Raw genomic sequence first — 72,089 nt, 5'->3', positions numbered from 1 at the left:
TGGGTTCCACCATAATGTATGTGTTGTATTCACACGGTCCATCCATTTGGGAATATCATTTTACGGCATTAGCCAAAGAATACAACAAGGTAGATCCAAAGGTAAGTTGAGCCAGCACAAAAAGAAATAGAGCTGGGCATTGGACCGGGTCGGATCGGATTAGGTCCAACTTGATTCGGTCTGAAATCTACATGGGCTGACTCGAACTCGATCCGATTTGGGACCGAGTCCAAGACATCTGACTCGAACCAATCCGATGCACGGTTGGCCTGACCTGAACCGAGTTTGACTCGGTCATGGAAACCGAGTCGAATCGGGTTGGGTATGGTTCGGATTGGATTGGGTTTATGGGTCAAACTATGAGGTATGTGTTATATCCAAATCGCCCATCCATTTGGAGAGTTCGTCTTAAGGCTTGAGCTGAAAAATAAGACAGATCTAAAGATCAGTTGGACCACACTGTAAAAAACAGTGGGGGATTGAACGTTTACCATTGAAACCATCTTGGAGATCATGAAAGTTTCAAATTAATATGAAATTTGTTTTTCCTCTTCATCCATGTATTTTTAACCTTATTAACAAATTAGATGGAAAATAAACGTTATGGTGGGCCCTACAAATTTTTTAACGATGAAAATCATTATCCTCGCTACTATTTTCGGTGTGGTCCATTTGAGCTTTAGATACGATTCATTTTTTTTCAAATGCTCTAAAATGATCACGAAAAATGGATAAACGGTATGGATTAATAAATACATCATTGTGGGGCCCATGTAACTTTGATTTCATTTGAGTCGTTCGTATAACTCAGAGCTCAAAGTGCGTTTGCGTTCTTCTTCACGCGACATGTATCTCACGCAATCTGTACTACAGCTGGGAAACGGATAGGTTACTCCCCCTGCCACCAGCCCCGTGGTTGGTGGTCGGTGCTCTGTGGGCCCCACCATGATGTATGTGTTTCATCCATTCCGTTCATCCATTTTTAAAGATAATTATAGGGCTTTGTACCAAAAATGAGAGGGATATAAATCTCAGGTGGACCACGCCACATGAAAATAATAGTAATTGGATATCCACCATTTAAATCCTCCTAAGGCCCAGTGTACTATTTATTTGACATCCAATCTGTTGTTAGGTCATACAGACCAAGATGAAGGGAAAAAAGAAAGATCAGATTGATTCTAAACTTTTATGCCCCCCAAATAGCTTTTAATGGTCGACCTTCATTGAACACCGTTTCCTGCAATGTGGTCCACCTGAGATTGGGATATAACTCATTTTTAATATCATACCATAAAATGATCTAGAAAAATAGATTTACGAGGTGGATGAAACAAATATATCATTGTGGGGCCCACAGAACATCGACCACCAGCCATTGGCTAGTGGCAAGGGGAGTAGCCAATCCCTTTCCAGCTGGTGTGTTTCACTTTCACATGCAATCGGTCGAGTTACTCAGTAGAGTACGCTCTTATCTACCAAGTAAACTCTGTTGGGCCCACCGTGAATGCATGTGGTTTATCCATGCCGTCCATTTGTTTTTCTAGATCATTTTAGGGGTTGAACCCAAAATTGATGCATATCCAAAGCTCAAGTGGACCATACCACATGAAAAAGTAAAAGTATTGATTTTCACCGTATATCGGATCGGATCAGATCGATTCGGATCGGATCCAATTGAATCGGTCCAGATTGACCACTGATCTGAACTTGATCTGATGTACAGTCGGAGCTGAGTGGGCCTACTCGATCCCGACCTTCGGTTTGGATTAGATCGGGTCAGATCCGCCGGATCGGGTCAAATCCATTGGATCAAATCGGATTTTGCCCAGCTCTAGAAAGAAAGCAATGGGGACAGTTCAACTTTCCTAGGGCCCACCATGATATTTATTTGAGATTCAACCTGTTTATAAGTTAACACATACATGAAAAGGGGGAAAACACAAATATCAGCTAGATTGAAAACTTCTGTGGCTCCAAGAAGTTTTTAAGGGAAGTTTTTCAATCCCCACTATTTTCTGTGGTGGGCTTCACTTAAGCCTTGGATGTGCTTTATTCTGTCTCATGCCCTAAACTGATCTCTACAAATGGATAGACGGTGGGGATACAACACATACATCATAGAGGGGCCCACAAAATGTCGTAACGTAACTTCAGTACTCCCTAGCGTCAATTTCAATAGCTAAGCCGCGTCCAATTGATTCCTTCCCAATAATACTTTTGGGCGGATTTCCCCATATGTGATGGTATCGATAATCCACTCATATATGTGCCCATGTAAGTTAAATACCATTTAATCATGATTTTCTTCATAGATACCTTAAATGGTGTCTCAAAGTTTGCTGATGATGAAATGTATCCATAATTGAAAGAAATAATGATATAACGATTATATTGAGGGTTTTAGTTTACTATAAGTCTATATGGACAAAAGTTCCTGTATCATTAATACTGATTATTAATTAGAGTTGTCCATATGAAGTAATGATGTCTTGTCAGGATAAGGGATTTTTTGTAGGATTATTAACTCTTCAATGCAATAAGGTGTACTAACCCAGTTGTATGCATGGTTTTCTGAATGATAAAGAACCTTAAACATATCATTATTCTTTTATGATACACTCGGATACATCACTAGGCATTCTAGCGTTATAACTCTACTCCATATCTTGAGCTTCCTAATTCAGGGAATCTTGTGGATGCGACCAATTTTTATTTTTTATTTACTAGATATTGCCTTTGTTTTTTTTTTTTTTTTTCCGAAGCTCTCTTTTCAATATCTCGAAAGGAAACCATACTGAGAGAAGGGAGGGCACCACAAAAAGAACAGGCCTCCCCAAAACGTGAACCACATTCGGGCGGTCCCAGCTACCAAGAGCGGGACGCCTATCATATCTACTAATACTCCAAGAGGACGGTCTCCACCTCAAAAACGAAGAGGAGAGCCAGAAAAAGAACAGGAAAACTAGATACAAGCCCTGAACTGCCGCCCTGCCAAAACCCACTAACTTCTAAACCTCTTCCTGACAGCCCCTAGCCCTACCTTGTCAAGGAAAAGATGGCCTCTCACCACCTGAGGGAGCGCTGCAAGGGAAAGAAGCAGGGCTGCGCCTGGTCTGTCGCTGCCCGAATTGGCCATTCCATCCGCCGGCCCATTTCCTTCTCTACAAATGTGGCGAAACTGAAGATTGCAAGAGCTACCGAGATTCCGAATCCTGTCAAGTCAATACTTCTATTTCCAGCCCGGGCGGGATCTTCCCAAAAGAAAACTCACTACCAGAAGCGAGTCGGATTCTACAATAATATTTTTGAAGCCTTGATGGATGCAATGGACAAGCTCGTCGTGGACCGCATGTATCTCAGCCCTGGTGTTGGAAGCACAACCGTAACCAGCGTAAAAACCGAAAAGGAGGTGACTGCTCTCAGCCCTGCACACACCCCCACCACCAGCTACTCCCGGGTTACCCCGAGACGACCCATCCACGTTAAGCTTCACCCAGCCAGTAGGAGGTTTCTGCCAACGCACCACCTGGGACTGCGTCTCCAGCTGGGGCTGAATTTTGATCCCCAAGGACTCCAAAGCCCTGCTGTAATGCCCGCTCTAGGCGTCATGACTTCCCGACTGTTTGCAATGCTTCTCAACCAACCAGCAACACGCGAGATCAGGATCCCCGTACTCACCCGGGACCCGTCAAATTTGGATGAGTTCCTGTCTTTCCATGACTCCCACAGGATGAAAACTGGCAGCTGATTTTTGAAAGGGCCGCCGGGCCCAGCTGCAGGCCGTGAACCCCACCAATGGGAGAGCCACTCTCCCAACGTGGGGCTGTGGATCATGTGAACATCGTAGATATGGGTGAAATGGGACCAGACCACGGTCGTTCTGCCACTGTGCAGGAAAATGTGGTCAACAGTCTCCACCGCGGGTGTCTGCCCATTCTCCTCCACGCAATAGCTGCAACGCGAAGCTAACTGCACTCCGGGGGTTTGAATGGCCACATCAACAGCAACCGCACCTCTGATGATCCGCCAAGCAAGCGTGGAGACCTTTGGGGGAATCTTCACATCCCAGATTTTCCTGCCCCACACCGTGGGAGAATTACAGGCTCGGCATAACTCCCACGCCGAGGAGACGGAGAAGGAACCAGATAGACCTTTGTGGATGCGACCATGCATCCTTCTGTATGATAACCATGTGATTGGAATGGGCATTCTATTGACCATTTTAAAATTTTATTTTATTTTTTAAAGCATGGTTTGGGCTGTTGGACTTTGGGGACATGTTACTTATTTGGGCTGTTGGAATGACATCTCAGTCTTTCTATTTCCTCAAATATTGATGGTTATGTGATACATCTTGAATAACACTATTAGAGGTATCTCTTGACATTTTCATAATTCACATATTAGAAAGGGAATGATTCTATGTTAGCATGGTTTTTAATATGGTTTTGTATTACCCAGTGTGAAGGAAAGTGAAAGGGTGGAGAGGATTGTACTAGAGTGCATATCATACATTGGATGACACCATGCATATATTACGTAGAGTTGGGCATATTTGACCCGATTCGGTGGATCCGACCCGATCAGACCCAATCCGACCTGTTCCGAACCGAACCGATGGCCTGGATCGAGTAGGGTCATTCAGATCCAACTGTTTTTCTGATCGAGATCGGGTAGTGGTCAATCCAGACCGATCCGATCTGAAAACCCGATTCGAATGGATCCGGATCGATCAGATCTAGCCCTATCCTGAGCAAAAATCAATACTTTTATTTTTTCCTATGGTGTGGTCACTTGAGCTTTGGATATGCATCAATTTTAGGTTCAACCACTAAAATAATCTGAAAAAACGAATGGACGGCGTGGATACACTACATGCATTCATGGTGGGCCCCAACAGAGTTTACTCGCCTATGAGTTACGTGCACGGCACGTCAACAGGCAGCAACAGTTGCATTATGTGTTGTGCATGTCAACACAGGTAGGCCACGAGAGTATATATTAAAGTGACAAAACCAAGTTCTGTGGGCAACACCATGATGTATGTTTTGTATCCACACCTTCCATCCATCTGGAGAGATCATTTCAGGGCAATATCCAAAGAATGAATTAAATCTAAAGCTCTAGTGGACCTTAGCACAGAAAGTAGTGGGGACAGTGAAGCCCACCATTAAGAACTTTTAAAGACCACAAAAGTTTTAGATCAACCTTATATTTGTGATTTCCCTTATTTTCGTCTTTTTCAACTTTTGAAAAGGTTGGATTTCAAATAAACATTACGGTGGGCCTTAGGATAGTTTCAATGATGGGAATCACTCTCCCCACTATTTTCTATTGTGGGGTCCACTACAGCATTTTATCTACATCATTCTTTTGCTCATGCCCTAAAATGATATCTTAGAATGGATGGACGATGTGGATACAACACATACAGCGTAGTGGGGCCCACGGAACTTGGTGAAGTTACTTCAGTAGCCCGACGGGACAACACAAGCAGCAGCTGGCACCTGGCAGGCGGCATGTAATTAAGGTGTAGATATGTGTCGTACAAAGGCTAGGGGATACGCGCCTCGAGCTCCAAGTTGTACGAACGACTTAAATGAGATCACAATTACATGGGCCCTACAATGATGTATTTATTATATCCATACTGTTTATCTATTTTCATGATCATTTTAGAGGATTTGAAAAAAAAAATAAATTCAAATCATATTTAAAGCTTAAATAGACCACAACGAAAATAGCAGCGAGAATAATGATTTTCACCGTAAAAAAAAAAAAAAAAAAAAAAAAAAAAAAACGATTCGAATAGTACCCAACCCGATCCGACTCAATTTCCCTAACCGAGTCGGAGCCAGTTCGGGTCAGCCTAACCATTCATCGGATCGGATCGTGTCAGATGTTCTAGACTCGGTCTTGGATCAGATTAAGTTCGGGTCCACCCATGTAGATTTCGGACCGAATCGAGTTGGACCCAATCCAATCCGACTAGGTCCGATGCCCAACTATTATGCATTGGGAGAAAGAATGACATATCATAATCATCATTTAGCGGATTAGCTGCTGTACTGCACACCAATGACCTTGCCGGTGTATGTACGTGGCGCATGTGGAAGATTCTGGCAGTACTCGAGCCCGTAACAATACGAATGATGAAAGAATATCAATGGTTTATGGGCTAAAACATGATATATTTATTATATCTACACCGTTCATCAATTTGGTGAGATCATTTTAGGGTATCTGCCAAAAAATGAGTCATATCCAAATCTTGAGTGGACCACATCACAAATAGCAGTGGGGACAATAATTCACATTGTTAAAACAATCATAGGGCGCATCATAAATTTTTTTTTTTTCTCCGTCCAATCTGTTCATAAAGTCACACAAACATGGATGAAGAGAAAAAAACAAACATCAGATTGATTCAAAACTTTTGTCACCCTCAAGAAGGTTTCAATGATAGATGTTCAATCTCCCGCTGCTTTCTGCAGTGTGGTCCACTTGATCTTTGGATTTGTCTTTTTTTGGGCTCAACTCTTAGAACAATCTCACAAAATGGAATGACGGTTTGGATATAACACGTACCTCATGGTGGGCCCCACAGAACTTGGTGACGTCAACACACTAGTCAGGTCACTGGTGTGCGGTACACCATCTTCCGTTTTGGTTCACACTTCAAGGAAAACTGTGTCATACAAGCTTCATGCTTCTTTTACTCCATGATTCACACTGTCTTTCAATAGCACGTTTATGCATCGCATACCTATGATGATCATCCAGGTGCATGCTTTGTTGCACGGCTGACCGTATCTCGGATCAACAAATTCAGTTACGAACTTCAGTTGTCTGGTGGTCGACTTTGTAACCCTTGGTTTATAAGACAACGATTGAACAATTGCATCAATTTAAGTCTAGCGCCCGTGAGAGGAGTTTTCACATGGACAATGTTTATTACCATAGAGATCCTATAGACTTCCATGAGAGGATTGTTGATCTCCCAGTTCTATCCTATGGATCCTTTGTTATGCTTGTTGCAGTTGGATGCAATTAGGATCATGCATTTACTTGCTTGAGTGTCTGACTTAAGCATGTTTCGCTTTAGGGCAAGTGGGTGTGGTCTTCTTCTTATTTTTTTTCAATTAAAAATTTTCTGAATATTATTGATAAAAACAAGGCTACACAATATGGAAAAAAAACACATTCAGGCGGACCCAGCAGCCAAAAAGACTTGGGTCCACCTACCATATACCCCACACCTAACGCTAACAAAACCTGAGGACAAGTCCCCTTCCTAAGGTTGCCCATACCTACCCGGTCCAGGAAGAGGGCTCTCTAGATAGATGGCAGAAGACTAGCTGAAACAAGTAATTCCCTAATCGATTGAGATTCACTCCCCAATCGAGCCAAACCATCCTTAACACTGTTGGACAAAACTAATGACCATTAGCGTATCCTACTTGAAGGACTTCAAAAAAAAAAAATTTAAAAAAAAAAAGAAAAAAAAAAAAAAGAGTACTCAATATGGCCTAACCAGTACCGCAAACTCCAATGGGAAGGACAGCTATTGTTAAGCATATCCACCAGGGACTTGAGTCACTCTCCACTGTGATCCTAGGGAAGCCACGAGCCACACATAAAGCAAGCCCCTCCACCAAAGCTTTTTCTTCCGCACATAAATTAGAACCCGTGCCATACCCACTAGAGAAGGAAAAGATAAAGTCACCTCACCCATTTCTGCACATACCTCCTCCCCCTAATGACACGGGGTTCCTTCTTGTCAAGCCGTCGATGTTGATTTTAACCCAATCAACCTCCATCCTTCTCCACCTCACAACTGACAAGAGCGGCGTCTTAAGAGGCACCGAATTGAGCCCTAGCTCTCAGAAGGCCTCTTGACGGGACCGGATACCATTTTTGGGTGGAGAGAGATATGGCTTGATGAGATGAATCCACCTCCTGAACCCAGTTAGGGGTGCACATTTAACCGGTAGAACTGTAGAACCGGACCAGAACCAACCAAACGGTCCGGTTTGGTCCGGTTCTAGAGTGCACCGGTTCCAGTTCCGGTTCCAAAAATCAAAGAACCGGTGACATCGGTTCGGTTCTCGGTTTGGGAGTATGTAGAACCGAACCGAACCGTGAACCGATCCGTAGAACCAAACCGTGGATCCGATCCGTAGAACCGAACCGTGGATCCGATCCTTTAACCGAACCGATGTATTTTTGCATACCTTATAATTATTTTCTCTAGAATAATTATTTTCGTAAATGTATTTTTGAACACCTTATACAACATCTAAACCATTCATCAAATGGACCACAACATGGATGGACATGGGCTTGCAATTGGGCTGGATTATAAAAAGCCAAGAACTGTGGAACCGATCCGGAACCGAACCGGTTTTAACGGTTCGGTTTCGGTTCGGTTCTAAGGTGCCAATGGTTCGGTTCCGGTTCCAAATTTCCTAGAACCGTTAGTAACGGTTCGGTTCCGGTTTCACCCCAAAACCAGACCAAACCGAACTGTGTGCACCCCTAAACCCAGTGATCACCGAACCCACTTCCATGCGATGACCTTCAAAATGCACCCCATTTTCGGCACACCAAATGTCCCAAAAAATGAAGCAAGGGAGCAAGCCTCAAATGGTATCAAAATCATCCATAGCAGAAGCCGCAACCCACCATTGGGATGCATGACCTACTGTCGACTACCTTTACAAGAAAGATAAACGAAAAATGAAGAAAAGAACTTACATACCTTGGTTGTTTACATTAGTAGGGATAACCTCGAAAACATCTCCTTACAGGCCACAGGAATAGCCGCTACCACTTCGGAAACAAATGAAAATTCATAATTTGTTAAATGGATGAAACCAGATAGGGGCTTGTTGAAATTGAATTTCAATAGGTCCTCTGGGAGAAACTCGGGGAAAGGTGGAGGAGGCGCAGTGTGTAGAGATCATCTATGCGCTTCATTTTTGCTTTTCACTTGAGTTATGGTTGTTGAGATGTGGAGTCACATTCAGACAGGCCCGCTCGACCAGTCGAGTGGTCTGATCGACCTGTCGAGTGGCCCACTCGACTAGTCGAGGGCTGGCTCGACTCAAAGTCAAGCGAGCATTAGTTTTTTGGTTCCGAGGTTCTCGATCGGTCGAGGCCCATGCTCGACCAGTCGAGGGTTCGTTCGACCATTCGTGCAACTATTGAGGGTCAAATATTACATATTAGACCCCATTTATTACCTGATTTTACGGATATGATACTATTTAACGACTTATTTTAATCGCGTTTGTGATGCAAGGTGCATTTAGGAGTCTAGAATGAAACAGGGTACTAAAAGCATAGAATTAAAGCTCAAAATTCACCAAGGTAAGGGATGGACCCCAAGGGACAGAGATCGATGAATTTATATGCTAGAGATCCGAGAAAATCAAGAAATTGAAGCTCAAGTGGCCTGAAAGATGTCCAGAATGCAAGATCACAGGGTTCCCACCATCCATTCGGATAGAAACTTCATGCATGGTCAGAGAACCATAAATTAACCATACATGTCAAAATTCAGCCATTGAATCCCTATGAAAGTAGCCCAATAGAAGATCAGACAATAAAACAGTGATTTGCTGCCTGCCTGATATCTGGATATGCTTCAATTTTGGTCCCAACTGTTAAAATGAGCTGATAAAAGAGATGGTCAGAGCGGATTTATCAAAAACATCAAGGTGGATCTTACATGTATGGTGCGAGTACACAGAAGGTGCACAACTTGCAGTGCACCGTACTGCTTAGGTCGGTCAACGGGCGCTGACCCGACCCAGCTTCTGCGTAAGAACAACGTTCATGCCATGTGGACGCTGATCTGCATTGTGGGCCCCAATCATCATCGTTTATAATGATCCGAACCGTTAAATTGTCTCAGGAGGTGGCCACGACCGTCATCTAGGTGACCTTTTGAGACTATGCAAGCTGATGCAAAATCCTAGCCGTTAAACGTAAGATGGACGGCGGAGTAGACAAGATCGAGGGCCACACCGATTTCACTCCAAAAACACTCCTTACCGGATTATTTTTCGTCTTGAAACCAATGGACGGAGTAGATTTTCCACTTGGCTTCAATAAATGGGCCAAGGCATGTAACAGAGTCGACTTGCGGCGACTCTGTTTCGCAACAGGAAGTTGCGGTCGACTCTGGTGGGCCACCATCATCACACATCGTGATGATCCAAGCCATTCAGATGGAACGAGAGCAAAAAGTGACTGTCCAGGGGAGTTTTCTCGAAGAAATCCGCAGTGAACATCACCGACCACGTTTGATTTCAGGCTGCGAAAGTCTTTGTTGCGTAAGTTCTCTCTTCGTAAACTGATGGGTTTCCGACTCTAACACAACAACCACTCCCAGCCGCTGCTTACTGCTGTTTATATAAGAAAGAGAGAAATGAGAGGCATCATCGACGAATCAGAGTTTGGATCCTGGGACGGGAGCACAAGAGAGGGTCGGCCGGGACCTTATTCCCTCTTCCTTCTTCTTTTCTTTCCTTCTTGTTTTATAGTTTTTTTTTTCCTTTATGTTTTTGAGAGAGCTAGCCTAACCATGTCAGGCTAAACCTCTTATCTAGGGCTAAGAGGTGAAGCTTGTAGCATGATTAGGAAGGTGGCTTTGCTTTGATTCATGGTTATTGAACTCTTATGGATTCTAGTTTGATTATTAAGGAAGACTTTTAGTTTTTTTAATGGTTTATTGTGACTCAAATTACAATAGATCTGCAATAGCTTCGAGTATGTTCTTTTCATTATGAGATTGTGAACTTAGGAGGCCCTGTTGTTCACCATTGTCTCCTGGGCATGGTTCGGTGATGGAATCCTTTCTAAACTTTCACAATTCTCTTATGATTGACTGTGATATTGGAAAATTATTATTGTTTGCCATAGTTTCCTGGGCATGGTTAGGTGACGGAATCACTTCCAAATCTTCACCACTCTTATCTATTGATGATTAGAACCATGAGAAGTTTAAAGATCTGACAAATCTCTTCTTACCAACTGGATAAGATAGGACTCTGATTCCAGTTGTGTACTTGAATTATGCAAGGTAGCTTCTCAATTGCTACAAGTGGATCCTTGGCACCCGAGTTCCCACCTTAATTTTTATTAGTTTTTAATTAATCTATTCACAATTAGTCCCTTCCTTTTACCTAATTTAGATTTCATCTTCACCTAGTTCTAGTTCTGGTTAGTTTCAGATTACGTACAAGTTTTCAGTCCCTTGGGATTCGTCCTTGGTCTCACCGAGTTTATTACTACATCACAACCCTATACTTAGGGTGTGAACAAGTTTTTGGCGTTGTTGCCGGGGACTGATGGCTACGATTTTCTAAAATTAATTGGTTTTATAATTTGTTTAAGATTAGGATTGTACTAACTTTAGTTTTAGATTTTTCTTTCTATTTGATTTTTAGAACTAACTTTCCTGTGTTGTAGGGTTGTTGATAGATCTTCTAAATTGGTAACTTCATCCTAATTTCTTTATTTTCTCTATTAGTTAGATTAGGTCTTACCTCTTAAATACTAACTTGGTTTGTTTTGTTTTACAGGATCTTAACATAAGAACGTCTTATTTGGTAACACCTTTCTAACTTCTCCTCTTACTTCTACATTGCTGTAGGAATTTTTCCTTTATTTTCTTCTAGGATTAGACTCAGAATTAGGGTTCACCATGGAAACTTGGGTACGTGTATATGCTGAGATGGATAAGCAATATTGGAGAATGCCTGAGGGTTATGGAATTTAACTTATACCTCAAGATTTTTCTCCATTTAGAACCGACTAGAACGTTATGCGCCATCGGTTAGTAGGTTCGTACATGATCATAATTTTGGGAATGAGGATTATTATCAACCATCATATTCTCCCACGTATGATCAGTATGACTATAACTAGTGAAAACATCAAAATTGAGAAGATGAACTAACAACATATTATAATGATTATTCTCTTAGATACCCTACCTTTGAGATCCAACCAGAAACGATCCAAGAGGATTCATTTCAGCGTAACATGGAGTGTCTTACGAAAATTAGAAAAGCAATAAAATCCCTCAATTCGCGCCTTGATAGGATAGATGAAGCTCGCTCATCCCAACCACAACCCAATCTAGAAACATAATGTGAGGAAAGTGATCCTCATTCACTTTTGAAGAAATCTGAAATTTGGAATGAAGAGTTGGATTACATTAATGAGCATATGGTTCAATTTTCTAAAGAGTTGATCTCAATGACGATTCAAAAGAATGATCAAGAGACGTGGGTGTCTTTCAAATATAATGATGATGACACACTTCACTCACATGACACACTAGATTTTAATGATAAAGAAGAGGTTAGTTTATGCAAACCTCAACCCATTTTAGGTGTAGAATGTGAGGAAAGTGATCCCATCCCAAGTGTGCATTGCATTGAACTAGAATATGATGACTATTGGGATGACGATCATGAGTGTGTAGCCCCAGTTTCGCTGGAATTAATCTCAAGTTTGGTCCAAGTCAATGATCAAAAAGTACACGAAGTGAGCGGTCATAATGAGCTACTCCACTCACCTGACATGTCTAATTGAAAAGTGGATGAGCTCATTACAACCAACCATTCTATCTCTTATGAGACATGTTTGGATCACTCCCTAAATTGAGTGATGATATGATTCGAGGAATGGATGATTTATTCGATACGACTCTAGAATTTGAAACCACCCGATTGAGGCCACCATCTGAATTGTTGAATTTTGACGATTCAATGCCTCTTTTGAGTAGTATCAATGAACAGAGTCCGCACATCAATGCTTTGTCTACTGACCCTCAATCTGTTTGTGCAGGGCTGGAGCAAGAGAGCGTACCTCCGTTTACTTTTAAAGACAATGAACTCCTTGGGCAGCACATCATAAACTTCAATGTGAAGAATGAGTCACTCTCAGTTGAATTCCCCACCTCTTTGGATGATTGCTTTGCACACTTTGTAGATTCAAACGATCCCATGATAAGAGACATAGTGAATGCCTTACAAGACAACATCTCGATAGTTGTCACGGACTAAGAGAACCCTTACTCTGAAGCCCCTCCCTCCCCAGATCCTCATTGTCTGCCATTAAAGGAGGATAAGCTGACAATGGAACAAAAGTCTGACACTTCGGAATGTATTGAGACTACATCACTTTCTGAGAAGTTTTCTTAACTTTACCTACTTGTAGTCTCTGATTCACCATGCGATACTAACGTTGAAACTTCTTCTGTCACAGGTGAATCGTATATACTCTGGATACCTCAAGCAATTCAATGAAAAATTTCTTATGAGGTACATAAGTTTCTCTAGAAAGTCATGCTCCTGGGCGTCCAAGCTTATTGCAAAAAGGGTTTTTGGATGATCCTATTGAGGAACTTATTAAGAAACTTATCAAGATATTGACCGGAAGAGGAACCTTGCGGCATGATCGAGTAGTTTTTCCCTGCTTGCATACGACTAGTGTAGTTTGCTTTATGTTGTCTAGGTTAGACGGTTTTATGCTATTAGGTTAGTTTGTTTTCGTGTTTTCACTCTCGTGCTGACCTGCTCTCACATTGTGATCTCTTGAAAAATTCCTCTCGATTCCTTCATTTAGGTACTATCTTCCCATCATGTTTCATTTACTTTCATTGTCTCATGTGCATTGCATGCTCATTTATCTTTTACATTGAGGACAATGTAGATTTTAGGTTGGGGTGGGAGATTAGGTTACTTAATCAGTATTTTCTTGGTCTTGAGCAAAATTTGTGAAAATTTTTAAATTTTTCTGGAATTTCTTGTGAATTCGAAGTTATTTTGACAACCATCTTGGATTTAGAATTACAAGATAAGTGATGTTGGTAATTTTTTTTTTTTTTTAAGGTTATCTTGTCAGTACACACCCATGTCAGTACACACACTCCATGTTAGCCACCCTCGCTAGGGACCGATACCAAGACCTCAAGTGTTGAAACGAGGTATCTCCACTAAGTCTGCCAGTTGAGCTATGGATTTGGGTGTTGATGTTGGTAATTTATGACTCTTGGATTTAGTTATTTGTTAGATTTCACAGTTAAGTTCGAACTATTAATCCATGATTAAAAGTTTTAAACATTGATTGAGTCATGATTTCACAAGACACATCTCGCTTACACATTAAGATTTCAGTTCGATATTGAATTGTAACTTGGTGATCATTAAGCATGGAAGGAACCAATCTAGGGAATTTGTCCATCATGTTCAATAAGAAGAATATAGAAAAAAAAAGAAAGAAAGAAAGAAAGAAAGAAAAAGAATACCCAGCTAAAAAAATAGTTGTCGTTAGGAAATGGTTGGGTGTGCGATCTTCACCATAGGTTTGCTCCCTATAGGTGCGGATTCGATTCTCTTCCCCCTCGATGAAAAACCAAAAGCTAGAAGAATGAAAACAAAAAAAAAAGAAGAAGAAGAAGAAAGAAGAACTGTAAGGCAAGTTCTAGTTTAGGTTTTGATTGTCCTAAATGCTCTTTTGATCATCAATGTTATCATAGAACTTGACGATTGAATCTCTTAATGATGATAAGTCGAGATTACACTATACACCCATGGAACTCAATGTTTAGAATTTTTTCTAATTGATGGATTAATACTTTGAACTTGACTATGGAATTTACTGTGCACTTGAGTCCAGGATATAGTAATGCCCAACATTCATGAATCTTAGAATTTTAGGATCTAGATTGTTTTTCATAAATCACTTGAGTTTATGGAAATTGTCCTGTAAGTCTCAACTTATTTTTCGCATACTTTACTCGGGACTAGCAAGATGCTAGTAGGGGGTTGTGTTGAGGGTCAAATATTACATATTTGACCCCAGTTATTACCTGATTTTACAAACATGATACTGTTTAACAACCTATTTTAATCATATTTGTAATGCAAGGTGCATAAGGAGCCTAGACTGAAACATGGTACTAAAAGCATGAATTTAACGCTGAGAATTCACCAAGGCAAGGGATGGACCCTAGGGGACCAAGATCGATGAATTTACACGCTAGAGAACCGAGAAAATCAAGAGACTGAAGCTCAAGTGGCCTGAAAGACATCCAGAATGCAAGATCACAGGGTTCCCACCATCCATTCAGCTAAAAACTTCATACATGGCTAGAGGACCATAAATTAACCATACAAGTTAAAATTCAGCCATCAGATCCCTGTGAAAGTAGCCTAACGGACAGATTAGCCCACAAAACAGTGATTTGGTGTCCACTTGATATCTGGATATGCTTTAATTTTAGTCCCAACTGTTAAAATGAGCTGAGAAAAGAGATGGTCAGAGCGGATTTATCAAAAACATCAAGGTGGATCATACATGTATGGTTCGAGTGCACAGAGGGTGCACAACTTGTGGTGCACTGAATCGCTTAGATCGGTCAGCGGGTGCTGACCCGACCCAGCTTCTACGTAAGAACAGCGTCCGCGCCATGTGGACGCTTATCTGCATTGTGGGCCTCACTCATCATCTGGTACGATGATCCGAACATTTAATTATCTCAGGATGTGGCCACGACCCTCATCTAGGTAACCTTTCGAGACCATGCAAGCTATTGTAAAATCCTAGCCGTTAACGTAAGATGGACAACTGAGTAGACAAGCTCGAGGGCCACACCGATTTCACTCCAAAAACACTCCTTCCCGGATGGTTTTTCGTCCTGAAACCAATGAATAGAATGGATTTTCCACTTGGCTTCAATAAATGGGCCAACGCATGCAACAGAGTTGACTTGCGACGACTCTATTTCGCAATAAGGAGTTGCGGTCGACTCTGGTGGGCCACCATCATCACACATCATGATGATCCAAGACATTTAGATGGAACGAGAGCAAAAACTGACCATCCAAGGGAGTTTGCTCGAAGAAATACGTGGTGAACATCACCGACCACGTTTGATTTCGGGCTGCGAAAGTCTTTGTTGCGTAAGTTCTCTCTGCATCAACTGATGGGTTTCCGACTCTAATACAACAACCACTCCCAGCCGTTGTTTACTGCTGTTTATATAAGAAAGAGGGGGAGAGAGAGAGAGAGAGAGAGAGAGAGAGAGAGAGAGAGAGAGAGGAAAGGCATCATCGAGGAAATCAGAGTTTGGATCCTGGGACGGGAGCACAAGAGAGGGTCGGCCGGGTCCTTCCCTCTTCCTTCTTTTCTTTCCTTCTTGTTTTATAGTTTTTTTTTTCTTTATGTTTTTGAGAGTGATAGTCTAATCATGTCAGGCTAAATCTCTTATCTAGGGTTAAGAGGTGAAGCTAACGTGATTAAGAAGGTGGCTTTAGTTTGATTCATGGTTATTGAACTCTTATGGATTCTAGTTTGATTATTAAGGAATACTTTTAGTTTTTTTAATGGTTTATTGTGACTCAAATTACAGTAGATTTGCAATAGCTTTGAGTATGTTCTTTTCATTATGAGATTGTGAACTTAGGAGGCCCTGTTATTCACTATTGTCTCCTGGGCATGGTTCGGTGATGGAATTCTTCCTAAACTTACACAATTCTCTTATGATTGGCTGTGAGATTGGTAAATTGTTGTTGTTTGCCATAGTCTCCTAGGCATGGTGAGGTGGCAGGATCACTTCCAAATCTTCACCACTCTTATTTATTGATGATTAGAACCATGAGAAGTTCAGAGATCTGACAAATCTCTTCTTACCAACTTGGATAAGATAGGACTCTGATTCCAGTTGTGTCCTTGAATTATGCAAAATAGCTTCCCAATTGCTACAAGTGGATCCTTGACACCCTAGTTTCCACCTTTATTTTTATTAGTTTTTAATTAATCTATTCACAATTATTCTCTTTCTTTTACATGATTTATATTTCATCTTATCCTAGTTCTAGTTCAAGTTATATTCAGATTACGTACAAGGTTTAGTCCCTGTGTATTCGACCTCGGTCTTACCGAAATTATTATTACATCACAACCCTATACTTGAGGTGTGAACAGCAGCCTACTCGACCAGTCGAGGTTACGCAGATTCGTTTTGCGGATTTGATACGGATTGCGGAAATTTGAGTCGGTTTCGTACGGATGCTAAAGGGAAGTTTTTTAAACTATAAATAGGGGTCCCTAGGGCTTTTCTAGGGTAAATAGGAGTTATTCAAAAGTGTGGGCAAAGGGTTTTCTCTATACATCTAAAGGGAAAAGGTTAGTATATTGCTTGTAATCTCATTTTCTTCATAGTGAAAGTTTTGCATCGTGGTTTTTTGCCCTTGTTGGGATTTTTCCACGTATATCTTGTCTTGTGGTTTGTTTGGAATGCTTTGATTCTACTGCCAGATTATATTTCTTTCTGTTTATCGTTTATGGTTGAGACCGGAGATTAGATCTCGGTTCACTAACGTTGTTGGCATGCTGCGCAACAACTGGTATCAGAGCTATTGGTTTAGTTCAAGTGGGAGCATGACAGAAGAAGGGAAGACTAGAATTGAGAAGTTTGATAGTTCAAACTTTGCCTTCTAGAAGATGCAGATGGGGGATTATCTGTATCAGAAGGACCTCTATATTCCTCTAGGAGGAAAGAGAAGAAACCAGAAAAGATGACAGATGATGAATGGTTTTTATTAGATCGGAAGGCTTTAGGAATGATCCGACTCTCTTTGTCTAAGAGCGTTGACTTCAATATATCGAAGGTGAAAAACACAAAAGAATTAATGAAAGCCCTAGCTATGATGTATGACAAACCCTCAGCGTCCAACAAGGTTCATCTCACGAAGCGGCTATTCAACATAAAGATGTCAGATGGTGGGAGCGTGGCTGAACATCTCAACGAGTTCAATACAATCACGAGCCAATTGGAATCCGTTGGCATTGTTTTTAAGGATAAGGTCAGGGCGTTATTGATCTTGTCCAGTTTGCCAGACAGTTGTAATGGTTTGGTGATTGCCGTGAGCAATTCTTCAGGGTCGACAAAGCTAAAGTTCGACAATATAGTCGGTCTAATTCTCAGCGAAAAATCTAGAAGAAAGACATCAGGAATTTCAGAGGATTCAGGGCATGCTCTAAACGTTGAAGGAAGAGGAAGATCACTGAACAAATGAGACAATAAATACGGACATTCTAAGTCGAGGAAGAAGTTAAAGGGACTGAAAGACAAATATGGGTATTGGCATTGAGGGAAAAAAAGGGCATATGAAACATGATTATAGGGCGCTTAAGAAACAAGAAGGAAGCTCTCAAGACAGGAAGGATTCAGTGAATATATCTGAGGAGAGGGACACAGAGGCATTGATCTTATCTCTTGATGCGAGAAATGAGTCTTAGGTCATAGACTTGGGTGCTTTATTTCATGCCACTTTATGTAAGGAAGTTCTACGTGATTATATGTCAAGTAACTTAGGGAGTGTATACCTGGGTGATGATGAGTCATGCAGTATTGTTGGAAAGGAAGACGTTCATATAAATTAGAAAGATGGAACGGTTTTGAAATTGAGGGATGTCAGACATGTACCGAGTTTGAAACGGAACTTGATCTCAGAGAGACAATTGGCCAATACAGGATATGTGACGACTTTCACTAGTGATTCCTGGAAGATTACAAAAGGTGCCTTGGTGATATCTCGAGGTAAGAAGGAAGGTACTTTGTACGTGACTTCAGGATCGTATAGTTCACTTGCAGTCGCATCAACTGAAGTGAATGGGCAGTTATGGCATCAGAGGTTGTGATATATGAGTGAGAAAGGGATGGAAGTACTATTATAAAAAAAAGGAAGCTACCAAGGCTGAAGTCTATTGACTTGAAATTCTGCGAGGACTACATATATGGCAAGCAGAAGAGGGTGAGCTTCAAGATAACAGGACACACTCCAAAGACACATCTGTTAGAGCTTGTACACACTGACGTGTGGGGACCGGCACATATATCATCTCTTGGCGGCTCACGTTATTTTGTTTCTTTTATTGATGATCCTAATAGAAAACTGTGAGTCTATTTCTTAAAGCATAAATCTAATGTATTTGATATATAAGAAGTGGAAAGTAATGGTAAAAAATGAGACAAGTTAAACAGTAAAATGTCTCAAATCAGATAATGGGGGAGGGTACTGTGATAAGAGGTTTGAAGAGTATTGTACAGCAAATGGAATCAAATATCAGAAAATGATTCCAGGGACACCGCAACAGAACGGTGTGGCTGAGCGCATTAACAAGACCATTCTTGAGCACGCCAGAAGCATGTGGTTACATGCAGGGTTACCTAAGACCTTTTGGGCTGATATTGTGAATACTGCCACATATCTCATCAATAGAAGTCCCTCAGCACCATTGGATGGTAGGTTACCAGAAGAAATGTGGACTGAGAAAGAAGTGAACCTTACACATCTCAGAGTATTCGATTGCACTTCATATGTTCACATTGATGCAGAGCACAGAAACAAGCTAGATGCAAAGTCCAGGAGGTGCACGTTTATAGGATACAGATAGCATGATTTTGGCTATAGGTTTTGGGATACAGAAAGCAGAAAAATCATCAGAAGCAAAGACGTAGTCTTCAATAAAAAAAATGATGCATAAGGACAGTGTGCAGCAAAATAAAGCCGAAGAAAAAGAATTCGTAGAGTTGGAAGAGTTATTGGACACGGGTGTTAAGTGCCACATGATGATCATGCACAGAAGCATTATGAGGTAGAGCCACAGACACTGGTTGTAAGGACGTCTACTTAGGAGAAGAGACCCATGGTCCGATACTCACCCTCCTTACATTATCTACTGCTGACGGATAATGGTGAACTAGAGTATTTTAAAGAGGCATTATAGTCGGATACACGGGTTAAGTGGGAGCAGGCCATGGATGATGAGATGGACTCTCTTGAGTCTAATCGTATATGGGAGCTAATCATTCTACCTAAGGGTAAGAAAGCTCTTTATAACAAGTGGGTTTACAGACTAAAGGAGGAGCACGATGGTTCGAAACGGTACAAGACTAGATTAGTTGTGAAAGGGTTTCAACAAAAGGCAGGTATCAATTTTATTGAAATATTTTCACCGGTAGTGAAAATGTCTATAATTCACATGGTTTTGAGTATAGTGGCTACAAAGGACTTATATCTAGAGCAGCCAGATGTTAAGACAGTTTTTCTTTATGGGGACCTTGAAGAAGAGATATATATGCATCAGCCAACAGGATACGTGGCACTAGGAAAGGAGAACAAGATGTGTAGACTGAAGAAAAGTCTATACGGCCTGAAGCAGGCCCCGAGGTAGTGGTACAAGAGTTCGACAGCTTCATGTCGGGAAACAGTTATAAGAGATGTCATCCAGACCACTGTTGCTATTTGAAGAAGTTTGATACGTCGTACATCATCCTTTTTCTATACGTTGATGATATGCTTATGGCCAGATCAAGCATGAAGGACATCAGATATTAAAAGACAACTGTCTAGAGAATTTGACATAAAGGATTTAGAAGCCGCAAAATAAATCCTAGGCATAAGGATAAAGCGTGACAGGGAAAACAAGAAACGAGTTTTGTCTCAGGCAAAACACAAAGCCAAGGTACTTGATCAATTCAATATGGGAGGTGCTAAGTCGGTTAACACTCCATTCGTCAATCACTTCAAGCTTTCTAAGGAGCAAGGTGCGAAGACACAGGAGGAATGAGATTACATAGCTAAAGTCCCATATGTGCCAGCTATTGAGTCTCATGTATGCTATGGTAAGCACGAGACCATACATTGCTCAAGCAGTGGGAGTTGTTTGCATGTTCATAAACAACCCCGAGAAGGAACATTGGGAAGCTGTGAGGTGGATCCTCAGATACCTGGTAGGTACTGTGGATGTAGAGCTGTGTTATGGATGATCGAAAATCAAGCTACAAGGCTACGTAGATTTAGATTTGGTAGGAGATATCGACAGCAGAAGAAACATTATAGGTTATGTCTTTACTCTGGGTAATACTGTAGTCAGAGTGCAATACACTTGGCTAAGAATTCAGTCTTTCATTTAAGGACCAAGCATGTTGACATCAGATATCACTTCATACGTTCGTTACTAGGAGATGGATTGATTGCTCTGGAGAAGATTCATACAAGTGAGAATCCTGCGGATATGCTGACCAAGGCAGTCACACGGGAGAAGCTAAAGCTCTGTTCAGCTTTGATTGGTCTTCAGGCTTGAAGACAGAGAGGTGGTGCACTCCAGATGTAGAAGTCGAAGGTTTATGGTTATGTGTCTCCAAGTGGGAGATTGTTACGATTTGGAGCCACATCCGGACAGGACCGCTCAACCAGTCGAGGGTTGGCTCGACTCAAAGTCAAGTGAGCATCAACAACTTTTTGGTTCCAAGGTGTTCGACCGGTCGAGGCCCATCCTCGACGCGAAAGGGAAGTTGCCTAAACTATAAATAGAGGTCCCTAAGACTTTTCTAGGGTAAATGAGAGTTATTAAAAAGTGTGAGCAAAGGATTTTCTCTATACATCTAAAAGGAAATGGTTAGTATATTGCTTGTAATCTCGTTTTCTTCATAGTGGAAGTTTTGCACCGTGGTTTTTTACTCTTGTTGGGGGGTTTTTTGACGTATATCCTATCTTGTGATTTGTTTGGAATGCTTTGATTCTACTTCGAAATTATATTTCTTTTTGTTTATCGTTTGTGGGTGTGACCGGAGATTGGATCTCGGTTCACTAGCGTTGTTAGCGTGCTGCGCAACAACGGTCAAGTCTTAAACACCATTGTAGAAGCTCAAGCGATGGTAGACAGTTTAAAACTTTGTCAAGAAATGGGGTTGTCCAACATTGTAGTTGAAATTGATTCCCGTATTATTGCATAAGCGGTTAATACCCCTATTTTCAAGAAGTTGAAATATATGTTACTGAATGGGAATCATCCAACGAATGAAAGGTCCCCTCAACTTTGTTTTTCCCCATACATTTTGGGAGGGCAACTCAGTAGCAGATGGTCTAGCAAAGCTGACAAGTGATGGGAGTCCTAACAAATGCTACCATAATTAGGGGTGTACATGAACTGAGCTAGCTCGATCAGTTAGCTCGCTCGACTCAACTCGAAAAAGCTTGATTCGACTTGGTTCAAAGATGAGTTCGAGCCAAGTCAAGCTGATTTTTTTAGCTCGAAAATGAGTTCGAGCCAAGTTCAAGCTGGCCCCAGCTCGACTCAACTCAGATCAAATCCAGCTTGAATCGAACTCAGATCGAACCAATTCGGTGATTCGGTTACTTTGCTATTTATATTGCTCTCCAAGTGTTTGATGAAATTACTCAACGAAGTGTGGCGGGTGGCAAGGAATGTATGTACGTGAAACAAATACCCTTTATTTTCTTGGTTTTTATGTTGCTTAGAAGGTTTTTGATAAAATAACCGTAAAACCATTGCTTTTGTTTTACATATAGTGGGATTTTGAAGTTGCAGTCTAGGTATTTGTGAAAATGCCTCAATGGGGAAGTCGGCTCGATCTTGGCTCGAACTCGGCCCAAGCTGTTGACCAAACCGAGCCGAACTAGCCAATCAGGCTTGAGGACCAAGCCGAGCCGAGTTCGAGCTAAGGTTAGCTAGTGGCCGAGCCGAGTTGAGCTGAGGCCAGCTAGACTCGGTTCGACTAGATGTACACCCCTAACCATAATTGACTTGGTCTTCCCAAATTGATTAAGGGCTCATTAGCCTTAGATAATGTAGTGTGGGGATATTTAAAATAAGGAAAAACAAGAAAGGTGATGGTTGAGTTGCTTGTAGAAGGATTTGATTTGGGCCCTTTTTCTTTTGCTTTTTTATCTCGGTGGATCTTTGTATGTGGGCTCATATGATGGGTAGACCCTAGATTTTCTTTTGTATGCCAAACATCTGGGTTGTGTGGATTATGACCCGCATAGATTATTCAGTCCCACCATTATTACACGTCCAATGCACATTTTTTTGTGCTGCCATGAAAACGTTGTACTCATCTGACAAATAATAGCCATTTGAGAAATAGCCTTACACATAGATGGTCAAGATCATTTATACAAAGTTGACAAAGCAGCAATTTAATCCATTCACCTGTTAGTATCGTTATGGATTGCTTGTGATTCCAAAGTATCACTTTTGTCAGGCAATCTTAACCACCCCATCCGTGGCTCGTAAAGACGATGGCTATAGAAAATAAGGCCAAATCAATGATGATGGTTGCATGGCAGTGAAAGAAATGTACATGGGACTTAATGAATGGTCTAGATCAATGGATCCGACTGAGTGTCCCAATGGGAGAACTTACTGTGCTCCGAGAGCAACCGAGTATTTCTTTATTTCTTTTTCGTTACAAACAAAGGAGCATTTCTCTAATTGCTGTTGTCGCTATATGTTATTAATTTTTAATAAGAGATTCTCCTGTTCTCTCAGAGCACTTGTTACAGTGCTCCTATTGGCATTGGGTCACTTTGACAGTCCAATCCATTGATCTAGACTGTTCATTAGGTTTAGCACGCATTTCATAGGCTACCAACAAATATGAACCATCTGATCAATGGTCTTTACTATGAAGATCAAGATAGTTTACAAAAAATGGGTTCAATAAAAAATTTGATTCATTTAGTTTTGAGGGAGCACATGGATTACCCATGCCTCCTAATAATGACATTTTAGGCAATTGTAACCATCCCATCCATGGCTTCAAAAAATGGATGGATGTGGAAATAAGGCCAAAAATAAAAGATGGATTGGAGCATTGGATCAGTATGATTTTTCGTTTGATGGCTCAGAAAATGTGCCCTAAATTTAATGAACAGTTCAGATCTATCGAATGGACTATTCAAGTGAAGTGAACTGATGCAACTAGATCACTATAAATTATAATAAATTATAGTGCCACTTGAGTGTTTTTCTTTATTTATTACATAATAATTTAACTCATGATTTCCACCGACAACGAAGCGAGTTGGGGTTTCACAATTTTGAATTATAACAATAGCAATACCGGGAAAAAAAGAAAGAAAAAAAGGCAACATAAACCACAAAGAGTCCAAGTGTCTTAGGCATGAATATGCCATTAGATGTGGTAGAATCAATTTGATTTTCGGGTTATGCGCCATCAACTACAAGGCCTGCAAGTCGAATGGTTTGGATGGGTGACGCACCTCAAGGATAACTACTCTGAATCCATGGAGTTTCTTTGGACTCACCCCGCGGAGATTCTTCGAATTCACTGGGAAAGAAAATAGAAGATTATTTCTAATAATTTTGAAAATAAATTAATTGATAATTGTATCTTTTTGTATGTGTTCCGTTTTACCATTAATAAAGAAAAAAAAAAAAACTAAACCAAAATTCATTATTATCACAAATAGCAAAATTCTAACTCTAATAAAATATTAATCCTAATTTCTAAAAATAAAAATTTCAAATAAAGTTTTATTAAAAGAGTCTTAGTGTAATTAAAAGTTATTTCTAAAAAGGAAGAAAATTTAAAACTCTAAAACTAAGGTAATATTATAAAAATAGAAATTATTAAAAATAGTAATTTTTTTGTAAAATTTTGTTATTTGAGTTGAAAGCGTGCCTTTTCATATGAAATAGATAGACGCGATGTGAGTCGGTTCACCCCTAATGTCCCATTACAATAAAGATTAATAGGTTGTGCGCCCAGTAACAAAAACCGGATCAAAGGTTGTGGCTAATTTATAGTTCACCTTCTTTTGGTCCAACAATGCGAGGAATGTATTTGTGCTATGTCCTGCATCAATGGGCATGATGCAACCCATGCAACATGCATATGGTGAATGTATCACAGCATGCGAGTGGCAGTTAGCGGTGAAGTATATCATCTGGACCCTTATAGTATCTCTGCTCGTCAAACAGACAATACCATTAAGAAGATGTAAGAACAAAGTCTTAAAATTTCTCTAATCATCAAACAGACGTACAATTATGGAGATGTAAGAACAAAGTACTCAAATCCAGTATAATAATAATAATAATAATAAAAGACAAACCATGTAGACGCCTCTAGCCCATCTTTGGAGTGGAGTTATATGATAGTCAGCTTCGTATAACGATCCATACGAAGGCACCTCAGAAATTGTTCATGTGGCACATATGAACTCAGATAAAACCGAATAGTTTGTAGAGCCCTGAGCCTATTCAGAAGTGGAAGATAAGATTGCTTCAACAATCGTGATCTCTCATTTGGACGCACTTGTTCAGGAAAATAGAACTGTTGGATATTTTTCATTTTTAACCATCCAATAGGTACATAATCAAATAAGCTTTTATTTATTTGTTTATTTATATTTGTATCAATTTTGGATAGTTTCATTTGACTACCAGTATGTTACATGTGCAATTTTTAGGTGCCTGCGTATCATCCACGACACTGTGCCAGAGTATTAAAAAAATTCTCCTTGAAAAAGAAGCAACAAACACAAGCCACGAGCAAAAGCCTGACAGAGAGAGATTAAAGATAAGGTAAAAAGAAAAAGGAAAGAAAAAAGTAAAAGTAAAAGCCATCAGTAATGGATGATATGGACGTTATACTCCACGACAGCATCTCCAGACGTGAAATTAGCGGTGTGGATGTGGGTCTGGGCATAACCTCGAGCAAATCGAAAAAGCCCACTCCCTCCCACCACTGGCATTTCCCTCACCTTCGAGAAGACCATGTTCCTCCCGAGTATACTGAGTGTGCTCCCGTTATACTTTCCATCAACGAATGCGAAATTCATGGCCATTAAAAAGCTAAGTTCCTCCTGCGACGCGGACGCATAGAACCCCTGAGCTCTTCCGAACAGCTTTGAATTCGGGTCAGGCCTTTCCGTCAATGGGTCGTCAGTCATCACCACAGCGCCGAAGAACGTGGGTGATTTGTTTGTGGATGCTGCAGCGGCCACTCGCACGGCCGTTGGCTTGGGACCGCTTACGATGTCATGAAAGTAGAAGCGTAGATGGCTTATCTTCTCTTTTCCAAACCCAACAGCGGGCCCCAGCACTTGTGATGATCGGTGGGGCTTTGCAGAGACGACGACAATGATGAAAATGAAGATGATGATGAATAGGTGGAGGTTGAAAAGAAATCTGGCCATGACAAGTGAAGGAAGTAGACCAGTGATGAAGAATTGGGCGAATTTATGGTCTTTATCTATTTATATGTATAAGAGATTTTTGAGGCACAGAGGAAAATTGTGGATGAAAAATCAGTATGCATGGTCAAAATAATTAGAAGAGGTAAAAGCTTGATAGTGACGAATATAAAAAAGAAAAAAAGAAAAAAAGATTAGATTGTGTGTTTGGGAAGGCCCACTTTTCAATAGAATATATTCTTCGACAATCACAAAAGCGTAAAAAATAAATAATAATAAATAAATAAATAAAAACACAGATGATGAATGGTAGCATGATGGTAGCCTTGGTTTTAAGTAATGGATAATCATGTGTGGAGAGAGAATCATATTTGCAGGGAGGAGCCGAAGGGGAGGAATGAGTAGGAGTGCTACTTATGAACAGGCTTAAGAACAGGTTTGATGGAAAATAAATATCATGGTGGGCCCTAAAAAGGTTTCAATAGCAGGAATCATTGTCCCCACTGCTTTCCATGGCGTGGTCCACCTGAGCTTTGGATCTGCCTTAGTGCTGGACTCATCCTTAAGATGGTCTCTTCAAATGGAAGAAATGTGCGGATATAACACATACATCATGGTGAGACCCACAAAACTTGGTAAGGTAAACACACCACCGAGGTTATGTGGCATACCACGCAATTCTCTTCCTTGCAAAAGTAACTTATATATGTATTAAAAATTATTAATTTTCATAATTTTTTTTTAAAAAAAATTTAATCTTTTCAACTTTTGGCTTTCTATCTCTCTATCTCACGGTCTATATCAAAGGAGGACCCACATCTATATCTCTATATCTCCCTATCTATTTATCTCTCTCATGGTCCATATCAAAGGAGGCCCCACATCTCTCTCTCTCTCTCTCCATATCAAAGGAGGCCCCACGTGATGGTTTGTCCACATTCAAGGTGGGGCCCACACATTGGATGGATGATCCACATCAAAGGTGACCCCACATGATGGATCACCTTTATTAGTGTGGGCTCACATAATGGATGGTCCTCATCAAAGGTCAGCTCCTAAGAATAGCCCACATCCAAAATTGGTAGGTATACATAAGTACATTGTTTACAAAACATACTTATCAACTGAATAAGTAGAAGCCAATATAAACAACATGTGGCATAAGTAGCTTATCAAAAGTAACTCACAATCAAAAGGCCCTTGAAATGATCAAAACCATTGATAATAATGTGCCTAATTATTGTAAATGTTGGATATTCAAAATAACTTTGAGATTTCAAGTATTTCAAAATTTTTACTAGTTAAAAGTTGTGTAACCATCCGAATTCAAAAGAAATTAAAGAGTCAAACAATCAAAAGGATAGAATATCCAAATCTTAGCGATTCTAATTTTTTTGTAGTACTCCATCTAAGTGAGGCCCGTAATATAAATAATTTGGATCATCGGAATATGGGATCCAAAATTCGATGCCTTGATTTATCCTATTAATTGCAATCCATCCGGATGTACTCTAGCAGTCCTCGGTTTAGTGTAGTTGATGGTCACATGCAGTTAATATATGCGATCATTATCCGAGTACTAACATATATAATAGGGAAACTCATCAAAGGTGTGCAAAGGCACAGTTGTGGCAGACCCATGAGAAACTCAGAGATGGTTTACACACACATAACCCTTTCGCAAAGTTCTACAAACATTGAGGCATGAGGAAGCCTCACCTCAATGAGAAAATTTTAAAATAAAAACTGATTGTCCTAGTGTAGCTTTCGTTGGTGTTCAATGCTACTTAAATGGTCCAACATAACGATGACCGAAAATAAACCATAGATCTTCTCGAACAATGATAATTACTAGCTAAAATAATAACTTATGAGAATTTTTATTTATTTATTTATTTATTTATTTTTAATAATTTATGAGAAATAATCCCCGATTCTAAGGATAAATAGGGAAAAGAATAGGTAACAAATCACAAATTTGGAGAAATATCCAACTAGAAGAGTTGTATGGTTCCATGTCACCAAGGTGGGCTAATGAGAGAAGATGAGGAACACGGAGAGGATACCCTACAAAATCAATCATAAAAATGTCGGTTTTGTATGTTGGAGGAGAGTTTTCTTACCATCCGGAGAACTTTCTACTTGGCTGAGAGAGTTCTCTGCCAGCCCATAACTAATGCATAAGTGTCGACTATATTGCTTATGACTTACCATAAACACCCCACCTAATACGCTGTGTGTTGGGGGCCGTTACACAAAACCTTAGGATCTAGCCTCCCAAAAACACTAGAATTATAGGATAATAAAACAATGAAATAAATCAAAGCGCAAACCACACGACACAAGAGATTTTTATGTGGAAAACCCTCAAAGAGGTAAAAATCACGAGACCTAGTCCAGAGCAACAATCCACTATGAAGTAGAACTTTACAACCGATCATAGGCACATACCGCTTGGAGCAAACCTTCTTCACTCAAGCAGGAACAGATAAACAATAAGAGAATAAAAGAAAAACGGAAAGATCTCACTGATCACGAGGACGTAAAAGTGCTGAGATGTCGACTGCGAATTATCCCTTCCACAAGCTTCCTCTTTCTCCCTTTCTCTCTCTCTCACCTTGGTCGTAAAAACCCTTAGAATACCCTTCTCAATCCCTAGAAAAGCCTTAGGGACCTCTATTTATAGTTTAGGCAACTTGCTTCTGCACCTCTTTGAAAACCGCCTCAAATTTACGCAGTCTGTACAAAATTCGGAATAAATCTGTGTAACCTCGAATAGTCGAGCAGAGTCCTCGACTAGTCAAGCACTGTTTACTCGACTGGTCGAGTTAGGCCCTCGACTAGTTGAGCACTGTTCACTGAGCTCGCTGGACTTTGAGTCGAGTGACCCTCGATTGGTCGAGCACTGTTCACTCGGCCAGTCGAGCAGTTCACTCGACTAGTCGAACAGCGCAGTGAAACACTCCGATTTGCAACCGGCTGCACTATCTCTCCTCTGAATTGAGGAGAAAAGCCCATCAAATCTCCCCCTTTCTAACTCAGGAGGAATTCACCTTCTTCAAGCCAGCCTGGTTTCTACAAACCTTAAACTTGCCCTTAAGCAAAGCCTTGGTCATCATGTCTGACCCATTATCATCCGTGTGGACCTTCTTAAGCTGTAACACCTTCTGTTTCAAAATATCCTTGATCCAGTGATACCGAATCTCTATATGCTTCGACTTGGAATGCTGACTTAGATTCTTACTCAAGTGTATAGCATTTTAACTATCGCAATAAACCACGTGCTACTCCTGTTTCAGGTTAAGTTCCTGTAGGAACCTCTTCATTCAAAGCATCTCTTTACATGCTTCTGTGACTGCAATGTACTCGGCCTCTTTCATCGACAACACTATGACCTTCTGTAGCTTGCTTTCCTAAGAGACCGCTCTCCCTGCAAACGTGAACGTAAACCCTGATGTAGACTTCCTGGAGTCTATGTCACTTGTCATATCTACATTTGTGTAGCCCTTTAACATAGGTTTTCCATCACCATAGCATAGGCTCAACCTGGATGAGCCTCTTAAATACTGCAACATCCACTTCACCGCTGCCCAATGTTGTTTGCCAGGATTAACAAGATACCGATTGACAACACCAACCGCATATGCTATGTCTGGGCGTGTACACACCATATCATACATCAAACTTCCTACTGCCGACACGTAGGGTATCTTCTGCATCTCATCCACCTCTGTCTTCGTCTTGGGACACTGCCTGTCGCTCAATCTGAAGTGACCATCCAGTGGAGTACTGACCGGCTTCACTACATTTATATTGAACCGCTCTAGGACATTCTCAATATACCGTTCTTGTGATAACCAAAGCTTCCTGCTACTCCTGTCACGAGTTATCTCCATTCCAAGGATCTGTTTAGCCGGGCTTAAGTCTTTCATCGCAAATGACTTGCCCAACTCCTGTTTCAACTTGTCAATCTTCTTGATGTCTTTTTCCATGATAAGCATGTCATCAACGTATAACAACAAAACTAAGAAATCACCATCCGATAACTTGAGCGTGAACACACAGTGGTTCGACTTCGTTCTGTCATACCCATGCTTCAACATAAACGGGTCGAACTTCTTGTACCATTGTCGTGGAGCTTGTTTCAGCTCATAAAAGCTCATCCTCAGCCTATACACCATATGCTCTTTGCCCATAACTTCGAACCCCTCTGGCTGGTGCATGTAGATCTCTTTTTTTAAGTCACCATGGAGAAAGGCAGTTTTAACATCTAACTGCTCTATCTGCAGATCCATGCTAGCCGCCAACCCAAGCAACACCTGTATGGATGTCATCTTCACCATTGGTGAGAATATCTTCTCAAAGTCTATGCCTTTCCTCTGACCAAACCCTTTCACCACAAGTCTCCCCTTGAACCTTGTTTTTTATTTCTTTTGCTCAATCTTCTTTCTGAACACTCACTTGTTGCTCAGAGCTTTTTTTCCCTTAGGTAGTTTCACCATATCATAAGTGTGGTTCTTATGCAAGGATTTTATCTCTTCTTGCATAGCTTTTAACCACTCCCCCTTATGCTCATCAGTTAGGGCCTTAGAATAATCTTCTAGCTCTCCCCCATCAGTGAGCATAATGTACTCATGCGGCAAGTACCTCTTGGACGACTGTCTGTCCCTAGATGACCTCATCACCTGTGGCTCAATAGGTGGATCAAGTGGGGGCTGATCCCCCGGACCATCTTCTGTAGGAACTTCCTCGTCCTCTATACCTTGTTGTACTCACCCGTCATTAGGTACCACGGGAGGAATAATCGGATCTGTCTCTAGCTTACTTGAATTAGGATGGTTCTTCTCTAGCTTACAAATGTCTTCTATACACTGATCTTCAAAGAAAACCACATCTTTGCTCCTGATGAGCTTCTTCTCGGTCGGATCCCACAATCTGTAACCGAACTTTTCATCACCGTACCCCAAAAAAATACACTGTCTGATCTTCATATCCAGCTTGAACCTCTCGTCCTTCGGTACATGAATGGATGCCATGCATCCAAACACCCTGAGATAATTGTACGATGGATCCTATCCAGTCCACACCTTCTCAGGTACTTCTCCATTCAACGGCGCTGATGGAGACCTGTTTATCAGATACACTACCGTGTGCATTACTTCTCCCTAGAATGTCTTGGGCAACTTCGCATTGGATAACATGCATCTGATTCTCTTTATAATGGCGCGATTCATTCGCTCAGCCACACCATTATGTTGGGGGGTCTTGGGAACCATCTGTTCATGCCGTATACACAGGGACTTACAATACTCATGAAAGTCACCAATGTATTCACCACCATTATCAGTGCAGATGCGCTTTAATGATTTACCTGTCTCTCTCTCGACCATAGCATGAAATAATTTAAACACACCAAAGACCTCGTCCTTGGATTTCAAAGAAACTCAAACCCTACTAGATGCATCATCTATAAAAGTGACAAATACAATGCCCCACCCAAGATTTTTGTCCTCATAGGACCACAAACATCAGAATAAACCAAATCTAATGCATGCATTTTATTAACATGAGAAACAATTTTGACAATGAAACTCTATGTTGTTTCCCTGATAAACAATCAATACAGGTTTTAAGAGGTACACCTGTCATGTCTGAAAGGAGCCTCTTCATCGCTAGTAGTTGAAGCCTTTTTTCACTCATATGGCCTAGACACCTGTGTCACATGTCAAGAGCTGAATCTTCCACTGCATTCAACTTACCCTTGCACACACTAACACTTGCCTTGTAAAGAGTGCAATACTTCTTTCCTCTGGCCGCGATCAATGAACCCTTAATGAGCTTCCAGCGCCCACTAGCAAAACGACTTTCATAGCCATCATCATCTAGCATTCCCGTCGACATCAAGTTGAGGCGAAGGTCTGGGATATGCCTCACATCCCTGAGAACCAATGTGCAACTCACATTAGTTTTCACACAAATATCACTGACCCCTATGATCTTCGATATGCCAGAATTTTCCATCTTCACGGTCCCATAGTCACCTGACTTATAGCTTGTGAAGAAGTCCCTGCATGGAGTCGCATGAAACGAGGCTCCTGAGTTTATCACCCAGTCGGTGTCCTGACTCGTAGCCGTAAGACATACATCGTGATCTACTGAAAGAATAACTACAACGTCGCCATCTGAAGTAATTGTAGTGGAATCTGATTCATTTTCCTTCTCTTTTCCTTTTCCTTTCTTGTCATTCTTCTTACGACATTCATGCTTATAGTGGCCCTTTTTGTTACAATTCTAGCATTCAACATCCTTCCTTGTACTTAACTTGCCTCTTGATTTATCTCGGGCCTTCCTACCCTTTCTATTCTTTCTTCTCCCCCAATCTTGTATCACAAGGGCCTCTTGCTGAGTAGACCCCTGAGACTTCCTCCTTGTCTCCTCATTGAAGAGACAATTAGTTACCTATTCCATGGATACCTTTCCATCTACCACAAAGTTACTTAGAGACACCACCAATGTCTCCCAACTATCAGGCAATGAGCTAAGCAGTAGTAAGGCCTATAGTTCATCGTCTAGGACCATCTTCATGGTGGAGAGATGGTTCAATATATTGCTAACCTCATTCATGTGCTCAGCCACAGAACCACCATCTTTGAACTTGAGATTCACAAGTCGTCTTATTAGAAATATTTTATGGTCGGCTGTCTTCCTCTCATACAGTAGTTTTAGTCATAGGCTAGCGGCTGAGGTCTCCATAGACACACGGTGGAATACGGAATCGTCCAACCATTGTCTAATAAACCCCACCACCTTTCGGTCCAATTTCTTCCAATCATCATTTGACATATCATTTGACTTTTTTTTAGAGCATAAATACTTCTATTGAAGAATATAACACATTATATTATTATTGATAATGGAGTTTATCAGCTACACGTTTTTTTAATAAAGTGGACTATTGCCATGATTTCATTAATCACCAAAAATTTACAGCCCTTCGAGTGGTGTAAGACCCGTATCCTAGTTTGTACTGTTCCGTCGACTCCCGCGATCCTTTCCGTCGAATTTCGTCAACCTGCGACATATAATCGATGTTTGCGTGCGACCGTAAGTCGAATCCCGTAGATTTGAGTCAGCTTAATCTGAGACTTCTACCATTGCGACAGCACCGTCGCTGCGGTTCCAACGCCGCAACTCGCGCATCGATCCGATACCCTGGCAGGGAGATGTGGGCCAGCATTTATTTCAAAGAAAACACTATGCGTTTGCAATCCCAAGAGAATCTCTACATCATGTCAAATCAATCCAATCAATCACCTCACATGTCAAGTACATGTCCCATCCCCAAAAGTAACCCTAAAGTCAACTCTCTCTCACCCTCTCTCTCACACACCCATACATGTCAAGTACAACATCACCTCACCCATCACTCACATCCATCACTCTCTCTCCTTACATCCCATCTCTCCCTCTCTTTCCCTTCACATTTTCCAAGCAAAAATCTAAGCAAGAGAGTGAACGTCCATGGTTTTTCAAGAGAGGAAGTGCATGTGTGTGGCCCACTTTCCCATCCATTTAACCTTCATCCCATCCATTTAACCTTCATCCTATCCATTCAAACCTCATCTCCCTCCATCAAAGTGAAGCATAAGGAGATTGGCGTTCCAACGGACCGAGAAGATCAAACGGTGGGTGCTTTTATCGGTTAGTTTTCATGTCACTACAAGAAATAGGATTTTTATCGACGAAACTTTTATCAGCGATTTTTTTTCGTAGGTAAAAAGGACTTTTACCAACGAAAATTATTTTCGTTGGTAAAAGTTTACTTTTACCGACGAAATTTTAATTTCGTAGGTAAAAGTCTACTTTTATCGACGAAAATTGTAATTTCGTAGGTAAAAGAAAACTTTTACCAACGTAAAATTTTGTTGGTAATGGTTATTTTTATTTTTTGAAAAAAAAATTGAAAAATTTACATGTACCAATGAAATCTGATTTTCGTAGGTAGAAGTGTTTTTCCCGACGGACATGAACCATCGGCAAAAAACTGGTACGAAGTAATTACAGACTAAATCTTCGTTAGTAAAAGTGTTTTTCCCGATGGAGATGACACATCGGCACAAATCTGGTACAATGTTAGTACCGATGAAATACAGTTTTGTTGGTACGTGTTTTTACCGACGGACATCAACCGTCGGCAAAAATCCGATACAATGTTATGACTAACAAAAACCACTTGTCGTTGGTAAGTGTTTTTCCCGACGAACTTGGGGCATCGAAAAAAATCTGATAGGATGTTAATACCGACGAAGACCATTGTTGTTGGTAAAATTGTTTTTCCCGACGGACATCAACCGTCGGCATAAATCCCCTACTAGTTTCGTCCTTGAGTGTCGGTAATATTGCTTTTCATCGACGAACTAAAACGGTCGGGAAAAGGTTCCCGCCAATGACCAAAGATTGCCCCCACGACCGAAAGCATGACAGTTTTGCCAACGAACTAAAACCATCGGGAACAGGTTCCCGCCAAAGCCTATCAGTTTTGCCGACAAACTAAAACCGTCAGAAAAAGGTTCCGTTAGAGCATGTCAGTTTTTCCGACGAACTAAAACCGTCGGGAAAAGGTTACGCCAAAGAATATCAGTTTTACCGACGAACTAGAACTGTCGGAAAAAGGTTCCCCCCAAAGCATTAGTTTTGCCGACGAGCTAAAACCGTCGGGAAAAGGTTCCGCCAAGGACCGAACATTACCGCCTCGACTGAAAGTATAACAGTTTTTCCGATGCACTAAAACCGTCGGTAAATGGTTCCCGCCATGGACCAAAAACAAGAAGCGAAGTGTTTTTACTAAAAATATATATTAAAATTTTTCCCGACGGTAGATAACCGTCGCTAATTGTTTTAACCGACAACCAGCAGTCGTCGGTAATAATCCTCTGTTTTTCTGTATATATATATATATATATATGGTTTTTATATCATATGAGTGGAACTTTTTTTGTTTTCTATAATTAAAAAGTAATATTTAAATGATTTGTAATATCATATGAAAAAGAATATTGAGAAGTTTAAAATTTTAATGATGTTTGAGAAAATTTTTGAAAATAAAATGATGCTTTTGAAGAAAAGAAAATCGGCATTTTGAAATTATTGAGAAAAAATATAAAATATGAGAGAATATTTTGAAATTTTGAAAATAAAAATTCAGAAGTTGTATTTAATTTATTTTTTTTTTAGAAATAATTTATAATAAAAATGTTATTTTGTTAAAATGTTTTCAAAAATATACATTTTATAAAAGAATGTTATTTTTAAATGGAAATTGAAATTTATGTTTGAAAAAAATTACTAAATTATTAGGCACATTCACTAATTGTAGCTTTAACCGTTTTTGGACAATCTAATCAGTCTAGATTGAAGAGTAAATAACTTAAAATGTTTAAATCAAATTTCACTAAAATTGTTGATCAATCTTGTATGCCCAATATCTATTTCATATGTAACCTGATCGGGATGAATAACTAGTGAAATTGAGTATTGGTCAGAAAAATAGAGTGAATGGACCAAACATGGTCAAAATTGTGACCCAACTTTATTGACCTCATGAGAACCTAAGTGTTGATGTAAGTTTTGTGGGCCCCATCATAATGTGTGTCAAACATCAACACTGTGAATTTAATGTGTCCCCTTCAGGTTATGAGATATGTAAAAAATCATCCGTATACGAAACTCAGGTGGGCTATGCCATCTAAAACCATGTGAAGACATTCTAAAAAATATAAAAGAACTTGGTGGGGCCCACGTGAGTTTTGGATGCGGCTGAAACTTGGTCTGACCCCTCATCCAAGTGGGACACACATAATGAGTGGGTCGGATATCTGAATCACATTTAGGCAAACCCAATATATGATTATGAAAGGAAACCCCTCTCTACTCCATTTAGGTGATTTACTAATTACCCTGAGTTAACTTTGTGTGGGTCTACCATTAATTATTTATTTTATCCACTCCGTTCATCCATGTTAACAGATGATTTGGGGTCTAAAGAGCAAAAAGGAATCATGTCCAAAGCTCAAGTGGACCACACCACAAGAAATAGTGTGATTGAACCTCTACCATTGAAAAATTCTTGGAGGCCATAGAAGTTTTGGATCAAGCCGATGTTTGTGTTTTCTTTCATTCATATCTTTTTGATATTATGAACAGGTTGGATGACAAATAAACATTACCGTGGGCCCAAGGAAGGTATCAACGGTGGAAATCATTATTTCACATTGTTTCATGTGGCATGGTCCACTTGAGTTTTCGATTTACCAAAAATTTGGGATCAACCCACACCGTTCATCCAATTTTTGAGATCATTTTAGAGAATTATCCAAAAAATGAATCATATCCAAAGATTAAATGGACCGCACCATAAATAAGGGGAACAGATTGGCTACTTCTCCTAACACTAGCTAATGGCTAGTGGTTGGTGCTATGTGGGCCCCACCATGATGTATGTGTTTAATCCATGCCGTCCATCTATTTTTAAAGATCATCTTACGGTATGAGACCAAAAATGAGGTATATCCCAATCTGAAATGGACCACATTACAGGAAACAGTGTTGAATGAGCATCAACTATAAAAAACATTTAAGGGGCCATAAAAGTTATGAATCGAGATGATTTTTGTTTTCCCCCTTCATCTAGGCCTGTATGACCTAATAAACAGATTGGATGCCAAATAAATGGTACAATGGACCTTACAAGGATTTTAATGATGGATATCCGATCATTATTGTTTTCATGTGGTGTGGTCTACCTGATATTTTTATACCTCTCATTTTTGGACCCCACCATGATGTATGTTTTATATCCACACCTTCCATCCATTTGGAGAGATCATTTTAGGGCAATATCCAAAGAACGAGTTAAATCCAAAGCTCTAGTGGACCCCAGTACAGAAAATAGTGGGATAGTGACGCCCACCATTAAAAACTTCTAAAGGCAACAAAAGTTTTATATGAAGATGATATTTGTCTTTTCTCATATTTCATGTATTTTTCAACTTTTGAACAAGTTAGATTTCAAATAAACATTACGATGGGCCTTAAGATAGTTTCAACGGTGGAAATCACTATCCCTGATGTTTTCTATGGTGGGGTCCACTACAGATTTTTATCTGCCTCAATCTTTGGCTCATGACTTAAAATGATATCTCAAAATGGATGTACAGTGTGAATATAACAAATACATCATTGTGGGGCCCATAAAACTTGGTGACGTCACTGACCGTAGGGCGTCAAAGAGACGCTCTATGTCAGCGACGGAAACGGATTGGCTGCTCCTGCCACCAGCAATTGGCTGGTGGTCGGTGCTCTATGGGCCCCACCATGATTTATGTATTTCATCCATTCCATCCATCTATTTTTATAAATCATTTTATAGTATGAAAGAAAAAATGAGGTATATCTCAATCTCAAGTGGATCACGTTACAGGAAACAGTGTTGAATGAACGTTGAACATTAAAAATGTTTTGGGGGCCATAAAATTTTGGATCAAGCCGATATTTATTGTTTCCCTTCATCTGGGTCTGTAAGACCTAATCAACATATTGGATGTCAAATAAACAGTACAGTGGGCCTTAGGAATATTTTAATAGTAGATATCCAATCATTGTTTTTTTCCTGTGGTGTGGTCCACCTAAGATTTGTATCCCTATCATTTTTTGTATAAAGCCCTAAAATTCTCTGTAAAAATGGATGAACGGAATGGATGAAACGCATACATCATGGTGGGGCCCACAGAGCACCGACCACCAGCCATAGGGCTTGTGTCGGGGGAGTAACCAATCCGTCTCGGACGCGGATTTCCTGCGAAAGCCTTTTGCAGGAAGTTCCCACGCAAGGATTCTAAGTGTGGCCCGTTGTGATGTTTGTGAGAAATCAAAGTTGTCCATCCATTTTTCGACCTCATTTTAAGATATTCTACCAAAAATGAGTAGGATTTAAAACTCAAGTGGGCCATAGGAGATGAAACAGTGGAAAAAGGAATGCCTACCGTTGAAACCTTCCTAGGCTCTACCTTGCTGTTTATATGCCATCTAACCCATTTATAAGGTCATTCTTACTTAGATAAAGTGAAAAAACCAAAAAAATTATATCGTCAAAAAATTTTATGGATATATAAATATTTCAACAGTAGTCACTAAATCTCCACTGTTTCCTCTCATGTGGCCCATTTGAGTTTTTGATCCTCCTCAATTTTGGTCTCATGTCATAAAATGAGCTTAAAAAATAGATAGAGGCATTAGATTTCACACAAATAAATAAGTAGGACCCACACAGAATCTTGCGCAGAACTTCCTTCGAAAGACTTTGCAGGAAATCCGCGTTCGTCTGTCTCCGTCAGCAACTCCTCGCATCCTCTCTCTCTATATATCTCAGTCCTATCTCTCTCACGCATCCTCTCTCTCTGTCTCTCTCGGCCCTCTCTCTCTCTCACGCATCCTCTCCCTCCTTTGTCTCTCTGTATCTCTCTTCCTCTCTCTCGGAACTCTCTCTGGCGGACCGTTGCTGAACGCCCTACCCACGTCGTGAGGGGTAGGGATTTGGGGACCGTGAGGTATCTCTCTCTCTCTCTCTCAATCTTTCTCAATCTCAATACCGATTTAGGGATTTAGGGATTTGGGGATTTGGGGATTTAGGGCCTGTTTAGATGCCTGTAACTTTTCTAAAATGTAACAAAGTTACAGGTGACTTTGTTACAATTGGTGTTTGGGGGAGGAAAGTCACAGGTAACTTTCTCTCAACCTGTGACTTTCTTACAGGAGAAAGAGGCGAAAATCTTATAGGCGCTTGAGTCATTTTTCAAGTTACCTGTATCTTTGATACAGGTAACGGTTGAAAATTTTAAAATGAAAATCGTTGGAAGAATCGCACATGCATTGAAGAAGCGTCCCTCTCTCAAGTCTCCTTCTCCCTCTCTCAGTCTACTTCTCCCTCTCCCATCGAGTTTCCGCAAGGTAGGAAACCCCTTTTCTCTCTTTTTCTTTTCTTTTCGTTTTTTTTGTTTTTTTTTGTTTTTTTTTTATTTTTTTAATTTTTTGCTTCTGCGTTGACGGATGCAGCTTAGTGAGGTGGCGTGGATAATGGCTGATGATCTGTGGGACCCACCATATTGTATTTGTTTTATCCATGCCGTCCATCCATTCTTTTGGATCGTTTTAGGGCTTGATTCCAAAACCAAGGGATATCTAAATCTCAGGTGGACCACACCACCGAAAACAATAATGATTGAAAGTCAACCATTAAAAAACTACTAGGGCCCACTGTAATGTGTGTTTCAAATCCAAGCTGTTGATTAGGTCATAAAGACCTGGATGAAGGGAACAAAACAAATATCAGTTTGATCGAAAACATTGGTGGCCCACCAAAAGTTTTTAATGTTGGGTTTTCAATCAACATTGTTTCCAGTGATGTGGTCCACCCGAAATTTTGATGTACCTTATTTTTGGGCTGATGACTTAAAATGATATGGAATAATGGATAGATGGTGTGGATGAAACAAATGCATCATAGTGAGCCCACATAACACGTCACATAGCCTTCATGGCTTACTTATAATGATAGCATCGTTTAAAAAATTTGCAAATCAAGTCACTGCTAGTTTATGGTTATACTTGTTGTATTTGGCTAGTCTCCTTTGTTAATGAAATCGTTACCCTAAGCTTTGCTAATCCCAAACATGCAGCCATACATGCCAACTTATCATGTATGGGAGAACCAGGCCGTGCATCAAGCGGGCGCCCTTGTGTAGATGTATTGGCCCAAACATAGGCCATTTTGCTCGGCAGATGGATTGATTCAGTGGTCCACGTTCAGTGTACAAGTTGGCCTTCTGATAACTGGACCATTCTAATTTTATGGGTTAGTCATGGGACACAGTGGACCCATCTGATGGTCAGCTAGGATGTCAAAAACACTTGTAGCTCAAGTTTTTTGCCCACGTTACTAGCATTTTGAAAACATGGGCCCACTTTTAAGGCCCACTTGTTGATTAGTTTAGCCTATGTATCGGCCAAACTATTCATCTACACGGGCTTAATAAAATGGAGTAATTTTATCCCATCTTTTTTGTGTGTTAATCTGATTTTTCAACGATTCCCTATTTCAACTTTATCTAGTGTGAATATCCAACTTATTACCTGTAACAAAGTTACAGGTTATCCAAACATAAAAACAAAGTTACTGTAAGTAAGTTACAACTTACATCTAAACAGGATTACCTGTAACTTACTTACACCTATAAGTAAGTTACATGTAACTTTCTTACAACTTAAAAAAGTTATAGGCATCCAAACAGGCCCTTAGGGATTTAGGGGTTTGGGGAGTTGGGGATTCCCGTTCCGAAAATTTGCCCATTTTATGATTCTCATATTTAAGATGGGTTGGAAGATTTTCGGAACTACATTCTCTTCCAACCATTATATTGTTGAAAAGGATAAAAAAGCCTCTGCTCTCCTAATAACTCTTTCCCAGTATCCAAACAAAAGAACTGGATTTCTAAGAACGTTTTCAGTACCAAAACATGTAGACAGAATCCCTTTCATTTGGAAATTCCGGACACATATTCACGACTCCTAAGATTCGAGAAATCCATACAACCTCTTATATTTTAATCGTCGTAGGCATGTCTGATCAAAATGCATAATTCTCTACATGGAAAGTTGGTTGTTTGTTGAAAACTTGGAATGTTTATGTTCATGTGCATGTTTTTAGAGGAATATTAATATGCAGGACACTGCCTATTAATTTTATATTCGGCTCCCTCCTCACAGCGATCAGATCTCTTGTTATTGTGGGCCACCACATGGACAGGCCATATCTCACAAAGCAGGGGGATTGAACTCTGGTTCATTGTATCAGTTGCTTGCAAAAAGAACAGTTAGAGCAACAGTCTAGATTCACCAAGGAAAAAAGAAAAGAAAAGAAAGAGTTGTCCTATCACTCTTTCAACCATAGCTTATCCACTTGGTGCGTCACTAAGATCAATGCCCCCAATCAGCATAAACGTTTGCCACAGGTGTTGCAAGGAGAGCTGCATTGAACTTTTATTCAGCAATCTGCTTATTAGCATTCCTGTAGTTTTAGCAGCTAGATGTGTTCTGGAAAACATAGTATACAATGCTCGGTGCGACAGTGAGTACAGTATGCTCAAGTTTTCAGTTTGTGCAAGTGGGTCCTAATGGTTCCATGATCCAAACCACTAATATGATTAGACCCGCTTTGGATGATGCAACACAAATATCCCATATGAGTTGATCCTGTCTGGTTTGTCATCCAGCAAATAGACATTTAAGAAAGAAAAAGAAGCAACATCATATTCAACCAAAGAAAGCCAGATGTTTGGTAGCTAGAAGCATTCAATCTGAGGAATTGTTTGTCTAAACCAAGGCCCATCCTACCATCGACTGAGATCTTGCTGAACATGGCCCCACTTGTACAAGTTGAAAATGCAAACATGCCATAGAAAGCCTCAGGCCAAGCATTATATATACCTCAGTTTATAAACAAAAAGCCAAAAATAAGCAAACTTAACAACACCTTGTTAATACAGCAAATCCATCTTTGAGTGCCTTTAGATATACAACATCCTTAAAAACATAACGCAGCAGAACTCGAAGTCGACAACAACACTACATTCTTTTTTACTTGCGCATTAATACGTAATTTTGGATTTCTACTCTTACAATATTAGTAGAAAATCCAAAAACAGTTAAATGATACATGTGGATTTGAAAGAACTCTTTTGTTTTTTCCTAATACAACACAAAACATCGCCATTTGTTAACGTAGGAAAGTTATCCTTAATTTGTTCTTCTTCTTCTTTTTTTCTTTTTTTTTTTTTTTACAAATTTTAATTATTATTTTTTCATATTTTTGGATTTTTTTTTAAATTTTCAAAAAAAAAAAAAAAAACAAACAAAAAAAAATATATGTTGTTGCATATGCAATTGCACATGATCACATATGCAATTCAATAAAGTTGGTTGTCACAAATAAAAAAATTCTTATTTATTGCAATGTGATTGAACCACATTATCACAGACTACATTTAATGTAGCAATGTTGCCAATGTCGACGATGAAGAATTCAAAGAGCTTCATAGATTTGGAGTAGTTATCCTAAGGAAGACAGTGATCAACCTCATCATGTCTTTCCCTGAGTTAAATTTCAAGAAATCGATTCGGAGTAGATATTTTCTTTTAAGAATTGATTGGCCGTTTTATTTATAGTTTCACTATAGTTGATGGAACCATTGAAATCCTTCCATACTTTTAGAAGCTCTCGAAAATCTTAGATATTCATAATCTTGTTATTCCTTTTCTTTTGTAATTCAATATAGCAGTGTCGTTCACCTTTTTGTACTTCCCAAGGTTCTATCTCAGCTTTTCAAAGACTGTTGCTAGTTAACAAATAATTTATTTATTACACATGCATGCAATTCCCTTTTTATCTGATGCTCAATAATTTATCTGAAAACCAACAGTAATTTAATAAAAAGATTGGACTTTTGGAAAGGGGGAAAAAAAAAGAAAAAAAAAATCTTCATTGTCTTCGAGTCAACCAGCACACATTCATTCATTCTAGACTAAATTCAAATGAAGGAGAAAAAATAGTATTAAATAAAATATAGTTAATGCAGAGATCAGTCTTGTATTTGCTTTTTTAAATAGAAATATGATTGCTAGGAGTAGGAAAGAGAATTTGGTTTTAAAGATGTATTTGGGAGGCAGACGGTCATGTCAACAAACTTACGACGGGTGACTGGATTGGAGCTAGTCATCTCCGATGCAATGCCTCTGTTGTATCTGAGCCCTTGTCAGCCCTCTCTGTATTTATGTTTCTCTTTCTTTAAAATAAAATCATCACTGATGTTTGGGAGAATGTCCTTTCATCTACTATTGGAATGCAGGTTGTATAGGCACCTCCTCATTGTAACTTTCTCTGTTTGAGTTCCCACCTCCTCATTGTAAGTACTAACAAATTTCTAGATGTAGCAAGTCTTATAGTTCCCCTGAAAACCAAACTTTTGCAGGTTCATCTTTTAGATGATTTTAAAGAAGTGCCATCTCTACCTTGAATTTGTTCACTATTTGTCAACTTTGGGCTGCACTGAGTTTGTTTTCTTCCAAGTTCTTCCAGGCAGTCTCATCTGTCATTATGCATTTTCTAGTGAAAATTTTATGTAATTGTGTTAAAATGCAAACCTTTCTACAATTACGGCCATGCTTTGAGAATCTCACCTAAATCTCTCTTTTCTCTATTGAATTTCTAACTTGTTTGTAGGTCCTTATGGTTCATGAAGACATATCCCATGTATAGCTTGAATTGATTCCCATGATTCAGGAAATACTTACTCAATGGATTATTCTCCACTTGGTGGGAACAACACCATCTGAGTCACCACTTATGGAGGATTTTAGCTCTCACCTTTCGTCATTGCGCATTGGTAACTGCATGTTATGCTTCTTGTACAGCTGGAGCATTTTTTTCTGAGTTCTCAGTTTCCTCATTGCTCCATAACTTAAATCACCTAATAGACAATTTGAAATTACTAGAGCCTGTTGGCTGAGACAATTTCTATGCAAGTACCTATTAGCCTTGTTATTTTTTTAGGTTCTTTTTTCAGGTTTGCTTGTTGCATTAATAAAATTTTGATTTGTGGTGTAAATGGACTTTCTTGGATGCTGGGTTCTGCTTTATCAGTTATTTGCTTGAGGAGGAAGATCTCTTTTTCCTTATGAGGTACGATAAGAAACTTCTTTTGCCTTTATACAAAGCATAAAATGTATCCTTCTTGTTGCTGAAGCGGGGGTCAAATTGGGTTGGGTCTGGAACCTTTATTGCAGTACATATGGATAAAACTAGACAAAACTCGGGTTCAACTTCCGAATTTGAAGTGTTGTGGCATATTTCTGCATATGGTATTGTTCAAAAGTTAAGAGAACTTTTAATCATCACATGTGGCATATTTTTGCATATGGTCTTGTCAGATTTCTTAACTCAGCTCCTTGTTGACTGTCGCAAATTTCTGTTACTACTAAGAATACCATACTCAGAAAGTTGTGTTGGTGGTTTTTTTTTTTTTTTTTTTCTGGTTGTATTTATTAAATAGTTATGAGATGAGTTGCACTAGTAGGAGCCTCACCTACTTTGAATTGGGTGTGTATGGATGCTATCGAATTTGGTTGCAATTAAAAGTATACTAAAGTGGAAATAAGCAAAAGTACCTGGCAATCATATTCAAGGACTTGGCTTCCAGTTGCAACTATGCCACTTTCAAGTCAGATTGGAAAGGAATATGGTTCCAGTTTGAGGCTTACTTCTTCATTACAATCATTAGGGAACACCATTAGCTTAATTGTACATAGAAACAAGGGGATTTTTTTTTTCCTTCTTAAATCTTATTTTCATAAATGTTGTACTTCAATTTTTAAAGACAGTTGGAAACATATTCTCATGTGTCTCTAGTGTTTGTGGTTGATAGAAATTAAATGTAAAGTTGATTTTTATTTTTCATTATTTGTTTTCCTTTAAGATTTACGTGTCCTTGGAGGGTGTGGAGCAAGAGAAGGTGGAAACTGTTTTCAAGCCTGTCTGTTGATATTAAATTCCATGACGTTCAAGGGAAGAATTACCGTTGTGCCATACTGAAGTTGAACAAGAAGATTGTGCCAGAGCAATGTAAGGTGGTTGTTAAGCCCAACCGAGTCCTTGTCACACTGTCTAAAACTTCAAAAGGGAATTGGCTTGATTTGCACTTCAAAAAAGATAAGGTAAATGCCAATTTTTCATTTCCTCTGTCTTTGGATGATGAAAGAACATATGCATGGCATGGTAAAAAAAGGCATTGTTATTATTATATGGCAATCCACATTACTGCTATCCAAGGAGTCAGCCTGTCTTTGGATGGTGAAAACCGAAATTGATATTGTTTTGTGAATTATAGTTGAATGTATATGTCCACATGGGTACTTGGGTACCTTGGAGATTATCATCTTTGGACAGCTCTATACATTCCAACTTGTGTGGTTTTGTCTTGGAAATGGTTATAAGGTTTGTTTTATTATTTTGCAGTTGAAGCCAAATATGGATAAATAAAAGGATCCAATGGCTGGAATTATGGATTTGATGAAGGTAAGTCCTATATCCATTCTTTTCTTGGGAAATGTCGAATGCCTCGGCCTGAACTAGTAGTTTTCGTTTGAGCCAACATTCTGTGCATATGAGTCCTAGCTTTTGTTGTGCCCCATTGTTGATTGGGTAAATGCTGTGGAAACCACCTCAGGGAGAAGATCCTCGCCATTTATAATTGCTTTCCTACAAATGGATGATTAAAAACCGAAAAGCAGTTATGCTAGCATGAAATGAACTGTCTGGATCACTGAAAAGCAGGCCTCAAGTGTCCAGCATGCTGACACAATTGAAAATTGCCCTTTTTTTTCTATAGGCCGAGCATCATACATTACCTCCTTTTGTCAACCACCATGGATATCAAGGGGTTGCACATTCTGGATTAAGCTGAGAAAATGACATGTTGCAGAACATGTATGAGGACAGAGATGATGACATGAAGTGGACGATTGCAAAAGCATGGACAGATGCAAGATCTGGGAAAACAGCTAACCCATTGCAGGGATACTGGTGAAATTCCCTCAGCTTGATGATCAAATGGTAGAAATAGGAGTTTTACGAGTAATGCATCTAGGAGTTTGATTATACTGAATGAGTGGTACACTTGAGAAAGTTACTCAGGGTGTCCTCAGATGTTGTTGCTGAAATTTAGCTACCAGATGAATTGCTTTCATTTAAGAAAAAACACCCCTTTGAGCGACTAACTCAGATGTTGCTGCTGAAATTTAGCTACTAGATGAATTACTTTCATTTGAGAAAAAACTCCCATTTGAGCGACTAACTCATGAGTGGGCTACATTTAATAAAATAAAATAAAATAAAAAGCTATTCACAAGGTAGTGCATCTGCTGTAGTCCAAAATCCACGTTGGTTAATTCTCTTCAACTATCAAATATTTATTTATTTATTGTACACATTTGGCCTTGCTGATGATAGTATCAGCCTGATTTGTAGGTAATGACACAGTGGTCCCCACCTGATGAGTGGCATGGATCTTGTTTGGATGTGTTGCGTTTCCATCTCTAATTAGGGTAGCCTCTGCATTGCTTGTCAACCAAATAATCCCGATGCCCCTACTTAGGTGAGCCTTTGATATTGTGGACCCATTAGTGTGGAACGGTCAGCTTTCCTCAGTGGGAGCAAGTGGTCGTAGAATCACTCGAACTTGTATCTATTAAAATCATAAAACGAAATTCGATATGTTTAAGAGCCTGTTTGCACACAACTGGTGTTGAACTGCAGATCAGTTGAATAGGATTAGAATTAGCTCCATCCATTCATTTCAAGTGGGGAGATGAAAGAAAATTGGTAGGAGAACTGCTGGATTCTGCCAGCTTCCAGCTTCCATCCCTGAAAGTATTTGAGATGTGTGCACCGTCTCATATTTGAATCCCCTTTCCTGTGACAAATCTGAAAAACTTGGATTTTTTTATTTTTATTTTTTATTTTTAATCCCATATTCTGTCATTCCTAACACACCTTCGGAATTTTAAATTTGGAAAAAATGAGGAGGTATGGCCAGAATTACCCCCTCAGTTCATGGAGATTGCCAGAGTGGATTAAAGGTAAAATATGTCTTTTCTTTTGGTGTTAAACCAAAAAATGGTAACACCTATTTGAGATTGGACTATTGGCAGCAACAAAAGCCTGCTAAACAATGCAAGAAAAATAAGGAAAGAAACTAACTATTAATAAAAGCCCACTTAACTTCCACTAACGAGCTCAACAATTTATATCCATCCCAAGAAAATACAAGCAGGACTACATCTCCAACTCATCTACGAAAAGCTAAAAACCAATCACCACCATTAAGGGCCTGCAGTTCTATAAATAACAACTCATTTATTCCTGCAACAACCTGCTACAGCCTACAGCCGGGCAAAGGTGAAATTCCCTCAGTTTTCTTTTTCTTTTCTTCTTTTTTATTTTTTTTGATGTATTCTATTTGTATCACTTGTATTCTTACATAATCGTTTGCGATGTGTATTTTCAGGTAGCAGAGTAAGATATGTGGGTCCACTAAATTCGCTTAACAATTGGATGAATGTAGTAAGTAGTAACTATGAGTTGGTTTGGTCATGTTGCTCCATGGATGGTGCTCTTTGACGCAACGTTTAGGTCTCAGGTGTGATCCCAATTTACCTACCCACAGAAAAAGGGGGAAGAAACTACTATTTGGTGGAATATACAATATATTGGAGTTTTCTCCTATGCTTTATTGGCATGGAGGGAGGGGCTGGACCTGGCTAGACTTCGTGATATTAAGAAATAATTTGAGTATTAAAAAATTATGAGTCTTAATGCTTTCTAAATGTCCAATTAAGTCTTAAAAATTGATATAACAGAAAATATTAATCCAAACATGAAAACATGACACAGCAGTTTCATGTTTTTATGTTTTATTTGGAGAATTCATCACTGTTTCTATGTGCAACATTGTACTTTTCTGTCTGAGTTACAGTTCATTTACAGCAACATGGAGCACCTATGAAGTCTCCTGGTTCTCGGCTTCAACTTCGAGATGGTATGTTGTAAGGTCATAGGATCCAGCTGCCTATTCTGTTTTCTAAGATGTTTATGTTTTGCTTATAATTTCAATTAATGCTTCTGTTGATGATTGAAGCATCGTGATGCTTTTATGTGATTAGATTCCTATAGTTCACTAATTTTTCATGTTCAACTTGAATATAAAGAAATTGTTGCTTATTTTATATTTGCACTCAACGACACATACATAGGAGGTGTTATTGAACATGGATGCTTTACTCTAGGAAAGCATTGATTGGTTGTCCCAACGACATATCCAGAATCCTCTGTCTCCTTCAGGTCTGCTCTTAAAAAAGAAAAAGCAAACAAAAAAAAAGATGGTGGTGTTGTCTCAACCAGCATTAGATCAGATTAGTTTTGTAGAAAACCAGAATGCCTCAGGTCAAGGATGGATGTAGTTTGTGTTTGTTTCGAAAAATGAGAATGTGAATATAATGAAATATATTGTAACAGGTGTATAATAGGAAAGTGTCAGAGAAAAAAAAAAGAAAAAAAAAAGAGACGTTTACCTACGCAAGTTTTCGCAGGTAAAAGTTTCATCACCATTTTTTTACCTACGAATCATTTCGTAGGTAAAAAGTCTTATTAGCTACGAAAACTGTCATAGGTAAAAGTCGTAGCACAATTTTGCTATTAGGCCAAGTGAGGCATACCGATTGATGTGTATTTTCTAGCTTAAAAATGGGTCATCTAGACCTTGGATCTTGGTGGAGAAGGGATCTCCACCATTGATCTTTGATTTGGTGGGCCCACATGTAATGGGACCCACTTGATGTATGATTGGATACTTGAAACGGAGGGCCCATAGTGCTGGGGTCCCTCCGTCACACGTGTCCCTCTATCTTTCTCTCTCTCCCTCTCTTTTTAATTATTATTATTATTTTTTGTGTGATGAGGTGACTGTATGGCCCACTTGGATGGACCCCACTTTGAAGTCTGTAATTGGTCCAAGCCATTTGTAGATGGGGCCCACTTTATAAGCGTTGTATCTACACCATCCACCATGTGGTGGCCCACCTAAGCAGGTCTCACCTTGAATATATTTGTTATGCCCAAGAACAGTCCAGCGACTGGATGTGAGCCAAAATAAACAAAAAAAAAAAAGAGGCATGTATGTTGGCTTGGTTTAAAGTATTTGGCTGGACCACTCGTATAGGCCCCACATGGATGTATGGATTCAATCCACGCCATCCATCCCTTTCCTCATACTATTTTAGGCATTGAGCCGCAAAATGGGGCTGATCCAACTTTCTGGCGGGCCATACTTAAGAAAAACAGTGATTTTCACCATTTAAATGCACCTACATTTTTCTACATGCCGAAAGATGCCCAATATTAGGTTTGATGGATTTGTTATGGTCTGTAAAGACTGATGGCTGGAGTGGATCTTCCTGATGTGGGCCCCACGTATGAAAAACCCCTGAAAAATGGGTTTTCAAAAAAAAAAATTTTAGGCAGCGCCTGCTGCTGCGTGTAGCGGGCGGACGATAGGGACCCACGGTCCCAGCCGTGGGCCCCACCCTGATGTATATTATGTATCCACCCTGTTCATTTGGTGGGACCCTCCCTGAAGTGGGCCCCCTCCAAATATCAGTCCGATCTGATGCTTAGGTGGCCCACATCATTGGAAACAGTGGTGTTTGAACGGGTGCCATTGAAACCATTTTTGTGGTCACAGAAGTTTTGGAACATTATGAAATTTGTTTTTCCTATTCATTTGAGTCCATGTGACCTTATTAATGGATTGGATGGAAAGTAAACATTATGGTGGGCCCCACATGGGACCCACACTGATGTATGTGTTTTTTTATTCAGCCGTGGACGGTGGGAACCACCATGGTATATGTACTTTGTCTGCACCATCCACAGCACTGGACGGTGGGACCCACCCAATTATGTATGCGTTGTATTCACGCTGTCCACTGTTTGGACGGTGGGGTCCATCATAATGCATGTGTTGCATCCAAACCGTCCCACTACTTTGAAAGCTCATTTATGGCATGAGATCCATAAGTTCAAGTGGACCCCACCATTTAAATAGTGGGGATAGTGACATTCACCGTTCAAAAACTTCTTAAGGGCCATGGCAGTTCCGATCAAGATGATGTGTTGCCTTCATCTACCTCCATGTTAACTTATAAATAGGTTGGATCCCAAAAATACATAACGATAGGCCCCTGTAGGATTTTTAACAGTGGAAATCATTGTCACCATTGATATTTGGAGTGCGGTCCAGTTGATCTTTTGATATGATTCATTTGTATATATTATATATACATTTTGATTTATTTGTGGCCGTCCATTAAGGCCCACCTTGGTATATATGTATGAGGCCCATGTGATATGGCCCACCTTGGTATATGTATGAGGCCCATGTGATTAGGCCTATTTTGATTTATTTATGGCCGTCCATTGAGGCCCACCTTGGTATATGTATGAGGCCCATGTGATTAGGCCCATTTTGATTTATTTGTGGCCATCCATTGAGGCCCACCTTGGTATATATGTATGAGGCCCATGTGATATGGCCCACCCTAATATATTTGTGGCACATTGTTGAGGCCCGCCTTGATATTTATAAGGCCCATTTGAGGAGGCCCATCTTGATGTAGTCATGTCCATCCATTAAGGCCCACCTTGATATACATGAGGCCCATGTTACGAGGCCGATTGTGATGTATTTGGGGCCTATGGGTTAAGGCCCATTATGATGTATTCAAAGCCCGTTATTGAGGCCCACCTTGATGTGTATAAGGCCATTGTTGAGGCCCACCTTGATATGAATGTAAGGCTCATGTTATGAGGCCTATTGTGAGGTATTAGGGCCCGTGGGTTAAGGCCCATTTGATGTATTTGAGGCCCATGGGTCGAAGCCCAATGGGATGTATACAAGGTCTATTGCATTGTGTGATTCTACCATGGGTTATGTAATGACATTTATGGTGGGTCATGCCTTGGGAGCAATGTTGGCTTGATGTCCACATTGTAAGAATAATGTTGGTTAAATGTCCGCATTATAACTCTCCCTAAAGCCCATTAATAGGCCCATACTTGTTACGTGTAGGCCATCTAGGCCCATCTTCGGTGCAAGGATAGTTCACCATTCTATAAAATGCTTAATATAATTCCATGATTCATGCCCATACGCATCATATGTATGCCTGATATGACGAATGTTTGATCATAGCATACACCATTGGGCAGAATATTTACAGGACTCCTTATGAGACGGAGTGCCCACATTATTGGGCCATACACGTAGGATTGCTGCATGACTGAATAGTGTGACTCATGCATCTCGCATATATGTGACTTGATCATTGTACGCCCTAGCGACATCAGGGTCGTGGCCTCTACAGACACATCGTGGATGGCCAGATGGGACGTCGAAAATATTTGGTTCTAACACTATGGGCACTTAGGATGTCCTTGGGTGAAAATCTCAGAACCTCCGAGGCCAGGAGTAGCCCAACGTCTAGACCGAGTGGAACATGAGCGCCCGAGTGCCGAATATCAGTAGGCCGCATCTCCCACTGTGTCGTGGTCAGTTGGGAGGGGGTGTGGCCTTATTCGCTCGAGTGAGGGGGCTATAAGTTAGGCTGAGTATGACTAGCTCATAAGTGGGTCCGCTATCAACGAGCTAGGTAGGTATTGGCAGACTACTGGTCAGGCGGATAATGAGGTATATTCCACTTACTGTGCTGTGCAGCTGAGAAGGAGGTAGTCGGTGTCGAGTGTAATAGACCTCGGTGATTTTTCCAGAGAGTAATCATACTGATATGAGGACTTGTTGAGCAGGAATTGCATATCCATTCATTCATTTATTCACTATCCACTCGGGCTGGTGGTGTGTAACTAATTGTTACGTGTACCATCGCATAGCTAGGATTTCGGTTGGGCGTGCGACTAACCTGAGATCAGGACTGTCGGGCCCATATCCTAGACCGTATCATTTCGTAGGCTCTCGTGGTCCTCTCGGTCGAATTCCAGCGACATGCGACGCGTAGATAACATTTGCGCGCGTCCTTGAGTGTCATCCTATAATTCTGACTCGGCTTGACCTAAGACTTTTGTCATTGCGACCGCGTCGTCGCTACGATTCCAACGTCGTGTCTCGTGTGCCAATCTGACGGGTAAATCAAAAGATGTACCATTTACAATATTTGAGCCCTTGATGATGTGGGGTCCACTTTGAGGGGGGTGCACACATTTCCCTAGGTGGACCCACCCTAGGAGCACCATTTCCCATGAGAGTTTTAGTCAACTCTCTCTTACAAGTCATTACGAGGTTCTCTTCCCAATGCTCTTACAATCCATTATTACCCTCTTACAACCCATCCTTTCGCTCTCTCATCTCTCTACTCTCTCTCTTCTTCTTCATTTTTCTCCCTTAGCAAGGGAGGAGCTAAAAATGTCCATGAGAGCTCTCTATTTCCAACCCTTTACAAGCTCTCCACCCCCAAATCCAACCCTCCAAAATCAATCCCAACCATTGAATCTTGTTCCCTTGGAGCTTTAGATCACATTGGTAGAAGAAGTCCAAGCTCTAAGTGCTTCTCTCTCTCTCTCTCTCTCTCTCTCTCTCTCTCTCTCTTTCATTTTTTTGTGTGATGTGTGGCCCACTCGGATGGACCCCACCTTGATGTATGCCTTATCCAAACTGTCCAAATCATATGGACCATACCCCTTTGGTGATAGGACCACAAATATTAAATTGATCCAAGTCAAGTGGGCCACGTCCACGTGGGACCCACCAGCCGTGGTCCCCATACGTGGGACCCATTTTGATGAAATGTATCGTCCAGCGTCCCTGGACGCTGGACGTGGCCTGAAGCGTGAATAGGTAGTGGGTTCTACTCACTGCAACAAAAAAAAATAAAATCATTCCTTTAGTCTTTTTGGGTGGGCTACTCATGCAAGCCCCATCTTGATATATAAGTTTAATCAACGCCGTCCAATCCATTCCCAAGCTCATTTTAGGCATTGAGCCGAAAAATGAAGTCAATCCGACTATCTGGCGGGCCATAGCTTAGAAAACAGTGGCACTACAAGAAATTTCACTTTTACCTACAAAAAATTTCATAGGTAAATGATATTATTTCGTAGGCAAAAATTTTTACCTACAAAATATTTTGTCAATAATTTCATTGGTAAAAGACCGTGGCTAAAAGTATTTACCGATGAAAAATGTCATCGTTGGCAATGGTAAGACTTTTACCTACGAAATTAAAAACGTTGGCAATGGTAAGACTTTTACCAACGAAATTAAAAATGTTGATAAGACTTTTACCTACGAAAAATTTCGTACGTAAATGATATTATTTCATAGGCAAAGCGTTTTACCTACGAAATATTTCAACAATAATTTCGTTGGTAAATCACCGTGGCTATTCGTTGACAATGGTAAGACTTTTACCTATGAAATTAAAAACATTGACCTACGAACTTTTTCGTAGCTAACAACTGTGTTAAGACATTTAGCTAAGAAGAAGAGACTTTTACCTACGAAATGTTTCGTAGGTGAAAACTGTGCTAAGACTTTTACCTACGAAAGTTTTCGTAGCTAATGAAACTTTTACCTGCGACAATTTGTGTAGGTAAAAGTCTCTTTTTTTTTTTTTTTTCCGAACCTTTCCTATTATACACCTGTTACAATATATTTCATTATATTCACATTCCCATTTTTCGAAATAAACACAAACTACATCCATCCTTGACCTGAGGCATTCTGGTTTTTTACAAAACTAATCTGATCTAATGCTGGTTGAGACAACACCACCATCTTTTTTTTTTTGCTTTTTCTTTTTCAAGAGCAGAGTTGAAGAAAACAGAGAGAAACAGAGGATTCTGGATATGCCGTTGGGACAACCTATCAATGCTTTCCTAGAGTAAAGCATCCATGTTCAATAACACCTCCTATGTATGTGTCGTTGAGTGCAAATATAAAATAAGCAACAATTTCTTTATATTCAAGTTGAACATGAAAAGTTAGTGAACTATAGGAATCTAATCACATAAAAGCATCACGATGCTCCAATCATCAACAGAAGCATTAATTGAAATTATAAGCAAAACATAAACATCTTAGAAAACACAATAGGTAGTTGGATCCTATGACCTTACAACATACCATCTCGAAGTTGAAGCCGAGAACTAGGAGACTTCATAGGTGATCCATGTTGCTGCAAATGAACTGTAACTCAGACAGAAAAGTAAAATGTTGCACATAGCAACAGTGATGAATTCTCCAAATAAAACATAAAAACATGAAACTGCTGTGTCATGTTTTCATGTTTGGATTAATATTTTTTGTTATATCAATTTTTAAGACTTAGTTGGACATTTAGAAAGCATTAAGACTCATAATTTTTTAATACTCAAATTATTTCTTAATATCACGAAGTCTAGCCAGGTCCAGCCCCTCCCTCCATGCCAATAAAGCATAAGAGAAAACTCCAATATATTGTATATTCCACCAAATAGTAGTTTCTTCCCCCTTTTTTTCCGTGGGTAGGCAAATTGGGATCACACCTGAGACTTAAATGTTTCGTCAAAGAGCACCATCCATGGAGCAACATCATAGTTACTACTTACTACATTCATCCAATTGTTAAGCGAATTTAGTGGACCCACATATCTTACTCTGCTACCTGAAAATACTCATCGCAAACGATTACGTAAGAATACAAGTGATACAAATAGAATACATCAAAAAAAAAAAAAAAAAAAAGAAGAAAAGAAAAAGAAGACTGAGGGAATTTCACCTTTGCCTGGCTGTAGGCTGTAGCAGGTTGTTGCAGGAATAAATGAGTTGCTATCTATAGAACTGCAGGCCCTTAACAGTGGTGATTGGTTTTTAGCTTTTCATAGATGAGTTGGAGATGTAGTCCTGCTTGTACTTTCTTGGGATGGATATACATTGTTGAGCTCGTTAGTGGAAGTTAAGTGGGTTTTTATTAACAATTAGTTTCTTTCCTTGTTTTTCTTGCATTGTTTAGCAGGCTTTCGTTGCTGCCAATAGTCCAATCTCAAATAGGTGTTACCATTTTTTGGTTTAACACCAAAAGAAAAGACATATTTTACCTTTAATCCACTCTGGCAATCTCCATGAACTGAGGGGGTAATTCTGGCCATACCTCCTCATTTTCTCTAAATTTAAAATTCCAAAGGTGTGTTAGGAATGACAGAATATGGGATTAAAAATAAAAAATAAAAATAAAAAAATCCAAGTTTTTCAGATTTGTCACAGGAAAGGGGATTCAAATATGAGACGATGCGAACATCTCAAATACTTTCAGGGATGGAAGCTGGAAGCTGGTAGAATCCAGCAGTTCTCCTACTAATTTTCTTTCATCTCCCCACTTAAAATGAATGGATGGAGATAATTCTAATCCTATTCAACTGATCTGCAGTTCAACACCAGTTGTGTGCAAACAGGCTCTTAAACATGTCGAATTTCGTTTTATGATTTTAATAGATACAAGTTCGAGTGATTCTACGACCACTTGCTCCCACTAAGGAAAGCTGACCGTTCCACACTAATGGGTCCACAATATCAAAGGCTCACCTAAGTAGGGGCATCGGGATTATTTGGTTGACAAGCAATGCAGAGGCTACCCTAATTAGAGATGGAAACGCAACACATCCAAACAAGATCCATGCCACTCATCAGGTGGGGACCACTGTGTCATTACCTACAAATCAGGCTGGTACTATCATCAGCAAGGCCAAATGTGTACAATAAATAAATAAATAATTGATAGTTGAAGAGAATTAACCAACGTGGATTTTGGACTACAGCAGATGCACTACCTTGTGAATAGATTTTTGTTTTATTTTATTTTATTAAATGAAGCCCACTCATGAGTTAGTCGCTCAAATGGGAGTTTTTTCTCAAATGAAAGTAATTCATCTGGTAGCTAAATTTCAGCAGCAACATCTGAGTTAGTCGCTCAAAGGGGTGTTTTTTCTTAAATGAAAGCAATTCATCTGGTAGCTAAATTTCAGCAGCAACATCTGAGGACACCCTGAGTAACTTTCTCAAGTGTACCACTCATTCAGTATAATTAAACTCCTAGATGCATTACTGGTAAAACTCCTATTTCTACCATTTGATCATCAGGCTGAGGGAATTTCACCGGTATCCCTGCAATGAGTTAGCTGTTTTCCCAGATCTTGCATCTGTCCATGCTTTTGCAATCATCCACTTCATGTCATCATCTCCGTCCTCATACATGTTCTGCAACAGGTCATTTTCTCAGCTTAATCCAGAATGTGCAACCCCTTGATATCCATGGTGGTTGACAATAGGAGGTAATGTATGATACTCGGCCTATAGAAAAAAAGGGCAATTTTCAGTTGTGTCAGCACGCTGGACACTTGAGGCCTGCTTTTTAGTGATCCAGACAGTTCATTTCATGCTATCATAACTGCTTTTCGGTTTTTAATCATCCATTTGTAGGAAAGCAATTATAGATGGCGAGGATCTTCTCCCTGAGGTGGTTTCCACAGCATTTACCCAATCAACAATGGGGCACAACAAAAGCTAGGACTCATATGCACAGAATGTTGGCTCAAACGAAAACTGCTAGTTCAGGCCGAGGCATTGGACATTTCCCAAGAAAAGAATGGATACAGGACTTACCTTCATCAAATCCATAATTCCAGCCATTGGATCCTTTTATTTATCCATATTTGGCTTCAACTGCAAAATAATAAAACAAACCTTATAACCATTTCTGAGACAAAACCACACAAGTTGGAATGTATAGAGCTGTTCAAAGATGATAATCTCCAACGTACCCAAGTACCCATGTGGACATATACATTCAACTATAATTCACAAAACAATATCAATTTCGGTTTTCATCATCCAAAGACAGGCTGACTCCTTGGATAGCAGTAATGTGGATTGCCATATAATAATAACAATGCCTTTTTTTACCATGCCATGCATATGTTCTTTCATCATCCAAAGACAGAGGAAATGAAAAATTGGCATTTACCTTATCTTTTTTGAAGTGCAAATCAAGCCAATTCCCTTTTGAAGTTTTAGACAGTGTGACAAGGACTCGGTTGGGCTTAATAACCACCTTACATTGCTCTGGCACAATCTCTTTGTTCAACTTTAGTATGGCACAACGGTAATTCTTCCCTTGAACGTCATGGAATTTAATATCAACAGACAGGCTTGAAAATAGTTTCCACCTTCTCTTGCTCCACACCCTACAAGGACACGTAAATCTTAAAGGAAAACAAATAATGAAAATTAAAAATCAACTTTTACATTTAATTTCTATCAACCACAAACACTAGAGACACATGAGAATATGTTTCCAACTGTCTTTAAAAATTGAAGTACAACATTTATGAAAATAAGATTTAAGAAGGAAAAAAAAAAAACAAAAACCCATGTTTGTACGTACAATTAAGCTAATGGTGTTCCCTAATGATTGTAATGAAGAAGTAAGCCTCAAACTGGAACCATATTCCTTTCCAATCTAACTTGAAAGTGGCATAGTTGCAACTGGAAGCCAAGTCCTTGAATATGATTGCCAGATACTTTTGCTTATTTCCACTTTAGTATACTTTTAATTCCAACCAAATTCGATAGCATCCATACACACCCAATTCAAAGTAGGTGAGGCTCCTACTAGTGCAACTCATCTCATACCTATTTAATACATACAACCAGAAAAAAAAAAAAAAAAAAAAGCAGCACAACTTTCTAAGTATAGTATTCTTAGTAGTAACAGAAATTTGCGAGATTCAACAAGGAGCTGAGTTAAGAAATCTGACAATACCATATGCAGAAATATGCCACATGTGATGATTAAAAGTCCTCTTAACTTTTGAACAATACCATATGCAGAAATATGCCACAACACTTCAAATTCGGAAGTTGAACCCGAGTTTTGTATAGTTTTGTCCATATGTACTGCAATAAAGGTTCCAGACCCAACCCAATTTGACCCCCGCTTCAGCATCAAGAAGGATACATTTTGTGCTTTGTATAAAGGCAAAAGAAGTTTCTTATCGTACCTCATAAGGAAAAGAGATCTTCCTCCTTAAGCAAATAACTGATAAAGCAGAACCCAGCATCCAAGAAAGTCCATTTACACCACAAATCAAAATTTTATTAATGCAACAAGCAAACCTGAAAAAAGAACCTAAAAAAATAACAAGGCTAATAGGTACTTGCATAGAAATTGTCTCAGCCAACAGGCTCTAGTAATTTCAAATTGTCTATTAGGTGATTTAAGTTATGGAGCAATGAGGAAACTGATAACTCAGAAAAAAATGCTCCAGCTGTACAAGAAGCATAACATGCAGTTACCAATGTGCAATGACGAAAGGCGAGAGCTAAAATCCTCCAAAAGTGGTGACTCAGATGGTGTTGTTCCCACCAAGTGGAGAATAATCCATTGAGTAAGTATTTCCTGAATCATGGGAATCAATTCAAGCTATACATGGGAGATGTCTTCATGAACCATAAGGACCTACAAACAAGTTAGAAATTCAATAGAGAAAAGAGAGATTTAGGTGAGATTCTCAAAGCATGGCCGTAATTGTAGAAAAGTTTGCATTTTAACACAATTACATAAAAGTTTCACTAGAAAATGCATAATGACAGATGAGACTGCCTGGAAGAACTTGGAAGAAAACAAACTCAGTGCAGCCCAAAGTTGACAAACAGTGAACAAATTCAAGGCAAAGATGGCACTTACTTTAAAATCATCTAAAAGATGAACCTGCAAAAGTTTGGTTTTCAGGGGAACTATAAGACTTGCTACATCTAGAAATTTGTTAGTACTTACAATGAGGAGGTGGGACCTCAAACAGAGAAAGTTACAATGAGGAGGTGCCTATACAACCTGCATTCCAATAGCAGATGAAAGGACATTCTCCCAAACATCAGTGATGATTTTATTTTAAAGAAAAAGAAACATAAATACAGAGAGGGCTGACAAGGGCTCAGATACAACAGAGGCATTGCATCGGAGATGACTAGCTCCAATCCAGTCACCCGCCGCAAGTCTGTTCACATGATCGTCTGCCTCCCAAATACATCTTTAAAACCAAATTCTCTTTCCTACTCCTAGCAATCATATTTCTATTTAAAAAAGCAAATACAAGACTGATCTCTGCATTAACTATATAGTTTATTTAATACCATTGTTTCTCCTTCATTTGAATTTAGTCTAGAATGAATGAATGTGTGCTGGTTGACTCGAAGACAACCAAGATTTTTTTTTTCTTTTTTTTCCCCCTTTCCAAAAGTCCAGTGTTTTTATTAAATTACTGTTGGTTTTCAGATAAATTATTGAGCATCAGATAAAAAAGGAATCGCATGCATGTGTAGTAAATAAATTATTTATTAACTAGCAACAATCTTTGAAAAGCTGAGACAAAACCTTAGGAAGTACAAAAAGGTGAACAACACTACTATATTGAATTACAAAAGAAAAGGAATAACAAGATTATGAATATCTAAGATTTTCGAGAGCTTCTAAAAGTATGGAAGGATTTCAATGGTTCCATCAACTATAGTGAAACTATAAATAAAACGGCCAATTGATTCTTAAAAGAAAATATCTACTCCGAATCTATTTCTTGAAATTTAACTCAGGGAAAGACATGATGAGGTTGATCACTGTCTTCCTTAGGATAACTACTCCAAATCTATGAAGCTCTTTGAATTCTTCATCGTCGACATTGGCAACATTGCTACATTAAATGTAGTCTGTGATAATGTGGTTCAATCACATTGCAATAAATAAGAATTTTTTTATTTGTGACAAGCAACTTTATTGAATTGCATATGTGATCATGTGCAATTGCATATGCAACAACATATATTTTTTTTTTGTTTGTTTTTTTTTTTTTTTAATTTTTTTTTTTTTTTAAAAATTTAAAAAAAAATCAAAAAATATGAAAAAAAAAACAAAATTTGTAAAGAAGAAGAAGAAGAACAAATTAAGGATAACTTTCCTAAGTTAACAAATGGGGATGTTTTGTGTTGTATTAGGAAAAAACAAAAGAGTTCTTTCAAATCCACATGTATCATTTAACTGTTTTTGGATTTTCTACTGATATTGTAAGAGTAGAAATCCAAAATTATGTATTAATGCGCAAGTAAAAAAGAATGTAGTGTTGTTATCGACTTCGAGTTCTGCTACATTATGTTTTTAAGGATGTTGTATATCTAAAGGCACTCAAAGATGGATTTGCTGTATTAACAAGGTGTAGTTAAGTTTGCTTATTTTTGGCTTTTTGTTTATAAACTGAGGTATATATAATGCTTGGCCTGAGGCTTTCTATGGCATGTTTGGGTTTTCAACTTGTACAAGTGGGGCCCATGTTCAGCGAGATCTCAGTCGATGGTAGGATGGACCTTGGTTTAGACAAACAATTCCTCAGATTGAATGCTTCTAGCTACCAAACATCTGGCTTTCTTTGGTTGAATATGATGTTGCTTCTTTTTCTTTCTTAAATGTCTATTTGCTGGATGACAAACCAGACAGGATCAACTCATATGGGATACTTGTGTTGCATCATCCAAAGCGGGTGCAATCATATCAGTGGTTTTGATCATGGAACCATTGGGACCCACTTGTACAAACTGAAAACTTGAGCATACTGTACTCACTGTCGCACTGAGCATTGTATACTATGTCTTCCAGGACACATCTAGCTGCTAAAACTACAGGAATGCTAATAAGCAGATTGCTGAATAAAAGTTCAATGCAGCTCTCCTTGCAACACCTGTGGCAAACGTTTATGCTAATTGGGGGTATTGATCTTGGTGACCCACCAAGTGGATAAGTTATGGTTGAAACAGTGATAGGACAACTCTTTCTTTTCTTTTCTTTTTTCCTTGGTGAATCTAGACTATTGCTCTAACTGCTCTTTTTGCAGGCAACTGATACAATGAACCAGAGTTCAATCCCCCTGCTTTGTGAGATATGGCCTGTCCATGTGGTGGCCCACAATAACAAGAGATCTGATCGTTGTGAGGAGGGAGCCGAATATAAAATTAATAGGCAATGTCCTGCATATTAATATTCCTCTAAAAACATGCACATGAACATAAACATTCCAAGTTTTCAACAAACAACCAACTTTCCATGTAGAGAATTATGCGTTTTGATCAGACATGCCTACGACGATTAAAATATAAGAGGTTGTATGGATTTCTCGAATCTTAGGAGTCCTGAATATGTGTCCGGAATTTCCAAATGAAAGGGATTCTGTCTACATGTTTTGGTACTGAAAACGTTCTTAGAAATCCAGTTCTTTTGTTTGGATACTGGGACAGAGTTGTTAGGAGAGCAGAGGCTTTTTTATCCTTTTCAACAATATAATGGTTGGAAGAGAATGTAGTTCCGAAAATCTTCCAACCCATCTTAAATATGAGAATCATAAAATGGGCAAATTTTCGGAACGGGAATCCCCAAATCCCCAAACCCCTAAATCCCTAAGGGCCTGTTTGGATGCCTGTAACTTTTTTAAGTTGTAAGAAAGTTACATGTAACTTACTTATAGGTGTAAGTAAGTTACATGTAATCCTGTTTGGATGTAAGTTGTAACTTACTTACAGTAACTTTGTTTTTATGTTTGGATAACCTCTAACTTTATTACAGCTAATAAGTTGGATATTCACACTAGATAAAGTTGAAATAGGAAATTGTTGAAAAATCAGATTGACACATAAAAAAGATGGGATAAAATTATTCCGTTTTATTAAGCCCATGTAAATGAATAGCTTGGCCGATACATAGGCTAAACTAATCAACAAGTGGGCCATAAAAGTGGGCCCATGTTTTTAAAATGCTAGTAACTTGGGCAAAAAACTTGAGCTACAAGTGTTTTTAACATCCTAGCTGACCATCAAATGGGTCCACTGTGTCCCATGACTAACCCATAAAATTAGAATGGTCCAGTTATCAGAAGGCCAACTTGTACACTGAACATGGACCACTGAAACAATCCATCTGCTGAGCAAAATGGCCTATGTTTGGGCCAATACATCTGCACAAGGGCGCCCGCTTGATGCACAACCTGGTTCTCCCATACATGGCAAGTTGACATGTATGGCTGCATGTTTGGGATTAGCAAAGCTTAGGGTAACGATTTCATTAACAAAGGAGACTAGCCAAATACAACAATTATAACCATAAACCAGCAGTGACTTGATTTGCAAATTTTTTAAACGATGCTATCACTATAAGTAAGCCATGAAGGCTATGTGACGTGTTATGTGGGCTCACTATGATGCATTTGTTTCATCCACACCATCTATCCATTATTCCATATCATTTTAAGTCATCAGCCCAAAAATAAGGTACATCAAAATTTTGGGTGGACCACATCACTGGAAACAATGTTGATTAAAAACCCAACATTAAAAACTTTTGGTGGGCCACCAATGTTTTCGATCAAACTGATATTTGTTTTTTTTTCCATTCATCCAGGTCTTTATGGCCTAATCAACAGCTTGGATGTGAAATAAACATTACAGTGGGCCCTAGTAGTTTTTTAATGGTTGACTTTCAATCATTATTGTTTTCGGTGGTGTGGTCCACCTGAGATTTAGATATCCCTCGTTTTTGGAATCAAGCCCTAAAACGATCCAAAAGAATGGATGGACGGCATGGATAAAACAAATACAATATGGTGGGCCCCACAGATCATCAGCCATTATCCACGCCACCTCACTAAGCTGCGTCCGTCAACGTAGAAGCAAATTTTTTTTTTTTTTAAAAAAAAAAAAAACGGAAAGAAAGGAAAAAGAGAGAAAAGGGGTCTCCTACCTTGCGGAAGCTCGATGGAAGAGGGAGAAGTAGACTGAGAGAGGGAGAAGGAGACTTGAGAGAGGGACGCTTCTTCAATACATGTGCGATTCTTCCAACGATTTTCATTTCAAAATTTTCAACCATTACCTGTATCAAAGATACAGATAACTTAAAAAACGACTCAAGTGCCTGTAAGATTTTCGCCTCTTTCTCCTGTAAGAAAGTCACAGGTTGAGAGAAAGTTACCTGTGACTTTCCTCCCCCAAACACCAATTGTAACAAAGTCACCTGTAACTTTGTTACATTTTTGAAAAGTTATAGGCATCCAAACAGGCCCTAAATCCCCAAATCCCCAAATCCTTAAATCCCTAAATCAGTATTGAGATTGAGATAGATTGAGAGAGAGAGAGAGAGATACCTCACGGTCCCCAAATCCCTACCCCTCACGGTGTGGGTAGGGCGTTCAGCAACGGTCCGCCCGAGAGTTCCGAGAGAGAGGAAGAGAGATACAGAGAGACAAAGGAGCGAGAGGATGCGTGAGAGAGAGGGCCGAGAGAGACAGAGAGAGATAGAGGATGCGTGAGAGAGATAGGACCGAGAGATATAGAGAGAGAGGATGTGAGGAGCCGCTGACAGAGACGGACAGACGCGGATTTCCTGCGAAGTCTTTCGCAGGAAGTTCTGCGCAAGATTCTGTGTGGGTCCTACCTATTGGTTTGTGTGAAATCTAACCCCTCTATTTTTTAAGCTCATTTTATGACATGGGACCAAAATCGAGGATCAAAAACTCAAATGGACCACACGAGAGGAAACAGTGGAGATTTAGTGACCACCATTGAAATATTTATATATCCATAAAAGTTTTTGACGATATAATTTTTTTTTGTTTTTTCACTCTATCTAAGTGAGAATGACCTTATAAACGGTTTAGATGGCATATAAACAGCAAGGTAGAGCCTAGGAAGGTTTCAACGGTAGGCATTCCTTTTCCCACTGTTTCATCTCTTATGGCCCACTTGAGTTTTAGATCCTACTCATTTTTGGTAGAATATCTTAAAATGAGGTTGAAAAACGGATGGACAACTTTGATTTCTCACAAACATCACAATGGGCCACACCTAGAATCTTGCGTGGGAACTTCCTGCGAAAGGCTTTCGCAGGAAATCCGCATCCGAGACGGATTGGTTACTCCCTTGACACCAGCCCCGTGGCTGGTGGTCGGTGCTCTGTGGGCCCCACCATGATGTATGCGTTTCATCCATTCCGTTCATCCATTTTTACAGAGAATTTTAGGGCTTTATGCAAAAAATGATAGGGATACAAATCTTAGGTGGACCACACCATAGGAAAAAAACAATGATTGGATATCTACCATTCAAATATTCCTAAGGCCCACTGTACTGTTTATTTGACATCCAATATGTTGATTAGGTCTTACAGACCCAGATGAAGGGAAACAATAAATATCGGCTTGATCCAAAACTTTTATGGCCCCCAAAACATTTTTAATGTTCAACGTTCATTCAACACTGTTTCCTGTAACGTGGTCCACTTGAGATTGAGATATACCTCATTTTTTCTTTCATACTATAAAATGATTTATAAAAATAGATGGACGGAATGGATGAAATACATAAATCATGGTTGGGCCCACAGAGCACCGACCACCAGCCAATTGCTGGTGGCAGGAGGAGCAACCAATCCGTTTCCGTCGCTCACATAGGGCGTCTCTTTAACGCCCTAGAGTGAGTGATGTCACCAAGTTTTGTGGGCCCCACTATGATGTATTTGTTATAGTCACACTGTCCATCCATTTTGAGATATCATTTTAAGTCATGAGCCAAAGAATGAGGCAGATAAAAATCTGTAGTGGACCCCACCGTAGAAAACATCAGGGATAGTGATTTCCACCGTTGAAACTATCTTAAGGCCCATCGTAATGTTTATTTGAAATCCAACATGTTCAAAAGTTGAAAAATACATGAAATATGAGAAAAGACAAATATCATCTTCATATAAAACTTTTGTTGCCTTTAGAAGTTTTTAATGGTGGGCGTCACTGTCCCACTATTTTCTGTACTAGGGTCCACTAGAGCTTTGGATTTAACTCGTTCTTTGGATATTACCCTAAAATGATCTCTCCAAATGGATGGAAGGTGTGGATATAAAACATACATCATGGTGGGGCCCAAAAATGAGAGGTATAAAAATATCAAGTGGACCACACCACATGAAAACAATAATGATTGGATATCCATCAGTAAAATCCTCGTAAGGTCCATTGTACCATTTATGTGGCATCCAATCTATTTATTAGGTCATATAGGCCTAGATGAAGGGGGAAAACCAAAATCATCTCGATTCATAACTTTTGTGGCCCCTGAAATGTTTTTAATAGTTGATGCTCATTAAACACTGTTTCCTGTAATGTGGTCCATTTCAGATTGGGATATACCTCATTTTTGGTCTCATGCCATAAGATGATCTTTAAAAATAGATGGACGGCATGGATTAAACACATACATCATGGTGGGGCCCACATAGCACCAACCACTAGCCATTAGCTAGTGTTAGGAGAAGTAGCCAATTTGTTCCCCTTATTTATGGTGCGGTCCATTTAATCTTTGGATATGATTCATTTTTTGGATAATTCTCTACAATGATCTTGAAAAATGGATGAATGGTGTGGGTTGATCCCAAATTTTTGGTAAATCCAAAACTCAAGTGGACCATGCCACACGAAACAATGTGAAATAATGATTTCCACCGTTGATACCTTCCTTGGGCCCACAGTAATGTTTATTTGTCATCCAACTTGTTCATAATATCAAAAAGATATGAATGAAAGAAAACACAAACATCGGCTTGATCCAAAACTTCTATGGCCTCCAAGAATTTTTCAATGGTAGAGGTTCAATCACACTGTTTCTTGTGGTGTGGTCCACTTGAGCTTTGGACATGATTCCTTTTTGTTCTTTAGACCCCAAATCATCTGTTAACATGGATAAACGGAGTGGATAAAATCAATAATTAATGGTAGACCCACACAAAGTTAACTCAGGGTAATTAGTAAATCACCTAAATGGAGTAGAGAGGGGTTTCCTTTCATAATCATATATTGGGTTTGCCTAAATGTGATTCAAATATCCAACCCACTCATTATGTGTGTCCCACTTGGATGAGGGGTCAGACCAAGTTTCAGCCGCATCCAAAACTCACGTGGGCCCCACCAAGTTCTTTTATATTTTTTAGAATATCTTCACAAGGTTTTAGATGGCATAGCCCACCTGAGTTTCCTATACGGATGATTTTTTACATTTCTCATAACCTGAAGGGGACATTAAATTCACGGTGTTGATGTTTGACACACATTATGATGGGGCCCACAAAACGTACATCAACACTTAGGTTCTCACGAGGTCAATAAAGTTGGGTCACAATTTTGACCAAAATATTTGCCCCATTTTACCTGTCTGGTCCATTCACTCTATTTTTCTGATCAATACTCAATTTCACTAGTTATTCGTCCCGATCAGGTTACATATGAAAAAGATATTAGGCATACAAGATTGATCAACAAATTTAGTGAAATTTGTTTTAAACATCTTAAGTTATTTACTCTTCAATCTAAACTGATTAGATTGTCCAAAAACAGTTAAAGCTACAATTAGTGAATGTGCCTAATAATTTAGTAATTTTTTTCAAACATAAATTTCAATTTCCATTTAAAAATAACATTCTTTTATAAAATGTATATTTTTGAAAACATTTTAACAAAATAACATTTTTATTATAAATTATTTCTTAAAAAAAATTAAATTAAATACAACTTCTGAATTTTTATTTTCAAAATTTCAAAATATTCTCTCATATTATAAAATTTTCTCAATAATTTCAAAATGTCGATTTTCTTTTCTTCAAAAGCTTCATTTTATTTTCAAAAATTATCTCAAACATCGTTAAAATTTTAAACTTCTTAATATTCTTTTTCATGTGATATTACAAATCATTTAAATATTACCTTTTAATTATAGAAAATAAAAAAATTTCCACTCATATGATATAAAAACCATATATTTACAAAAAAACAGAGGATTATTACCGACGGCTTCTGGTCGTCGGTTAAAACAATTAGCGACGGTTATCTACCGTCGGGAAAATTTTTAATATGTACTTGTGAAAACACTTCGCTTCCAATTTTGGTCCACGGCGGGAACCTTTTACCGACGGTTTTAGTGCGTCGGAAAAACTGTCATACTTTCGGTCGAGGTGGCGATGTTTGGTCCATGGCGGGACCTTTTCCCGACGGTTTTAGCTCGTCGGCAAAACTGATGCTTTGGGTGGAACGTTTTCCCGACGGTTCTAGTTCGTCAGTAAAACTGACATTCTTTGGCGGTAACCTCTTCCCGACGGTTTTAGTTCGTCGGCAAAACTGACATGTTCTGGCGGGAACCTTTTTCTGACGGTTTTAGTTCGTCGGCAAATCTGATGCTTTGGCGGGAACCTTTTCCCGACGGTTCCAGTTCGTTGGCAAAACTGTCATGCTTTCGGTCATGGGGGGAATCTTTGGTCATTGGCAGGAACCTTTTCCCGACCATTTTTATTCGTCGGTGAAAAGCAATATTACTAACTCTTGAGGACGGAACTAGTAGGGGATTTATGCCGACGGTTGATGTCCGTCGGGAAAAACAATTTTACCAACAACAATGGTCTTCATCGGTATTAACATCCTATCAGATTTTTTTCGACACCCCAAGTTCGTCGGGAAAAACACTTAACCAACGACAAGTGGTTTTCGTTGGTCATAACATTGTATTGGATTTTTGCCAATGGTTGATGTCCGTCGATAAAAACACATTTACCAACAAAACTGTATTTCATCGGTACTAATATTGTACCAGATTTGTGCTTACGTGTCATGTCCATCGGGAAAAACACTTTTACCGACGAAGATTTAGTCAGCAATTACTTCGTACCAGATTTTTGCCGACGGTTCATGTCCGTCGAGAAAAATACTTTACCTACGAAAATCAAATTTCATTGGTAAACGTAAATTTTTTGATTTTTTTTCAAAAAATAAAAATAACCATTACCAATGAAAATTTATGTTGGTAAAAGTTTTCTTTTAGCTACAAAATTACAATTTTCGTCGGTAAAAGTAGACTTTTACCTACGACTTTTACCTACGAAATTAAAATTTCGTCGGTAAAAGTAAACTTTTACCAACGAAAATACTTTTTGTTGGTAAAAGTCCTTTTTATCTACGAAAAAAAATCGTTAATAAAAGTTTCGTCAGTAAAAATCCTATTTCTTGTAGTGTGGTTTTCACCGTTAAATTACACTCTGATCTTTCTACACCCCAAAATATATTGAATATTGGGCTCGTTTGGTCTGTCTCGAGTCGTAAAATCCAATGGCTGGGATGGATTTACCTGATACGGACCCCACCTGCGAAAAACCATGAGAAAACCATTTTTATTTTAAAAAACAATACATACAGCAGCCCTGCCGCTGACGTCCAGCAGACGTGCAGCAGGCGCTGCTGCACTGTGCGCCGTGGACGGAAGGGCAGGGACCACGGGTCCAACCGTGGGCCCCACTGTGATGTGTGAGGAAATCCACTCTGTGCATTTTGATGGGCCCCTTTGGGACAGTGGGCCCTCCCAAAATCAGTCACGTGGATCTCAGGTGGCCCACATCATAGGAAACAATGTGAATTAAATGTCTACCATTGGAACCCCTTTTTGTGGTCCAGAAGTTTTGGATCCTTATGAAATTTGTTTTTCCTCCTCATCAGGGTCTGTGTGACCTTATTAACAGATTGGATTGCAGATAAACGTTGTGGTGGGCCCCACAATGATGTATGTGTTTTATTCGCACTATCCATGGCATTGGACAGTGGAACCACCATGGTTTGTGTTTTATCCACGTCGTCCACTGTCCCTGGACGGTGGGATCCACCCCACGTGTGGGGCCTCCCTTAATGCACATGTACTCCAGGCCGTCCAGGGCCTGGACATTGCTCTTTCATTTAATATAATATTAATATATTATATTATATTATATTAGTATATGATATAATATATTATATATTATATTATAATATTATATAATACCATATACTAACATACGAGGGTGGGCCCTACATGGGAGCCACCTCTGCTCCCTTTTAATGCAAAGCTACACAGCAACAGCTAAATCTATATAATATATTATATATTTTATATTCATGTGCCTCTTTAATGCATGAAGCTGACAACAGCTATATATATATATATTATATACTATGTTGTGTATACATACGAGGGTGGGCCCTACGTGGGAACCACCTCTGTCTTTAATGCAAATGGGTTGTACGTCAGTGAACTCGTTGGCCCTCCTCAGGGATGTATGTGTTTTATCTACACGGTCCAATGTTTGGGTGGTGGGACCCACCATGATGCATGTGTTGTATGCATGTCATTCAACCATTTATGAGACCACTTTATGACATTGATGTCAGATCTAAAGTTCAAGTGGACCCCACCATTTAAATAGTGGACCGTGACATCCACCGTTCAAACTTCTAAGGGCCATGGTAGTTTCAAACTAAGCTGATATTGTTTTCACTTCATTTATCCCTATGTTATCTTATGAATAGGTCAGGTCTTAAAATTCACAAGGGCGGGCCCGACTTGATATATATGAGGCCCATTGGCGCGACCTATTTGATATACATGAAGCCCGATGGTGTGACCCATATAATGCGGCCCATGTGAGGTGGCCCACTTAACATATGAGGCCAGTGATGAGGGCCAGGTGCGAGGCCCGTTATGATATATTTGAGGCCTAGGTGCGAGGCCCACCTGTTGTGTATTCGAGGCCCGATGAGATGTATGTTGGCCCATATGACGAGGCCTATGTGACGTAAATGAGGCCCATCGTGATTGTACGTAAGGCCATGGGCCCATTACATGTTTGGCCCTATGTAGGCCACTCCTTGGGAGCAATGTTGGTTAGATGTCTACATTGATGGGCAATGATGGTTAGATGCCCACATTGTGACCTTCCCTTAGGCCTTGTTAGGCCCATTCTCTTCATAGGTTAATCCAAATAAGTGGGCCCCATTCACCGTATACGGATGGCTCCATACTATCAAATTTGATATAACCACGGCTGAGTGCCAATCTTTATACTATGATTGAATGACTAATCATTTATGGACCCCACTTTATTTATCTGTTGATTATCGGTGCCATTGTCGTGATCGATTTGCCGATTCTGATTGTCGTGACTGATTGCCAATTCCGATTGACGTGACCGATTTACCGATTCTGATTATCGACCGATTCCAATTGTCGTGGCCGATCGCCGATTACCGACCGAGGCCGTTTATCATGACCGATTACCAATTTCGATTGACGTGACCGATTTACCGATTTCAATTATTGACCGATCTCGATTGTCGTGACCAATTTTCGATTAGCGATCGAGGCTGATTATCATGACCGATTGCTAATTTTCAATTGACGTGGCTGATTTGTCAATTTTGATTATCCATCGATTCCGATTGTCGTGACCGATTGCCAATTTCGATTGACATGACCGATTTGCCGATTCTGATTATCGTCCGATTCCGATTGTCGTGGCCGATTACTGATTAGCGATCGAGGTCGTTTATCATGACCAATTGTCGATTCCGATTGACGTGACCGATTTACCGATTTCGATTAATGGCCAGTCCCGATTGTCATGACCGATTGCCGATTAGCGATCGAGGCTGATTATCATGACCGATTGCCGATTTTCAATTGATGTGGCTGATTTACCAATTTCGATTGTCGTGGCCAATTGCTGATTCCGATTAACTTGGCCGATTTGCCGATTCCGATTATCGAGGCCGATTATTGATGTCGATGTCGATTGTTGATTCCGACTCCGATTGTCGAGGCCGATTTCGATTCAGATTATCGAGGCCAATTCTGATTTGTTAAGGTCGATTGCATAGGCCGATTCCGATTGTCGATGCCGAGTATCGAGGCCGATTCCAAGTGTCGATTCCGATTGTTGAGGCCGACCTCAATTGTCTAGGCCGATTTCGATTACCAAGGCCGATTGTCGTGGCTTATATGATGTACATGCGACCCGTAGTTGAGGCCCATTATGACATGTATTAGACCCATGATGCATGTCCCATTTGATGTATTCAAGACCCATGTGTAGGGCCCACATGTCATGTATTTGAGGCCCATTGGCAAGGCCCATTGTGATGTATTTGAGGCCCATGTGTAGGGCTCACCTCTTGTGTATTTGAAGCCTATGGGTCGTGAAGTCTGATGTAGTGTATTCATGGCCCATGAGCCGAGGCCCATTGCGATGCGTAGTGCACATATGATACAGCCCAATATGATGTATATGCGGCCCATGAGTGAGGCCCAATGCGATGAATGTATGGCCCTTGTGTGAGACCTAAAGCGATGTATTTGAGGACCAATGTGATGTGCGATTTCACCATGATGTATGTATTGATGTTTATGTGGGCCATTCCTTAGGGGCAATGTTGGTTAAATGTCCACATTGTCGAAGCTGATTGTTAAGGCCGACTATTGATACTGATTATGAGTATGCGATAGCATAGCATCATCATACATGCCCATACGCATCATCTACATGTTTGTTATGAGATGTGGTTGACCATTACATATGTCGCTGGGCAGATTGTTATGAGACTCCCTGATATGCGAAAGTTATCTCACATGAGTGCACGGTATGTGCAGGATTGATGCATGACTGTATTGTATGACTCATGCATCTTGCATTGTATGCCCTAGCGACATCAGGGCCGTAGCCTTCACAGGCATATCGTGAATGGCCAGATGAGACACCAAAAATGTTTGGTTCTAGCATACGGGCATCATAGATGTCCCTGGGTGAAAATCTCTAAACCTCCGAGGCCAGGAGATGCCCCAACGTCGAGACCGAGTAGATACATGAGCGCCCGAGTGCCGAATACTAGGAGGCCGCGTCTCCCACTGTGTCGTGGTCGGTTGAGAGGGGGTGTGGCCTTACCTGCCCAAGGGTAGGGGGCATTACTAGGCTGAAAATGACAAGCTCGTGAATGGGTCCGCTATCGACGTGCCGGATAGGTATTGGTAGACTATTGGCCAGGCGGATAGTGAGGTTTCTTACGCTCACTTGGACTGTGCTGATGGGAGAGAGACAGTGCCATTTGGAGTGTACTAAACCCTGGTGATGATCCCAGAGAGGAACTGTACTGATATGTGGACTTATTAATCAGGAGTTGCATACTCATTCATTCATTCACTATCCACTCGGGCTGATGGTGCGTAACTATTTGTTATGTGTACCTTCTCAATGGCCAGGATTTCAGTTGGGGCACGTGACTAACCTGAGATCAGGAGTTTACCACATTGAGTTTGACTATCCAAATTAGGTATGTGATTAGTTTAGATAGAAGTCCCTTGTGATGGACCCTGTAGCCTGCGATACTACGTACTATCATCCCGA

General features: G+C 39.7%; 1 protein-coding gene, 1 long non-coding RNA gene and 2 pseudogenes across 2 annotated transcripts; 1 reads left to right on the top strand and 3 right to left on the bottom strand.

The window, feature by feature from the left end:
• Positions 1-25,457: 25,457 nt before the first annotated feature.
• Positions 25,458-26,313, bottom strand: LOC131235430 (dirigent protein 22-like). The gene has a single exon (XM_058232617.1). It carries the CDS (start codon positions 26,061-26,063, stop codon positions 25,491-25,493), a length of 573 nt encoding a protein of 190 aa, XP_058088600.1. The 5' UTR covers positions 26,064-26,313; the 3' UTR covers positions 25,458-25,490.
• A 16,532-nt stretch (positions 26,314-42,845) lies between these two features.
• Positions 42,846-47,394, top strand: LOC131234539 (uncharacterized; annotated as a pseudogene).
• A 7,784-nt stretch (positions 47,395-55,178) lies between these two features.
• Positions 55,179-57,888, bottom strand: LOC131234538 (uncharacterized; annotated as a pseudogene).
• Positions 57,889-57,965: 77 nt separating this feature from the next.
• Positions 57,966-58,694, bottom strand: LOC131234826 (uncharacterized). The gene is made up of 2 exons (XR_009165795.1): positions 58,605-58,694; positions 57,966-58,286 (listed from the first exon to the last, which is right to left on the bottom strand). It is a non-coding gene; the product is annotated as an uncharacterized LOC131234826 (long non-coding RNA).
• Between the last annotated feature and the right edge of the window lie 13,395 nt (positions 58,695-72,089).

The sequence above is a fragment of the Magnolia sinica genome, chromosome 19 (genome assembly GCF_029962835.1).
Source record: "Magnolia sinica isolate HGM2019 chromosome 19, MsV1, whole genome shotgun sequence".
Taxonomy (NCBI): domain Eukaryota; kingdom Viridiplantae; phylum Streptophyta; class Magnoliopsida; order Magnoliales; family Magnoliaceae; genus Magnolia; species Magnolia sinica.
The sequence above is the reverse complement of the archived record's forward strand: the minus strand, read 5'-3'. Positions and strand labels throughout refer to the sequence as shown.

Coding starts and splice junctions, on each gene's coding strand:
- LOC131235430 (XM_058232617.1), bottom strand. CDS start 26,063: ATGGCCAGATTTCTTTTCAACCTCCACCTATTCATCATCATCTTCATT.